Here is a 72,089-nt window from a genome sequence, read left to right on the forward strand (position 1 = left end):
GGTGAAGCATGTTATAGTGAAGCACTTCCTCAATATACTTAATATACTCCCCCAGCTCTATAGTCTACTGCTTGCAAGTGTGTGTGTGAGTTTTCTGTTCAGGTTTTCCTCTTTTTCATTAGCAGTATATGAAAGAGGGAGAGGCTAAGGCTGGTGGCGTCATCATTTTGTTCTTGTACCCCACCTATGTATGCTACCTCTCCACCTTTTGGTTTAGCCACACCTATTATTCAGCAGAGCGTTAAGCTGCAGGAGGATCCTAGGATCCCTGATCTGACCTGATTTCCGTGGAGTTGAGGGAGGTAAGGAGAATCAGCTTCACTTTGGAGACGACTACCATTTTGTCACGTTTCTGATCTCTCCGTCCGCTGCGCTGTTTGTCTCTTTCTTCCGGCGGTAACTGCCCAGCCGCTCACAGACACGGACCTAAAATCAGTCTCTCTCTCTCTTAGGGCTCACTCTCCATCAATGCCCTCTGATGAGCTCCGCACTCGCCCTCCGATGCTGACCGTCGTTCAGCCCCTATCTCCGTCAGAAACTCTCCCTCCTCCGGCGTGCGTGCGTTCTCCTCAGCGGGGGATCAACCGTCCTTCACCCGCCGCCGGCTCTCCCTCTTATAGCCTCTTCTCCTGCACGCGGCTCTCCCCTCGCTCCTCTCACTGGTTACCTTTTCAGCCTCGTGCCCCCCGTCCTCTTCTCCCGCGTGGAGCTCCAGAAGCTTCCCGTCCTCTTCTCCCGCGTGGGGCTCCAGAAGCTTCCCCAGTTTGTCCCCCAGTAAATAATACACACATGTCGTGTATAACATATATAATATACATGGGGCCAATCCATCTATTACATTATAAATATACACACTATGACAGCCATATATACATTGTGTATAATATATATATTATATATAGGGCTAATTCATCAATTACATTCTGAATATAAATACCTAGACAGCATCCATGTATACATTTCACATATTACTAACAATATATTGAGCAGGGAGCTACATTCTCCCCCTGGTGATCATCACAAATTCATTTGAGCTTGATCACCATGAATAAACATAACCTCCATCTAGTGTATGGTTGATTGCTTGCTGATAATCTTCAAAATAAGGCCAGGTAAATATAATATTAGGGTGCACGGCCCTGGGGACCATATGTGGTGACCCCAAATGACCATAGGTAAGTATCAAAGGGGGCTGCCTTTGCCTCTGTGGTCTACTTATAGGCTCACTCTCCACACTCTCCACACTATCTTCACTACATTGAAGATATATATCTGAATCCTCCAGTAAACTACTGCTCTCATTATCTAACCTACTACCATCGATTTCAGAGGTATAAGGAATTTTTGTCCCGAATTCTTGTTGCTCTTCTGCAGCCCTTTCTTCAAAGTTCCCCCTCCTATTGGTTTCTCTTAGCTCGGTATCTGAGTCTGTATAATAGTATCCCCAACAACTTTGGTCCTCTTCTGCATCTCCCTCTATCCATCTTTCGGTATCATCAGATACTAATTGTTTATCTTGACTACTAGTTGGTAACCTGTCTTCTTTTTTTTTCTCTGGATGACAATCTTGAGTTTCCAAACGTACCTCTCTCCCTATTGGAAGTAAATTCTGTCTATGATGCGTCAAGACGGCACCCAGTCCATTTTCTAATTGTATTCTATATACTGGTAAATCTGTAAATTTCTCAATTACCACATACGGTTCCTCTCTCCAACGAGTAGCAATCTTGAATTTTTTTGGGGTTCCTAATTGTTTTAATAGCACTCTATCTCCAGGGGATAGCACTTGATCGCGTACTTTTCGGTCATAGTAGACTTTGTTTTTCGCTCCTGACCTGTTGGCAGCCTGTTCAGCTAGAATGTAAGCTTCTTCCAGCTCCTTCCTTAATTTCTCCACATATTTTATATGCGACCTAAAAGGATGACCACCAGAATAGGTTCCCATGCATACATCTATCGGAAGTTTGGCCTCCCTCCCAAACATCAAATAGTAAGGTGAAAACCCTGTTGATTCGTTGCGAGTACAATTATAAGCATGTACTAAGCGATTGATGTGTTTCTTCCAGTGTTGCTTATTCAACGGACTTAGTGTTCCTAACATATCCAGTAAAGTCCGCTTAAACCTCTCTGGTTGCGGGTCACCCTGCGGGTGATAGGGAGTAGTCCTGGATTTTGTAATTCCGCAACTCCTGCATAGCTCTTTTATCAATCTACTCTCGAAATCTCTCCCTTGGTCTGTATGTATTCTGTTAGGCAGTCCATAGTGGATAAAAAACTTATCCCACAGGGTGTTCGCAACCGTGGAGGACTTTTGGTTAGGGGTGACGTATGCTTGTGCATACCTTGTAAAGTGGTCAGTTACAATCAATATATTACATTTTCTTCCTGGCTCCACTTCCAACATGAGATAATCCATACACACTAAGTCCATGGGTCCGCTACTTTTAAATGTTACCAGCGGGGCTGTTCTAGTGGGTAATGTTTTTCGCACAACGCAATTCCCACATGTTTGACAATATTTCAGTATCTCCCTCCTCATATTGGGCCAGTAGAATCGGTCAATTATCAAATTCAAGGTCTTTTCAAACCCCAGATGACCATGTTCATCGTGTAACGCATGCATTACAGAAGAGCGATATTTCCTCGGCAGTACCAATTGGTATCGTTGTTGTCCATCCCTTAACTTTGTACAACGATACAAGACTCCCTTCTGAAAGGTCAAATTTTTCTCCTGTCTTTTCAATAGTGTGACTTCCTCCTGTAAATCAGGTATATCAGGCAGCATGGCCTGCCTCCAGTCTCCCTGAAACAAATACTTTATCCCGGGGTCATGTTGTTGCTCTTGCAAAAGTTCTCTCCGTTTTATCTTGGGAAGGCCTTCTAATTCCACATGGCTGATCCAACAGTAGGACAAAGGCAAAGCTTTGGGGGTTATTCCCAATGCACCCATTTGTTTACTCCCAGTAATGACATTAACAAATACGTTGTGACATATACTCTTAATTTCTCCAGCCGGAACTTCGATCCACGCATCATCATCTCCTCCTGTTTGTTGTTGACCTGGAATCCTGGAAAGCGAATCAGCGTCTATGTTGTTAACACCCGGTCTATATTTTAAAGAAAAATTGTACAATGCTAAGGCCGCTAACCAGCGATGACCAGTCGCGTCTAGTTTGGCTGTTGTTTGTACATACGTTAATGGATTGTTATCCGTATGCACTTCAAAAGTTGTTCCATATAAGTAGTCATGAAATTTATCAACTACACTCCATTTCAGAGCGAGAAATTCCAATTTATGAGTCGGGTATCGCTTCTCGCTACTGGTGAGTCCTCGGCTAATAAATGATACAGGTTTCAACTCTCTATGATGCATTTGGTATAGAACTCCACCCAGTCCGTCTAGTGAAGCATCAATGTGAAGGACATAAGGTAATTCTGGATTGATGTAAGCTAAAACTGGAGCGGTAATCAGTTTCTGCTTCAGTGTCATGAAAGCGGCCTCACACTCATGGGTCCATCGCTCCCCAAAGGGTTCACTGGGTTTATATTTTGGCCCTTCTAGTCTCTGTGCCGTTTTGTTCTTCTTATTAGCAGTGGGATATCCCTTTGTTAGATCTGTCAATGGCTTGGCAATACTAGAATAACCCGGGACAAATCGGCGGTAGTATCCGCAGAACCCCAAGAAAGATCTTAAATCCTTGAGTTTAACCGGATGGGGCCAGTTTTTAACAGCCTCCACTTTGTCAGGGTCAGTAGCCACTCCTTCTCTACTAACTATATGACCAAGGTACTTCACAGCAGATTGGCACAGATGACACTTCTCAATAGACAGTTTTAATCCTGCTTCAATCAATCTCTCCAGGACCTTGAGGAGTCGATCATTATGTTCTTGTAAGGTGGCCCCAAAAACGATGATATCATCTAAGTACACAATGACCTCACGATAATTCATGTCTCCTACAGTTTTTTCCATTGCTCTCTGGAAGGTAGCAGGGGCTCCTTTTACTCCTTGCGGCATCTGTATAAATTCGAAAAATCCAAGAGGGCATATAAACGCAGTTTTTTCTCTATCCTCTGGTTTCATAGGGATCTGGTAAAAACCGCTCCTTAGGTCCAATACTGAAAACCATGAGCTCCCTTGCAAACAGTCCAGTGCTTCATCCACTTTTGGCACAGTATACTGGTCTGGCACAGTCCTCTGGTTTAACGTTCGATAGTCTATACACATTCTTATATTTCCATTCTTCTTTCGTGCAATCACTATGGGTGATGCATAAGGGCTTCTAGATTCCATGATTACTTGATTTTCAAGCAGACCCTTGAGATGTTGTCTTACATCCTCGAAATCAGCGGGAGCAATTCTCCGAGATCGTTCGCGGAAAGGTGTCTCATCTGTCAATCTGATGCTATGTTCTACCCCCTTTGCCATTCCAAGATCCCATTCTCCGCAGGAGAAAGCCTGGCTCCTAGTTTCCAATTCTGTTATGAGAGCAATCCTCTCTTTTTGGGTAATATCACTGTCCTGGAAACATAAATCAAATTTGTTTATCAATCCAGCCAAATTACTATACTCTGTTTCCTCAGATGATACTTGGTAAGTTGTGGCCACTGCACATTCGCCCTCTCCCTTGTGCCATTCAGTGAGGATGTGATAAATTCTTGTGTTTGTCCCAATTATCACAGGGGGCTCGTCTCTTCCTTCAGGGATCTCAGGACACACTAAAGCAAGGAGAGGCACTTGCATTCTTGCTCCATCATGGGTATGTTTATCAACCTCAAGGGTAACTTGTACGTATCCTAAGTATGGGTATTTTTCCACGCTTAAACCCCATATCACTAAACCGCTCAACGGTTGTATGGGTACATTAGAGATGTTTTTATGGTACCAATTCTCAAATATAATAGACACTTGAGAACCGCTATCTACTAATATTTTGCAGTGACACCCATTTATATTTGCTGTCAATAACGGGGCAGGTCCTATTAATCCCTCAGGTAGTCTCCCATTCCACCAGGAATTCCCCATGGCACAATAACCGACTTCTAGGGGGCCTGTGTGGGGTCCACAGACCGCCCTCGACCATTTCCCGGCTCTGGACCTTCTCTGTCTTGACTGTTGTCTGAGGTCCTAGGATTACTCCGGCTCGTGTTCCTCGCTGCATTGCATTCGAAAGCCCGATGTCCAGCCCTCCCACATCTAAAACATCCTCGTCCATAGCTACTGTTCCAGTTACTGTTCCCTCGGCTGAATCTCCTCACTAGAGCGTTATCACTAGACCTTGGCAGGGAAACATCGGCATTGGTATTTTGAGCTGCAATAATTTGTTCTATTTTTTTATTCTGTTCATCCATCATCTTCAGTATCTTATCTTCGAAATTGCTGGTTTCAGCTACCGATTGAACCACTTTGACCTTTTTCACGACTTTCTCTCTCATATCTATCAATACTTCATCCTGCTTTATTTCTTTCAGTAAATCATTAAAGGTGGGAGGAGGCTCTCTTGCACCTGAACATCTCAATTTTTGAGCAACCGGATCCATAGTGGAAGCGCCTCGCAGTAATTGTTTCATCCGGTTTTTATCAATGTCTTCCTTAGCTATGCCTCCTTTATCTACTATCTTATATAGTAATTTATCCAATCTAATTAGAAACGTACTTAATTTCTCCCCTGGTTCTTGTAGTGTATGATGTAGCCTAGATGTTAGTTCCCCTACATCTTCAAGCGTTCCATAAGCATAGTCTAAGGATTCGAAATAAGTTTCCAAGGTAGCATTAGGGTTACTACGTCTGGCTGCCTGGATGATCCCCATCGCTGGCCCCCTCAGGCTTTCCACTACTCTTTGTCTCTTAATGCGGTCTGGACACTGCCATTCTTCGGTTTGTTGCACTGCTGCCTCTTTCCAAGCCTCATACGTTTCTTCTCCCAATGGTACGGGAGTGATGCCAGAGAATATTCGCAGCCGTCGGTAACTCCCCTCATAATGCCACCTCTCTAGTTGTGTGACCACCCTGTCCATGACAGCTTCAAATTGATTGTTGCTTGCATTGGTACTGATGTTGTGAGTATCCATATCACCTCCTTCACCACTTTCTTCGCCCCTATTAGGATTGCTAGGAGGAGGGACTGGTATAGGTGCACTAGTCGCTTCTTTACTCTGTGTTTTGGGCCACATAATATTCCACCTTCTTCCAATCTCTTCACTTGCCACTACTACTGAAGGTATCACCTCGACATCCAGTTCTCTGTCTGTCTCTATTAACACTGCTATTGTCTTCCCCAGTCCTCCTATCCATTTGTCTACTATCCTAGGCTTAATGATGCCATACAATCTTGCCAATTTTTCTATTATTTCTTCGTCAGAAAATTCGGTGAAATCTCCTACTATACTCAAACACCTCTTGGGATCTTTCCCTTTCCTACAGCACCAAGAGTTTATATCCTCTCCAGTAAATCTTTCCATTGTTATTTCCCGAGTAGAGAGATCTCTCGAGATCTCAGCAGTGCCTCCAAATGTAACCCTTTTTTTCCCTTAGTACTAAAAGATGAGAGTAGGGTGAATATTAGATAAATGTAGTACTAATGGAGGGTTTATCACAGCTGTGCCTCCACTCAAGCTATTTGCCGTAATAATCAGTGTAAGGCCTGCTTGAGTAAGCCTTACCTGTATTTGGTCAAGGTCTTTATTTGATATCAGATATACTTATTTATTATAATACATTAATGTACCTTGTTCCCTGTCTTCTTTTCTATTCCAGGTTCTTCCGATTTGATTGTCCCCAAGATGGATCAAGCGATTGAACAACAGTGGTAAGTATAACAAGTCAATGCTTTAATACCTTATACCGAACACACACATCAAGTACATTACTATACCAATTACCTTGAGTAAGATACTTTGCATAAATAGAACATTAGACAAATATCAATGCATGCAATACACAAAAAAAAAGTTATAATCACAAAAAATTGACGCCTCTGAGCGCCAGAGTTACCCGGGTACTCTCAGTAGAATAGTGCACTTTTAATAGTAACTATTACCCCTTTACTCAGGAACAGAGAATAATACCAAATCTACTTAGTTCAGTTTTTTTTCTTACAAGTGGACATTGAATGATGACAGTAAATCCTTAGTATTTCTCTATGTCCCCTGAACAGTTTTTTTAGTAGTTGGGAGAAAGGCAGAGTCCAAGTATCTCTTGAATATACACCGGTAACTATATTGGCAGTTAACTGACACAGTTAGTGTATAGCAGATTGACCGAAAACAATATAAACTCCAGTAGTCTGACGAATATACTTTCTACCTTCAATAGTTGTTATATTATTTTGTGGTGTTGATGATTTTTCTCTTCTTCTTAGAGCAGACAATCCGTATATCTTTGCTCACTATACTGGATTTAGATATACATACTATATTTTACAGTATTAAATCTGTTCTGTTCCACTGTGCTTGATAATCAGTACTACTATAAAGAGGTTCTGTCTCCCTTTTCTTGGTACTGTAATAGCTCCTTAAACTGACGTAGGTCCCTGGCAATGAGAGTAGATTATAGTCTTAATCAGTCCTATTCTTAATATATTAATACTGAGGGTTTATGGGTTTATTATCCAGCAATAGTTTCCAGTCTACTGTAATCTGCCCTGTGGCATATAATATAACTGGGTAGTAAGTAACACAGATGAAAAGTCTTACTCTTCCACTTCACTTACTTATTCTTGTTTTATGGTTATGGTGAAGCATGTTATAGTGAAGCACTTCCTCAATATACTTAATATACTCCCCCAGGTCTATAGTCTACTGCTTGCAAGTGTGTGTGTGAGTTTTCTGTTCAGGTTTTCCACTTTTTCATTAGCAGTATATGAAAGAGGGAGAGGCTAAGGCTGGTGGCGTCATCATTTTGTTCTTGTACCCCGCCTATGTATGCTACCTCTCCACCTTTTGGTTTAGCCACACCTATTATTCAGCAGAGCGTTAAGCTGCAGGAGGATCCTAGGATCCCTGATCTGACCTGATTTCCGTGGAGTTGAGGGAGGTAAGGAGAATCAGCTTCACTTTGGAGACGACTACCATTTTGTCACGTTTCTGATCTCTCCGTCCGCTGCGCTGTTTGTCTCTTTCTTCCGGCGGTAACTGCCCAGCCGCTCACAGACACGGACCTAAAATCAGTCTCTCTCTCTCTTAGGGCTCACTCTCCATCAATGCCCTCTGATGAGCTCCGCACTCGCCCTCCGATGCTGACCGTCGTTCAGCCCCTATCTCCGTCAGAAACTCTCCCTCCTCCGGCGTGCGTGCGTTCTCCTCAGCGGGGGATCAACCGTCCTTCACCCGCCGCCGGCTCTCCCTCTTATAGCCTCTTCTCCTGCACGCGGCTCTCCCCTCGCTCCTCTCACTGGTTACCTTTTCAGCCTCGTGCCCCCCGTCCTCTTCTCCCGCGTGGAGCTCCAGAAGCTTCCCGTCCTCTTCTCCCGCGTGGGGCTCCAGAAGCTTCCCCAGTTTGTCCCCCAGTAAATAATACACACATGTCGTGTATAACATATATAATATACATGGGGCCAATCCATCTATTACATTATAAATATACACACTATGACAGCCATATATACATTGTGTATAATATATATATTATATATAGGGCTAATTCATCAATTACATTCTGAATATAAATACCTAGACAGCATCCATGTATACATTTCACATATTACTAACAATATATTGAGCAGGGAGCTACATTTACATTACAGTAGGACAGTGCAGAGTACACAGAACATTACATTACAGTAGGACAGTACAGGGTACACAGAACATTACATTACAGTAGGACAGTACAGGGTACACAGAACATTACATTACAGTAGGACAGTACAGAGTACACAGAACATTACATTACAGTAGGACAGTACAGTAGGACAGTACAGGGTACACAGAACATTACATTACAGTAGGACAGTGCAGAGTACACAGAACATTACATTACAGTAGGACAGTACAGGGTACACAGAACATTACATTACAGTAGGACAGTACAGGGTACACAGAACATTACATTACAGTAGGACAGTACAGAGTACACAGAACATTACATTACAGTAGGACAGTACAGAGTACACAGAACATTACATTACAGTAGGACAGTACAGAGTACACAGAACATTACATTACAGTAGGACAGTACAGGGTAAACAGAACATTACATTACAGTAGGACAGTACAGGGCACACAGAACATTAGATTACAGTAGGACAGTACAGGGCACACAGAACATTACATTACAGTAGGACAGTACAGGGCACACAGAACATTACATTACAGTAGGACAGTACAGGGCACACAGAACACTACATTACAGTAGGACAGTACAGAGTACACAGAACATTACATTACAGTAGGACAGTACAGGGTACACAGAACATTACATTACAGTAGGACAGTACAGGGCACACAGAACACTACATAACAGTAGGACAGTACAGGGTACACAGAACATTACATTACAGTAGGACAGTACAGGGCACACAGAACACTACATTACAGTAGGACAGTACAGAGTACACAGAACATTACATTACAGCAGGACAGTACAGGGCACACAGAACATTACATTACAGTAGGGCAGTGTAGAGTACACAGAACATTACATTACAGTAGGACAGTACAGAGTACACAGAACATTACATTACAGTAGGACAGTACAGGGTACACAGAACATTACATTACAGTAGGACAGTACAGGGTACACAGAACATTACATTACAGTAGGACAGTACAGGGCACACAGAACATTACATTACAGTAGGACAGTACAGGGTACACAGAACATTACATTACAGTAGGACAGTACAGGGCACACAGAGCATTACATTACAGTAGGACAGTACAGGGCACACAGAACACTACATTACAGTAGGACAGTACAGGGCACACAGAACATTACATTACAGTAGGACAGTACAGGGCACACAGAACAGTACATTACAGTAGGACAGTACAGGGCACACAGAACATTACATTACAGTAGGACAGTACAGGGCACACAGAACATTACATTACATTAGGACAGTACAGAGTACACAGAACATTACAGTACAGTAGTACAGTACAGAGCACACAGAACATTACATTACAGTAAGACAGTACAGGGCACACAGAACATAACATTACAGTAGGACAGTACAGGGTACACAGAACATTACATTACAGTAGTACAGTACAGTACAGAGCACACAGAACATTACATTACAGTAGGACAGTAAAGGGTACACAGAACATTACATTACAGTAGGACAGTACAGTGTACACAGAACATTACATTACAGTAGGACAGTAAAGGGTACACAGAACATTACATTACAGTAGGATAGTACAGGGCACACAGAACATTACATTACAGTACGACAGTACAGGGTACACAGAACATTACATTACAGTACGACAGTACAGGGTACACAGAACATTACATTACAGTACGACAGTACAGGGTAAACAGAACATTACATTACAGTAGGACAGTATAGAGTACACAGAACATTACATTACAGTAGGACAGTACAGAGTACACAGAACATTACAGTACAGTAGTACAGTACAGAGCACACAGAACATTACATTACAGTAGGACAGTACAGAGGACAGTACAGGGTAAACAGAACATTACATTACAGTAGGACAGTACAGAGTACACAGAACATTACATTACAGTAGGACAGTACAGAGTACACAGAACATTACATTACAGTAGGACAGTACAGGGTACACAGAACATTACATTACAGTAGGACAGTACAGAGTACACAGAACATTACATTACAGTACGACAGTACAGGGTACACAGAACATTACATTACAGTAGGACAGTACAGGGTACACAGAACATTACGTTACAGTAGGACAGTACAGAGTACACAGAACATTACATTACAGCAGGACAGTACAGGGTACACAGAACATTACAGTACAGTAGTACAGTACAGAGGACAGTACAGGGTAAACAGAACATTACATTACAGTAGGACAGTACAGAGTACACAGAACATTACATTACAGTAGGACAGTACAGAGTACACAGAACATTACATTACAGTAGGACAGTACAGGGTACACAGAACATTACATTACAGTAGGACAGTACAGGGTACACAGAACATTACATTACAGTAGGACAGTACAGAGTACACAGAACATTACATTACAGTAGGACAGTAAAGAGTACACAGAACATTACATTACAGTAGGACAGTACAGAGTACACAGAACATTACATTAGGACAGTACAGAGTACACAGAACATTACATTACAGTAGGACAGTACAGGGTACACAGAACATTACATTACAGTAGGACAGTAGAGGGCACACAGAACATTACATTGCAGTAGGACAGTACAGAGTACACAGAGCATTACATTACAGTGGGACAGTACAGGGCACACAGAACATTACTTTACAGTAGGACAGTACAGAGTACACAGAACATTACATTACAGTAGGACAGTACAGGGCACACAGAACATTACATTACAGTAGGACAGTACAGGGCACACAGAACATTACATTACAGTAGGACAGTACAGGGTACACAGAACATTACATTACAGTAGGACAGTACAGGGTACACAGAACATTACATTACAGTAGGACAGTACAGGGTACACAGAACATTACATTACAGTAGGACAGTACAGGGTACACAGAACATTACATTACAGTAGGACAGTACAGGGCACACAGAACATTATATTACAGTAGGACAGTACAGGGCACACAGAACATTACATTGCAGTAGGACAGTACAGAGTACACAGAACATTACATTACAGTAGGACAGTGCAGAGTACACAGAACATTACATTACAGTAGGACAGTACAGAGTACACAGAACATTACATTACAGTAGGACACTACAGGGTACACAGAACATTACATTATGGTAGGACAGTACAGGGTACACAGAACATTACAGTACAGTAGTACAGTACAGAGCACACAGAACATTACATTACAGTAGGACAGTACAGGGTACACAGAACATTACAGTACAGTAGGACAGTACAGAGTATACAGAACATTACATTGCAGTAGGACAGTACAGGGTACACAGAACATTACAGTACAGTAGGACAGTACAGAGTATACAGAACATTACATTGCAGTAGGACAGTACAGGGTACACAGAACATTACAGTACAGTAGGACAGTACAGAGTACACAGAACATTACATTACAGTAGGACAGTACAGGGTACACAGAACATTACATTACAGTAGGACAGTACAGGGTACACAGAACATTACATTACAGTAGGACAGTACAGGGTACACAGAACATTACATTACAGTAGACAGAACATACATCGCAAATAATGGAAAATTATAAAATAACTCGTTATAATGCATAATTACTGGGGGAAAAATAGCGAATTAATAATGTAAATCCCATTTAATAATCATGTATATACAATATAGTAACACAATAAGCAGATCAGCTATAGCATTATACAGATCACATAAGAAGTGTCGTCACATCAACCCTGGACAATGTAACTTTGCAGATAAATAGGGAACAGATAGATCCCAAATAAATCAGCATATAGTTCCTTAGCGGACATTAAGGATGACTGTGGGAATACTTTGGGTGATGGCCATAAATATCAGGGTCCCGCGATGTATAGATGTTGTAGTAGAATAATAATGGTAGACCTGCGCACTATCAGGCGTGGCTCAGGCTTAATCGATAACGTACTGTAAGCGTCCCGGTACTGCAACAGATACCATTTCCTCTCCATATAGCTTTGTAGGTGTCCTTTCCTCAGTGGCATAATGCTAAGATTCCGTGGTTCAGAAAATGATAGTGTCCAGCTTAGAATAACCATTAATGACGTTGCAGCGGAGAATATAACTCACAGGTTACACCATATAAACAGCAGGAAATATTGTTTAAGAGTAATATTATATATAAAAACACTGAGGTTAATTCACTTGTATCACCCAACGCATATGAACCATTTGATGTATAATTCTTTACTCATAATGTATATAACTTATGAATGGAAATTTTAATAGAAAGAGTGACGGCATTTCAGCCTAATCCCCAGAGACAAATACATGTACAGACGTGACCTCATACACCGGGGCTCCAGTCGTGTCATCTCCTCTGAGCGCCAGGTCCCGGCCAATCAGCGACCCAAGTGGCTGGTTCCTCACTCAAAATGTGTCTTATCCTCATAAATAAAACAACTGGAAGAAACAAAGCTACATTGCTAGATGCCCTGATCAATCTGATGTGCAACATTTGTATATCTGTGTGCGACTGATTCTGTGTGCGAAATGCTAACATTTAGCGGGATCCGGTCTCTAGGTCGACACTATCTAGGTCGACACTATCTAGGTCGACCACTGCTGGTCGACAGTAACCAGGTCGACAGGGTTTCTATGTCGACAGGGTCTCTAGGTCGACCGGTCAAAAGGTCGACATGAGTTTTTCACGATATTTTTAACTTTTTTTGAACCTTTTCATACTTAACAGTCCACGTGGACTACAATTGGGAACGGTAACCTATGCCGGATTTTACTCATGCTCCGTGTAAAGCTAATCCCTGTGCGGTTACAGTCGCAGCCCAGCGTCTTTGGTGCATTGCGAGCGGCTTTTTGGGATTCTGCAGTGCAACTAAGAAAATGAAGGTGCTGTTCTTCCGTAGTAGTGCGTCACTCAGGTGCTATTATAATAATGAGCCAACAAAAGAGCGTTGTACAGGAAGCAGGGCGCTTTGTGTGACAACAATGGCTGCCAGCTGTCTATTATGTACAGTCTCTACACAGCAGCACCACTAGTAGGGGTCGGGGCAAATACAAACTACCCAGGCTTTCTTAGGACCCAACGGTGGTAGGCCCCATGAGCGCTTTAAGTAGCCACTTGTTTGAGTACACTAATACTTCACTTGTGATCCCCCATTCTTGTTACAATGTAGCAAGCTGTACATGTGCCTCTGCCACGCCTTGGACGCATAGTAATAGATGACAGGGTCAAGGCAGCAGCTGACGCTGCTTATACAGGCGCACATGATGTAGGCAAAAAACAGGGACTCGCTGCTTTGCTGATGGATGTTGAGGTAATGAATTATAAAGATGATATTGGTTGGCCCGAAACAAAATACAAAGACGAATAGCACAGCGACAGTCAGAACCAAGGCGCGGGACCTCTTACTCCTGCTCTCCGGTGTGGAGGCGCTCAGTGTCCGGATGGTTCCCGCGTAGCAGACGACAGTGACGATCAAAGGGAAGAAGAAGAAAGCAAAGATAAAAGTGGTGAAATAGTAAATGTAGTAATGGAGGTGATCCTCGTAGGAAAGGACATCGTAGCAGGTTGTGACGTTCAGTGGGGCAATGCGTTGCGTCTGTCTACCAGTAATGAGTGGCACAGTTCCGGCTATGGATACTATCCAGATGAAGCAGCAGGCCAGCCAGGCTCGGCCTGTTGTGCGCCAGGAAAGAGACCGCATTGGGTAAACCACAGCCAGGAACCTGTCCACACCGATACTTGTCATGAGCAGGATGGAGCAGTACATGTTGCAGTACGACGCTGCGGTGTACAAGCGGCACAGTCCGTCTCCGATGAGCCAGTTGTTCCCCGAGAACCGATAGGCAATGTGGAAAGGCAACAGAATAACAAAGAGCACATCAGCCGCCGCCAGGTTCAGCAGGTAGATCACGCCCGGCTTCCGGACTTTGGTCTTGAGCAGGAATATGATGATCGCCACTACATTGAGGGGCAGGGCCACCGCGAACACCAGGGTGTACACCAATGGTATAAACGTGGTCAACCACCGACTAGAGAGATAAGACTTCACGGTATTGGAGATGGGTTCATTTATTACTTCAGATGTATTTTTGGAGTTTCCATTATCATTTGTTCCATAATTGTAACCTGGAAATAATGAGGAAATACATATTAACACACAGAGCGGAAACCAGTCATTATTCCACAACCTCTCATGTGTGCATAATGAGACCTGGACATATAGTGGCCTGGGTAATATGTAAAACGTTCGGTAGAAACTGTTTGGGTGGAGTCTTGGGGCCAAATGCAATAGAGTGAGAGTTTCAGAAAGTGAGAGATTTGGTAAGGTTTTGCAGATTTCTTTTTAAAGGGGCAATCATTTATACTGCAAGATCAACCTGGTTTTGCAGTATAAATGATTGCCACTTTAAAAAGAACTGAAAAACCTTACCAAATCTCTCACGTTCTGAAACTCTCACTCTATTACATTTGGCCCATGATGTTCGAGTCTATTGCTTTATTTCACAAGTAGCGAAATGGGACCCATATAATAGTTATATTGTTAGTTTGCAGGCAACTTTTACTGTATGTGAGATCTTCCCATTAATCTACCGTACTAACAAAGTTTAAAAGTCTTCATCACTCTTTTGAGTGGGATTAGATCAAATTGATGGAGACGCCATGGTCCAATGGTATATAGGAGTGCTTAGTATTAGTCTTAGATATGAATGAGGATGGGTATATAAATTGGGATACAGTATGAGGTGTGTATTTATGAAATTGATTATACTTTACAGTAAAAATAAATTATAATGACAAATTCATATGCGCACAAACTGCTGTATATAAACTGTATTTGTGCATAATTGTCATTTCGCTAATACTTGTTAGGTGGAAGAGTTTCAATATTCGTTGCAATGCTGCACCATCATGTCTGAGTAATAGCACAGCAGCTACGTCAGATCTTTGTGACCAGACCACTTACACTTAAGTATTGCATAAAGCACAGCGAAAAAAGTACATTTTGTTTGGACGACAGTTCTGTGTTTCCTTGTAGAATATTGGATGAAATGTTTTATTTCATGTGGATTACTGTATACAGATAAGTTAGTGTCCACTGGAAAAATATGCACTTTACCAACTACCTGCTAATTGTTAATCAGTCTGACGCACTAGGGCCAGGGACATTCGGGGATCAGTATCGGCAGAGAGCGGGGAAGTGGGAGACTTCCGAACGTGCAGGGTGCAAAACTGGTAAAGGAAAGAGTTGACCAAGACTGTGATGCAGTTATGACGTCAGTTTATTTCTTTAGCTGCAGCAGATTCACATCCGTGTTGGTCTCAGTCAGTATAAAGAGGAACACTGACAAAGCAAGAAGCCTTAAAGGCCAACTTGTGCCAGGATTCCAAACATATATCAGCTCCAGCACCAACCATGATAAAGTCGAAAGCCAAAAAGATTCTATAAACAGAGCATGCAAAAACTCCCCCAAATAGTTTACATTATTATAAACCTAACATATCAGATTTACATATATATATATATATATATATCCAAAGACTGCCCCGGCACTCCTCAAAATTAGCTGGCTGTGGTGCCCTTCCTTGTGGACATGCCAGTCCACCAACATGTACCAAGCGAAATCAGGTGGCACTCACAGACTTGTAGCTTTGTGAAAACAAACTTCACCCCGTGAAGATTTTTAATAAGAACAACAGGTAACGTTTCGGGGACGTGTCTGAGGAAGGGGACACGTCCCCGAAACGTTACCTGTTGTTCTTATTAAAAATCTTCACGGGGTGAAGTTTGTTTTCACAAAGCTACAAGTCTGTGAGTGCCACCTGATTTCGCTTGGTATATATATATATATATATATATGCAAAATATAACATATATATATCCCTTTGCCGCATTTAAGAGCTGAAGTTCCTATGGAAATAATGGGGGGTTTGTGCTAGAATCCAGGGTATAGGGGGTTAAGTGAAGTGATTACCTCTTAATTGGAGTATGTTTACATGATCCACATTTGCGGGGCTGGTCCTTTGAATGATCGATTTCTATTAGCTGCTTGTAAATATGTATACATATGTATAATTTTTTTATGGAAACTCTTTCTATTTTTCAGGCAATATTACATCAGCGCATGCTGCGCTAAAATAGAAGCAGTGGCTGTTAATTTATTAGTTAGGATGTGTTAGTTCCTTTTTATGTAAATAGGATGATTTTATAATGACTAAATTGTATGTATTGTTCTGTGCCGATATGTTACTCTGTTTGGAGAGCTCATATTGTATATGAGTCTCTTAGATCACACTGAAATAGCGTGTTTTATGTTTATAACAAAATGTGCAGGTGCGAAGCCTGTAAATACTATGTAGACTGCACGGGTTAATTAGATAATGGAGTGCAGGTGTTTGATCTAGTATATAGTGAGGAGATGCCAGACCTTAGCCACACCCCCTGACGAAGTCCATTGACGAAACGCGTTGGGCGTGGCCTGTGGAGCAAAGGACAGATGGTCTGAATTTGATCCTGGTCCCGGTGGCAGAGCAGACGGTATCCGTGATCCCTGCGGTAGAAGGAGATTCATCGACGGGAGAAAGCGGGTCCGATGCTGGATAGACCGGAGGACTGAGTGCACCGTTTTAAACCAAGATGTATGTGAGCATATGTTCTAAATAAATGGAATTGTGAACCTGTGTATTTATACCTGCGCCCTCCATTCTTCTTTTACTACATGCACCTTGGGATTAGTGGCTCTATTCCCTAAAGGAGGAAGCGGCAGCGTACATCGCATAGAAAACGGGACCTAGGATATCAACCAAGGACTTAAAGTATTTTAAAGGAAAGTGTGTTGAATGCGCAGCTTTTTTACCTTTATATATATATATATATATATATATATACACACACACACACACACACACACACATTCACATAAAAATCATAGGAAAATCTACTAATATGCTTAGATAACAACATCTACATGATGATTACATACAAATATAGGTCAGGCAGCAGGCCATGAGGATACTAAACCAAAATATGCCCCAAAAAAACACAAATTCATGAATACAACACTCTGAAACAATGCACAATGGTAAAAGAGACAATTTAGCATCATTCCCCTAGGTACAACAATCACTTGGATTTCCACAGAAACCTAATGAATGCAGTATATGAAGTGAGAACAATCGCACGCAATGGCCTAGGTGTGACCGTTACTCATAGAATACTGGGGGTCATTCCGAGTTGATCGCTCGCTAGCTGTTTTTAGCAGCCGTACAAACGCATAGTCGCCGCCCACGGGGGAGTGTATTTTCGCTTTGCAAGTGTGCGAACGCCTGTGCAGCCGAGTGGGACGAAAACTTTTTTTGCAGTTTCTGAGTAGCTATGGACTAACTCAGCCTTTGCGATGACTTCAGTCTTTTTGGTCCTGAAATTGACGTCGGACACCCGCCCTGCAAACGCTTGGACACGCCTGCGTTTTTCCAAACCCTCCCTGAAAACGGTCAGTTGCCACCCACAAACGCCTTCTTCCTGTCACTCTCCTTACGATCAGCCGTACAAATGGATTCTTCGTTAAATCCATTGCTCAGCAATGTGCCGCATTGTACCCGTACGACGCGCCTACTCATTGCGCTGCATACGCAAGCTCAGTAGTGACCTGATCGCTGCGCCGCGAAAAACTGCAGCGAGCGATCAACTCGGAATGACCCCCAATGTCCATTACCAATTTAACACAATTAAATTCAGATCCTCCCAATTTAGAAATGACGTGATGAGCCAGCGCAGTGCGGTTTAACGAAGTTTCCACCCTACATATTATGCTTTTTTATAGGTCACTTTGATCTTAATAGATCTGCTGTCTGGAATTTAACCGTAAAATCATTTTATCACTATTTCTGCAAATGGAACTTTTTGTTGCCCCCACCCAAGTGTCACATCACATGAAAAGCTAATTTCCTACCACTTTTATTCACTGAAACCATTACATTTCCCTCCTATAACACCGCTTGGTACAGCCTCACTTTGTGTTAGATTACTGATGGGAGCCGGAGGATGTTGGGTCTTTATTCCATGTACACAATTATAGCTCAGGCACATGGATACACACCTTAGGGTACCATCTGATGAAGCCTTAGGGGATGTGGCTTCCCGCCATATTGGGGGTTGTGTTCGAGTCTCTCTGGGAATCTCACACCTGCACCCCTCCTCTAGGCACCCCTCAGTACAGTGTGGGATTAAAGGTGGATCGTTTTCAACATAGGACAATGTACAAAATGTTAGACAAATAATTGAACATCATGAACTGGTGGAACTGAAGGAAGCTTCTGGCGCAATTGTCACGTGTATTAACAAACAAAACCTGATTGAACGTTTTGGAAAAAAGGTCTATTCCAGATCTGAGGAGAGCGGAGATGATGGAACAGACTGGGATGGAGGCAGAAGAGATACATTGGGCGGAATTCAAATGTTATGGCGGTCCCCGCACCCATGCGCACCTGCCGGGAGCTATTCAGATGTGCAAGACCTTTATTTCTGCTTGCTGCTTCCGGGGATGGCAAGCTGAAACGCCTGAAAAGTGACCAGTTTGGGCGTCCAAAGGGGACTTTTCACTCCACGCCCATTTGTTTTGTCAGGTTTTGCTGCTTTACGCATCTAAACCTGACTGCTATGAACGCGATCAGCGCAAAAAAAACGAGGGGACCTTGAATATTGCCCTGCAATCTCCCGTCACTTTAGACGAGAGATCGGGTGTGATTAAACAATTGAATTCGCCCTGCGGTGTTGTCCATTGTGTTTTAGTAAAAGGGAAGAAGCGTGGGCCCATCACCAAGCCGCATATTTCCACCATTGCTTGTTTTCTAATTATTACCGTAGTTGAAGCTCTTAAATCGATTCTCGGGAAGAATATTATTTTTACCTAAAGGAAGAAAAAAGAAAGAAAGTGATCAGAAGCGCCCATTACACCGTGATTATCCTGATGTAATACCCGGTAAAGCAGAGACTCACAACCAGCGGGTGACAGCGCTAAGCCGGGTGACTCGGCGTCACTATTGCATTAGGTGAGAGACGGGAAAAGTGTTACATTTGTATATTTGAAAACTATTTTCTAATTAAATAATATTTTAATTAAAAATAAAATAAACTGCTGACATTTTCCGTGGATTTATCACTCATAATTTCACTTCCATCACAATATTTTCCAGTAGGTGTGTTATGACAAATGAACAATCAGGCAGCAGGTGTGTCCTGTAGCATGTTGGTAATATATGTGTACAGGGTGAGGATGTAGCAGCGTCTCTGTACACACCAGCGGAGGCGATACACCTACGGACAGCCCAGGTAATTAGCCAGTGGAGGGGTTTAATTGAGGAAACAATAGGTACAGCTGTACTCACTGTTATACACACTGGTACATTGAGCGGAGCAGGGTGTCATACTGTTGGGAATGATTCGTGTAGGTGATGATATCTGCAGCGTTATATAGATACACATCACAGGTTCACTAAAGTTATAAATAGAGATGAGCGCCTGAAATTTTTCGGGTTTTGTGTTTTGGTTTTGGGTTCGGTTCCGCGGCCGTGTTTTGGGTTCGAACGCGTTTTGGCAAAACCTCACCGAATTTTTTTTGTCGGATTCGGGTGTGTTTTGGATTCGGGTGTTTTTTTCAAAAAACACTAAAAAACAGCTTAAATCATAGAATTTGGGGGTCATTTTGATCCCAAAGTATTATTAACCTCAAAAACCATAATTTACACTCATTTTCAGTCTATTCTGAATACCTCACACCTCACAATATTATTTTTAGTCCTAAAATTTGCACCGAGGTCGCTGTGTGAGTAAGATAAGCGACCCTAGTGGCCGACACAAACACCGGGCCCATCTAGGAGTGGCACTGCAGTGTCACGCAGGATGTCCCTTCCAAAAAACCCTCCCCAAACAGCACATGACGCAAAGAAAAAAAGAGGCGCAATGAGGTAGCTGTGTGAGTAAGATTAGCGACCCTAGTGGCCGACACAAACACCGGGCCCATCTAGGAGTGGCACTGCAGTGTCACGCAGGATGTCCCTTCCAAAAAACCCTCCCCAAACAGCACATGACGCAAAGAAAAAAAGAGGCGCAATGAGGTAGCTGTGTGAGTAAGATTAGCGACCCTAGTGGCCGACACAAACACCGGGCCCATCTAGGAGTGGCACTGCAGTGTCACGCAGGATGTCCCTTCCAAAAAACCCTCCCCAAACAGCACATGACGCAAAGAAAAAAAGAGGCGCAATGAGGTAGCTGTGTGAGTAAGATTAGCGACCCTAGTGGCCGACACAAACACCGGGCCCATCTAGGAGTGGCACTGCAGTGTCACGCAGGATGTCCCTTCCAAAAAACCCTCCCCAAACAGCACATGACGCAAAGAAAAAAAGAGGCGCAATGAGGTAGCTGACTGTGTGAGTAAGATTAGCGACCCTAGTGGCCGACACAAACACCGGGCCCATCTAGGAGTGGCACTGCAGTGTCACGCAGGATGTCCCTTCCAAAAAAACCCTCCCCAATCAGCACATGATGCAAAGAAAAAGAAAAGAAAAAAGAGGTGCAAGATGGAATTGTCCTTGGGCCCTCCCACCCACCCTTATGTTGTATAAACAAAACAGGACATGCACACTTTAACCAACCCATCATTTCAGTGACAGGGTCTGCCACACGACTGTGACTGATATGACGGGTTGGTTTGGACCCCCCCCAAAAAAGAAGCAATTAATCTCTCCTTGCACAAACTGGCTCTACAGAGGCAAGATGTCCACCTCATCTTCACCCTCCGATATATCACCGTGTACATCCCCCTCCTCACAGATTATCAATTCGTCCCCACTGGAATCCACCATCTCAGCTCCCTGTGTACTTTGTGGAGGCAATTGCTGCTGGTCAATGTCTCCGCGGAGGAATTGATTATAATTCATTTTAATGAACATCATCTTCTCCACATTTTCTGGATGTAACCTCGTACGCCGATTGCTGACAAGGTGAGCGGCGGCACTAAACACTCTTTCGGAGTACACACTTGTGGGAGGGCAACTTAGGTAGAATAAAGCCAGTTTGTGCAAGGGCCTCCAAATTGCCTCTTTTTCCTGCCAGTATAAGTACGGACTGTGTGACGTGCCTACTTGGATGCGGTCACTCATATAATCCTCCACCATTCTTTCAATGTTGAGAGAATCATATGCAGTGACAGTAGACGACATGTCCGTAATCGTTGTCAGGTCCTTCAGTCCGGACCAGATGTCAGCATCAGCAGTCGCTCCAGACTGCCCTGCATCACCGCCAGTGGGTGGGCTCGGAATTCTGAGCCTTTTCCTCGCACCCCCAGTTGCGGGAGAATGTGAAGGAGGAGATGTTGACAGGTCGCGTTCCGCTTGACTTGACAATTTTGTCACCAGCAGGTCTTTCAACCCCAGCAGACCTGTGTCTGCCGGAAAGAGAGATCCAAGGTAGGCTTTAAATCTAGGATCGAGCACGGTGGCCAAAATGTAGTGCTCTGATTTCAACAGATTGACCACCCGTGAATCCTTGTTAAGCGAATTAAGGGCTGCATCCACAAGTCCCACATGCCTAGCGGAATCGCTCCCTTTTAGCTCCTTCTTCAATGCCTCCAGCTTCTTCTGCAAAAGCCTGATGAAGGGAATGACCTGACTCAGGCTGGCAGTGTCTGAACTGACTTCACGTGTGGCAAGTTCAAAGGGCATCAGAACCTTGCACAACGTTGAAATCATTCTCCACTGCACTTGAGACAGGTGCATTCCACCTCCTATATCGTGCTCAATTGTATAGGCTTGAATGGCCTTTTGCTGCTCCTCCAACCTCTGAAGCATATAGAGGGTTGAATTCCACCTCGTTACCACTTCTTGCTTCAGATGATGGCAGGGCAGGTTCAGTAGTTTTTGGTGGTGCTCCAGTCTTCTGTACGTGGTGCCTGTACGCCGAAAGTGTCCCGCAATTTTTCTGGCCACCGACAGCATCTCTTGCACGCCCCTGTCGTTTTTTAAAAAATTCTGCACCACCAAATTCAAGGTATGTGCAAAACATGGGACGTGCTGGAATTTGCCCATATTTAATGCACACACAATATTGCTGGCGTTGTCCGATGCCACAAATCCACAGGAGAGTCCAATTGGGGTAAGCCATTCCGCGATGATCTTCCTCAGTTGCCGTAAGAGGTTTTCAGCTGTGTGCGTATTCTGGAAAGCGGTGATACAAAGCGTAGCCTGCCTAGGAAAGAGTTGGCGTTTGCGAGATGCTGCTACTGGTGCCGCCGCTGCTGTTCTTGCGGCGGGAGTCCATACATCTACCCAGTGGGCTGTCACAGTCATATAGTCCTGACCCTGCCCTGCTCCACTTGTCCACATGTCCGTGGTTAAGTGGACATTGGGTACAACTGCATTTTTTAGGACACTGGTGAGTCTTTTTCTGACGTCCGTGTACATTCTCGGTATCGCCTGCCTAGAGAAGTGGAACCTAGATGGTATTTGGTAACGGGGGCACACTGCCTCAATAAATTGTCTAGTTCCCTGTGAACTAACGGCGGATACCGGATGCACGTCTAACACCAACATAGTTGTCAAGGACTCAGTTATCCGCTTTGCAGTAGGATGACTGCTGTGATATTTCATCTTCCTCGCAAAGGACTGTTGAACAGTCAATTGCTTACTGGAAGTAGTACAAGTGGGCTTACGACTTCCCCTCTGGGATGACCATCGACTCCCAGCGGCAACAACAGCAGCGCCAGCAGCAGTAGGCGTTACACGCAAGGATGCATCGGAGGAATCCCAGGCAGGAGAGGACTCGTCAGACTTGCCAGTGACATGGCCTGCAGGACTATTGGCATTCCTGGGGAAGGAGGAAATTGACACTGAGGGAGTTGGTGGGGTGGTTTGCGTGAGCTTGGTTACAAGAGGAAGGGATTTACTGGTCAGTGGACTGCTTCCGCTGTCACCCAAAGTTTTTGAACTTGTCACTGACTTATTATGAATGCGCTGCAGGTGACGTATAAGGGAGGATGTTCCGAGGTGGTTAACGTCCTTACCCCTACTTATTACAGCTTGACAAAGGGAACACACGGCTTGACACCTGTTGTCCGCATTTCTGGTGAAATACCTCCACACCGAAGAGCTGATTTTTTTGGTATTTTCACCTGGCATGTCAACGGCCATATTCCTCCCACGGACAACAGGTGTCTCCCCGGGTGCCTGACTTAAACAAACCACCTCACCATCAGAATCCTCCTGGTCAATTTCCTCCCCAGCGCCAGCAACACCCATATCCTCCTCATCCTGGTGTACTTCAACACTGACATCTTCAATCTGACTATCAGGAACTGGACTGCGGGTGCTCCTTCCAGCACTTGCAGGGGGCGTGCAAATGGTGGAAGGCGCATGCTCTTCACGTCCAGTGTTGGGAAGGTCAGGCATCGCAACCGACACAATTGGACTCTCCTTGTGGATTTGGGATTTCAAAGAACGCACAGTTCTTTGCGGTGCTTTTGCCAGCTTGAGTCTTTTCAGTTTTCTAGCGAGAGGCTGAGTGCTTCCATCCTCATGTGAAGCTGAACCACTAGCCATGAACATAGGCCAGGGCCTCAGCCGTTCCTTGCCACTCCGTGTGGTAAATGGCATATTGGCAAGTTTACGCTTCTCCTCCGACAATTTTATTTTAGGTTTTGGAGTCCTTTTTTTACTGATATTTGGTGTTTTGGTTTTGACATGCTCTGTACTATGCCATTGGGCATCGGCCTTGGCAGACGATGTTGCTGGCATTTCATCGTCTCGGCCATGACTAGTGGCAGCAGCTTCAGCACGAGGTGGAAGTGGATCTTGATCTTTCCCTAATTTTGGAACCTCAACATTTTTGTTCTCCATATTTTAATAGGCACAACTAAAAGGCACCTCAGGTAAACAATGGAGATGGATGGATTGGATAATAGTATACAATTATGGACGGGCTGCCGAGTGCCGACACAGAGGTAGCCACAGCCGTGAACTACCGCACTGTACTGTGTCTGCTGCTAATATATAGACTGGTTGATAAAGAGATAGTATACTCGTAACTAGTATGTATGTATAAAGAAAGAAAAAAAAACCACGGTTAGGTGGTATATACAATTATGGACGGGCTGCCGAGTGCCGACACAGAGGTAGCCACAGCCGTGAACTACCGCACTGTACTGTGTCTGCTGCTAATATATAGACTGGTTGATAAAGAGATAGTATACTCGTAACTAGTATGTATGTATAAAGAAAGAAAAAAAAAACACGGTTAGGTGGTATATACAATTATGGACGGGCTGCCGAGTGCCGACACAGAGGTAGCCACAGCCGTGAACTACCGCACTGTACTGTGTCTGCTGCTAATATATAGACTGGTTGATAAAGAGATAGTATACTCGTAACTAGTATGTATGTATAAAGAAAGAAAAAAAAACCACGGTTAGGTGGTATATACAATTATGGACGGGCTGCCGAGTGCCGACACAGAGGTAGCCACAGCCGTGAACTACCGCACTGTACTGTGTCTGCTGCTAATATATAGACTGGTTGATAAAGAGATAGTATACTCGTAACTAGTATGTATGTATAAAGAAAGAAAAAAAAACCACGGTTAGGTGGTATATACAATTATGGACGGGCTGCCGAGTGCCGACACAGAGGTAGCCACAGCCGTGAACTACCGCACTGTACTGTGTCTGCTGCTAATATAGACTGGTTGATAAAGAGATAGTATACTCGTAACTAGTATGTATGTATAAAGAAAGAAAAAAAAACCACGGTTAGGTGGTATATACAATTATGGACGGGCTGCCGAGTGCCGACACAGAGGTAGCCACAGCCGTGAACTACCGCACTGTACTGTGTCTGCTGCTAATATATAGACTGGTTGATAAAGAGATAGTATACTCGTAACTAGTATGTATGTATAAAGAAAGAAAAAAAAACCACGGTTAGGTGGTATATACAATTATGGACGGGCTGCCGAGTGCCGACACAGAGGTAGCCACAGCCGTGAACTACCGCACTGTACTGTGTCTGCTGCTAATATATAGACTGGTTGATAAAGAGATAGTATACTCGTAACTAGTATGTATGTATAAAGAAAGAAAAAAAAACCACGGTTAGGTGGTATATACAATTATGGACGGGCTGCCGAGTGCCGACACAGAGGTAGCCACAGCCGTGAACTACCGCACTGTACTGTGTCTGCTGCTAATATAGACTGGTTGATAAAGAGATAGTATACTACTAATATTATATACTGGTGGTCAGGTCACTAGTCACTAGTCACACTGGCAGTGGCACTCCTGCAGCAAAAGTGTGCACTGTTTAATTTTAATATAATATTATGTACTCCTGGCTCCTGCTATAACCTATAACTGGCACTGCAGTAGTGCTCCCCAGTCTCCCCCACAATTATAAGCTGTGTGAGCTGAGCAGTCAGACAGATATATAATATATATAGATGATGCAGCACACTGGCCTGAGCCTGAGCAGTGCACACAGATATGGTATGTGACTGACTGAGTCACTGTGTGTATCGCTTTTTTCAGGCAGAGAACGGATATATTAAATAAACTGCACTGTGTGTCTGGTGGTCACTCACTATATAATATATTATGTACTCCTGGCTCCTGCTATAACCTATAACTGGCACTGCAGTAGTGCTCCCCAGTCTCCCCCACAATTATAAGCTGTGTGAGCTGAGCAGTCAGACAGATATATATAATATTATATATAGATAATAGATGATGCAGCACACTGGCCTGAGCCTGAGCAGTGCACACAGATATGGTATGTGACTGAGTCACTGTGTGCTGTGTATCGCTTTTTTCAGGCAGAGAACGGATTATAAATAAAACTGGTGGTCACTGGTCACTATCAGCAAAACTCTGCACTGTACACTACTGAGTACTCCTAATGCTCCCCAAAATTAGTAAATCAAGTGTCTCTCTAATCTATTCTAATTCTAAACGGAGAGGACGCCAGCCACGTCCTCTCCCTATCAATCTCAATGCACGTGTGAAAATGGCGGCGACGCGCGGCTCCTTATATAGAATCCGAGTCTCGCGATAGAATCCGAGCCTCGCGAGAATCCGACAGCGTCATGATGACGTTCGGGCGCGCTCGGGTTAACCGAGCAAGGCGGGAAGATCCGAGTCGCTCGGACCCGTGAAAAAAAACATGAAGTTCTGGCGGGTTCGGATTCAGAGAAACCGAACCCGCTCATCTCTAGTTATAAATAGCCCGGTTACTTAGCCACAGTTGTTGGTTTATTGAAGTGTACCAGGTACAGCTGTACTCACTGTTGTATGCTCAGTTGTGTGTTTAACTGAGAGGATGGGTGGAGGGTATTCGGGGGAGCAGGGGCACTGTTGTGCAGCTTTGACTAGCGCACCTAAAAACCTAGCACTGACCCTGGTTATATCAGCATAACATTGCATCTGTGCGTAGGGGCTTATTCTGACACAATGTTGTTTGGTACAAAATTGCAATAGTTCTGCTCATCTCTATCTCCTTACCTCTATTGCCCTCACCTAATCATGGCACTGTCCCTATTACATGCAGACCACTGCTCGCTTACCCAGTCACGTTTCAGTAATTCACAGAGATCACATGACTTGTCTTCTGAAACAATCTGTGCTGCTGTGCGTATTCAGATCATTCCTCCACCTACTGTTATGCTGTCCCCTCCAAATCCCAAACTATGAACATTAAGGGTTGGCAAAAAATGATTACAGATCACAAAAAATGGTCTGGACCTAGACAAATGCAATGTTAAAGAATACATAATGACCTGCAAGTGAAGACCTGCTGATATTGGGTGTGTCTACATCACTGATGATATTATAGTACGAAGTCCCATCCACCATGATCTCTAAAAATAAAAACAAATATTAACATATACTGTAGTGAAAACAATAAATGTTCTTGCAGCAAGACATGATTCAATGCGAAATGCGTCATCCAACCTCCCAACTGCATCGGTCATTCGGGAAGTGGGTGACACTGGGAGAAGGGCTAATGCTTTCAGGAGGCTGGGAGATTCCTCACAACTTCGGAACCAATTCTCCTGGACCTTTCGGGAGGATTGGTTATTATTGCAGAATACCTTTGCAAGCTCCAGTACCTCAGCTTTGCATGACACTTGCTACACTGCTACTTAGGTATCTCTTTGGGGGTTTTATTGTTCTTGATACTTGCATTGCTACAAGAAGATACGGTCGCTGGGGCCACCATGTGTCACTAGGTTTATACAAAGACTATTAGACCAAAAGGTGTAGGGACACCACGATGTGTGTACAAAGACTTTTCATGACCTTCCCTATCAAATGATTTACACCCTACCAATGTCACCGAGAGATCAATAAGACACTTAAGAGAAAAGATACCACTGGTGACGTTCAGAAGCTCAAAAACCTTATAGAATCATAGAAACATAGAATTTGACGGCAGATAAGAACCACTTGGCCCATCTAGTCTGCCCCCCTTTTTTTTTATCCTTTATGTAATCTCAACCCTTTTTGAACCCTAATTCTTTGTAAGGATATTCATATGCCTGTCCCAAGCATGTTTAAACTGCTCTACAGTCTTAGCCTCTACCACCTCTGATGGGAGGCTATCCACTTATCCACTACCCTTTCTGTGAAATAATTTTTCCTTAAATTTCCCCTGAACCTCCCCCCCTCATAATACTTCCTATTCTAGACTTAATACTAACCCCACATTAGGATTTACTATACTTCAGTAAGGATTGATGAATAAAACGATTAATTAAGATAATTAAATACCATTTTCAAACTACTCCATGATTCCTGAATAAATTGCCTACATAAGATTCATCAATCTATAACTAGCCCACCAGGAAGAAAGACAATAGAAGATAATGATTCTTTAACTTCATACAATCCAGATTATGATTTTGGAATCTTCCAGAACATGAGATTCCAGAAATCACTTGTACCAGTCATTGGATTGCTCCATTACCCTTTCCTCTGCTATTGGCCAAATATTTGCTGATTATGACTGATATGATGTTTGGAGGCCCGGCACCCTCTCATTAAAGACTACACCCTTCTCCCACAAGTATAGCATGTATACTCTCATATAGGGGCCCATTTATTAAACAGCATTTGCGGCTAAGTCCCCCAAGACACCCAATTATTATATGTCTCTGGATCCCATCTTCAATACCGGCTGCGATCCCTCCACTGCCGCCCACAGCCACATCCCCCATAGGTGGTGGGGACCATATCTCTGGTGGGGGCCGTATCCCTGGTGGGGGCCATATCTCTGGTGGGGGCCGTATCTCTGGTGGGGGCCGTATCCCTGGTGGGGGCCGTATCTCTGGTGGGGGCCGTATCCCTGGTGCCCATCCCTTATTTTGCTAATGAAGGCGGCAGGCATCTGGCAGGTCAACCTAGGACGTAAATAAATGAATGCAATGTGTGCAGGGTGTGGTCTTGGCCCCCCTTACCTTTGGGACCCCTGCATCCCATTATACAGTATATACAGTATGTCCTGTCTTTTTCACACCTAAATAGGTACTTACAAGCCTATCGCTCCCCTATTGTGCAGAGTATCCTATAAGATTGCTTTTCTCCTTGTTTAGTCATAAGGGTGTTACAGTACTTAGTATAAAACTACAATAAATTATCAGCACAAGGCAATCTGAAATCAGACCTACAGCTTTCTCTGACAGACAGGGAATGGGGAAATATACATATGTGTCCTGCTACATCTTTTCTCCATACGCCATGTAGTGCGCCCTGCTATTTGCGCCATGCCGTGCCATTGCTTGGCGTTCTAAGTAACATCATGTTGCAGTTGTTAGGTTCCTGGAGCTCAGAACAAGGGAGATGTTGCGTAGTGAGTCCTGAGCACCAGAACGTGACGCTGAAACGAGGTGTGGTGTGGAAATAGCCCCTAGCACCCTACCTCCATTGTTTTACCCGTGTGGTCAGTTCACGCCTGAGTGACTATGGTTTCTTGGGCCCACGGCAGCCGCGTTTGAAGGGCGGATTAGGTCTGCCCAACTCCGATGCCCCCAGGTCTTAGAGTGAGACAAGGCGTGAACCGAGACAGGATAATAACAAGGGGACCTCTAACTAAAGCAAACAGAAGGCTAGGGGCTACTAACAACCCTAAAACTAAATATATGTGCGGCACGCCGCCAAAGGAAAAGAACAACAAAGGAAATGCTGTCCACTCGCCGACACAATACTGTTGTGTACCGGCGGTGACAGCATAAGCAGAACCCTCTGCAAAACACCAGTAACAAAATATAACCAAAGAATACTGCAGCCTAGGCCGACGGACGCGGCAAAGCCGCTACTCACGGAACCGGTACAAATACTGGCAAACGGACAGGAACCCCCAATGCAGCCGACACAGACTCTCAGAACCGGAGGACAGGCAGAATCCCAAACGACAGACCGGTGGACACCAAGAAGCCAGAAACTCGACTAGGCACAGACAAAGCCACAGGACTTCTGGACAGGGACGCTTCACGGCAGGACACGGGATCAGACACTGGAACCGACACTGGAACCGACACTGGAACCGACACTGGAACCGACACTCGAAGCAGCTAGACAGACACTGCTAGACAGGAGCTCAGGAACTGGCAGGGACTAGCTCAGAACTCAAGAACTCTGGAACTCTGGAAATATCACCAGCGTCTGTGAATTGCACTGAGCCAGAATATAACAGAGAGTCTTAATTAATTATATTGTGCAGCTGCCCTGTTGCATGACTCCAAACTGACAAGGTGCAATTAGCAGACAGGTGAGGCCAAACACATGGAAACAGGCTGCAATACACAGACTCACCACCGACAGCAAACAAGAATCTTCTAAACCAGAGAAAAGGGAAATCCTGGCCTGCAAGAGAACTATAAACATAAAATAGGAATGAACCACTACCCGTGGTTCTTAACAGCAGTAAGTCGCAATGTAAAGTACTGAGGCGCTGGAAAAGCCAGAGAGTGTAATACAAATTTTTCTCCACCAGATGTCGCTTTTCCTAAACTGTACTGCGCATGCGTTAAATAACCAAGAAGCTTCTGTAGCGCCAATCGCTGATTGGCTGACAGAACCTGTCTTTTGTTACACTATACAGTAGTAATGAACAGTGATTTGCCAAGAGTCCAGAGCTGCTGTTGAGTTTGTATGAAAGGATTAAATAATTATTTTTGTTATGACACCCAACTGCATTTTATGCTAAACCGCTGTAGATATTGTATTGTACACGTTACAGGCCGTGGTACATGGTTTAAAGATGTCTGTTGTAAAGATGCACAGGCAGTTTTTCATAAAGTGAGACCATTTCAGGTTCAATACTGTTAAAGTACTATGCTTAACTTTCTGTATTGCTCCGCACTTTCCCCCTCCCGTCCTCTCTGTGCTATTCCACCCAGCTGCATTAGACTCTAAACTGCTATTGTAACATTGTATTGTACACGTTATGTAAAGATGCATGGTTGACACCACGTCAAGCATGGGTAAGATGGGTGCCTTACATAGCCGAGGCCTGGAAAGGGACAGTGGGGGTAATTCAGAGTTGATCGTAGCAGCAAATTTGGGCAAAACCATGTCGGTCATTCCGAGATAATCGTAGCTGTGCTAAATTTAGCACAGCTACGATCATGTTTCCAGACATGCGGGGGGGGGGGGGGGGGGCAGCTCCTGCGGCTGGCCGGGAGTTGATCGTCGTTGCCCCTGGTCGCAGCGGCTGCGTGTGACGTCACGCAGCCACTGCAGCCCGCCTCCCGCTGTGTTGGCCGGACCGCGCCCCCAAAACGACGGCCAAACGGCGGCGTGCCGCCCCCTAACGCCCAGCGCCCGCCTCTGCCTGTCAATCAGGCAGAGGCGATCGCCAGGAAACGACGGCTAGGAAACTGCAGCGAGCGATCGGGTCGGAATGACCCCCCTTGTGCATTGCAGAGGGGGCAGATGTAACTTATGCAGAGAGAGTTAGATTTGGGTGGGTTATATTGTTTCTGTGCAGGGTAAATACTGGCTGCTTTATTTTTACACTGCAATTAAGATTTCAGTTTGAACACACCCCAGCCAAATCTAACTCTCTCTGCACATGTTACATCTGCCCCACCTGCACTGCACATGGTTTTGCCCAACTGCTAACAAATTTGCTGCTGCTGTGATCAACTCTGAATTAGGCCCAGTGTCATTGTGTAAATTTTTTTGTTTTTTTTGTTTTACCTTCAGTACAGGAATACAGGATTAAAGTATTGAACATGAATTGAACTCATTTTGTGAATGCTGAGCATGCATCTTTTAATCACCAAAGTTACAGTATGTGTGCCAGTTTGTGTCATTGCTACAGTAAGGTACACTACATGGTCAATAGCTGTTTACAGTCCAAGCTTGGGATCATAGAAATGAAGTTTGGGAGGAGGTGCGAAGCCAAGTGACTGTTTGCACTGCCTGGATGTGATTGGCCAGTTTATCAGGGAATTACTGTCCACTGACGCAATATTGTTTTCAGTACTGTCGGTTTCAGTCCGTGGAACATTCACCACCCAGTGGTTAAACGGTGTATTGCATGGCATGGATTCTCTTGTGGCGTACTGTATGGACGCCATGACATAATGTGACTAGGAGGCTTGCATGTCATGCTATGAGCAAAGATGTAAGAAGACACATCGGTACATTGTTATACTTCCTACGCATTTCCTCTAGTTATAGACTTCATAAAGGGAAATATATTCAACATTTTTATAATAAGTGAAAATGTTCGTACTTCATAGCAAATTATATGACATTTGGAATTCCATCCCATTTCAGTACCCTCAAGCAGTAGAATCTTATAGCTTTTTCCCTATCTCATTACATAAAATTACATAGTGCAAAAGGCGTATGACTACACACCGCTCTGAAGACAGACTTTATCTTACTTACCATTTTCACCATCTTTGTCTCTGTCACATTGTACAGCACCGAGCAAACTGGTCACTCCAAGCAAGCACAGAGCTAACTGCAGTTTCACATCCATTTATCCTTTGGATATTTCCAAAGCCAAACTTAATTTATCATCCGTGGATGAGTCACCCAACTCTTACCGGCTCTGAAACCAAAGAGAAGCAACTGTGAATTTCAACACCATTGCCAAACAAGCCCAACTCACTGTAAAAGTGAAAAGTGAGATATTTCAAGCCTTTATTTGGTATAATTTTGATGATTGTGGCCTACAGTTTAAGATAACCTCAAATCCAAAATCTCAGAAAATCAGAATATTACATAAAATCAATAAAAGAGGATTTTAAATACAGAAATGTCGCCCTCTGAAAAGTCTAATCATGCATATGTACTCAGTACTTGGTTTGGGCCCCTTTTGCATGAATTACTGCCTGGATGCGGTGTGGCATGGATTCTATCAGCCTGTGGCACTGCTGAGGTGTTATGGAAGACCAGGATGCTTCAATAGCGGCTTTCAGCTCTTCTGCATTGTTCCGTCTCATGTCTCTCATCTTTCTCTTGGCAATGCCCCATAGAGAGCCTGGAGAGGATTGTCAGGAAAAGGCCATTCAAACGTGTAGGGAGCTTCACAAGGAGTGGACTGAGGCTGGAGTTAGTGCATCAAGAGCCACCACAAAGATGAGACATAAGACAGAACAACGCAGAAGAGCTGAAGGCCACTATTGAAGCATCCTGGTCTTCCATAACACCTCAACATTGCCACCGGCTGATAGAATCCATGCCATGCCGCATTGAGGCAGTAATTCATGTAAAAGGGCCCAAACCAAGTACTGACTACATACGCATGATTATACTTTTCAGAGGGCTGACATAATCGTATTTAAAATCCTTTTTTATTGATTTTATGTAATATTCTAATTTTCTGAGATTTTGGATTTGGGGTTATCTTAAGCTGTAAGCCACAATCATTAAAATTATGACAAATAAAGGCTTGAAATATCTCACTTTGCATGTAATGAGTCTATATAATATATTAGTTTCCCCTTTTAAATTGAATTACTGAAATAAATGAACTTTTGAACGATATTCTAATTTTCTGAGTTTCACCTGTAGAATCCCCTCATTTTCTAAAGCTCAATTTGTAATCAAACTCTAAATCGAACCTCAAATCCCCAAATGTTTATTAGACATTCATTTTTGGCTTCTAAACACATTCTAATGGTAGGAAATTGATAGTGATGACTTTTAAGTACCCAAAAGCACATAGGGGGTCATTCCGAGTTGTTCGCTCGGTAAATTTTTTCGCATCGCAGCGACTTTCCGCTTAGTGCGCATGCGCAATGTTCGCACTGCGACTGCGCCAAGTAAATTTGCTATACAGTTAGGTATTTTACTCACGGCTTTTTCTTCGTTCAGGCGATCGGAGTGTGATTGACAGGAAGTGGGTGTTTCTGGGCGGAAACAGGCCGTTTTATGGGCGTGTGGGAAAAAACGCTACCGTTTCTGGGAAAAACGCGGGAGTGGCTGGAGAAACGGAGGAGTGTCTGGGCGAACGCTGGGTGTTTTTATGACGTCAAACCAGGAACGACAAGCACTGAACTGATCGCAGATGCCGAGTAAGGTTGAAGTTACTCAGAAACTGCTAAGAGGTGTGTATTCGCAATTTTGAGAATCTTTCATTCGCAATTTTACTATGCTAAGATTCACTCCCAGTAGGCGGTGGCTTAGCGTGTCTAAAGCTGCTAAAAGCAGCTTGCGAGCGAACAACTCGGAATGAGGGCCATAGGGCAGTGTGGAAGTAGTAATAATGGATGTCCAAGGGATATTGCATGCTGTCCACCTACCTGCACAATGCAAATCACCACCTGACTGAGATAAGCCTGGGGGATCAATCAGAGCACCATCAGCAGCTTCATGAGTTAAATAGTGCACATGTTTATACTTATAGACATTATACTTATTCCATTATTGTGCAATAGATAGCACCAGAGCACAATATTGGCCAATTTGGCTGGAAAATATATAGAAATGTATCCTGATTCAACCCATGATGCCTATATCCTCAGCATTTCATCCCTGTCTGCACAAATTCTTGTGGGACAAATGCCAGAGGGATGGTTGTTCTATAGGATACCAGTATGTTCTAATAAAGTAGATAATAGTAATTGATAGTATATTGTTCTAATTTGTTCCTCTACCACCAAAAAAGGTTACAGTATTTAGGATATGACTGTTGCTCCTGGTTTCTGACTCCATTGTCAACTCCACATACTTCTGCTGAGTATAAGTATAAAGAGGCACATATAGCTCCCCAATCTATGACAGAATGCATCTTTGGTTTAAAAAAAAACTTGGAAGGCATATTATTATATCATTTGGCAAAAATGTTCGATATTGTGCTCTGCTGCCGTCTATTGCCTTCTATTAGGGCTAAGCTTATTGTTCCCTATTTCAGCTGTAAGTATTTAAAGAAAAATAAAAAAATCATCACTTCCCAAAATTGACCAACATCGAATTGAATTTGAAAATCGAATGCAAAATCAATTTTTAGTAAACCAGGAAAATTTTTTACAAATTTAGAAACTCAAAATCAATTGATTTCAATTGATTTTGAAGATTCATAATGGGCTTTTCAAAACTGAATTTCAGTAAATATACCCCCAGCTCGTTACTGTAGCTGTTGTGGTCTGAATTACTGATCTCCCCCTTCCCCATCTCTCTGCCTGTCTCATCCCATCTCTGACTTACACGATTCCACCCACTTTCCCTGTCTCTTTCTTTTCCCATGCTCCCCCTGATCTCTCTCTTCCTCTTTCCTCTGTCTCCCCCTCCATTCTCTCTCCTCCTCTTTCCTCTGTCTCCCCCTCCATTCTCTCTCCTCCTCTTTCCTCTGTCTCCCCCTCCATTCTCTCTCCTCCTCTTTCCTCGGTCTCCCCCTCCATTCTCTCTCCTCCTATTTCCTCTGTCTCCCCCTCCATTCTCTCTCCTCCTCTTTCCTCTGTCTCCCCCTCCATTCTCTCCCCTCCTCTTTCCTCTGTCTCCCCCTACATTCTCTCTCCTCCTCTTTCCTCTGTCTCCCCCTCCATTCTCTATCCTCCTCTTTCCTCTGTCTCCCCCTCCATTCTCTCTCCTCTTTCCTCTGTCTCCCCCTCCATTCTCTCTCCTCCTCTTTCCTCTGTCTCCCGCTCCATTCTCTCTCCTCCTCTTTCCTCTGTCTCCCCCTCCATTCTCTCTCCTCCTCTTTCCTCTGTCTCCCCCTCCATTCTCTCTCCTCCTCTTTCCTCTGTCTCCCCCTCCATTCTCTCTCCTCCTCTTTCCTCTGTCTCCCCCTCCATTCTCTCTCCTCCTCTTTCCTCTGTCTCCCGCTCCATTCTCTCTTCTCCTCTTTCCTCTGTCTCCCCCTCCATTCTCTCTCCTCCTCTTTCCTGTCTCCCTCTCCATTCTCTCTCCTCCTCTTTCCTCTGTCTCCCCCTCCATTCTCTCTCCTCTTTCCTCTGTCTCCCCCTCCATTCTCTCTCCTCTTTCCTCTGTCTCCCCCTCCATTCTCTCTCCTCCTCTTTCCTCTGTCTCCCCCTCCATTCTCTCTCCTCCTCTTTCCTCTGTCTCCCCCTCCATTCTCTCTCCTCCTCTTTTCTCTGTCTCCCCCTCCATTCTCTCTCCTCCTCTTTCCTCTGTCTCCCCCTCCATTCTCTCTCCTCCTCTTTCCTCTGTCTCCAGCTCCATTCTCTCTCCTCCTCCTTTGGTGGGCTGCATACCAGATATTAGGTAGTGGATGTATTCTTAGGCAGTTCTCTTCATATGGAAGGAAACAACATTCCCTGTGGTTTAGTTTAGACACAGCCACAAAACAATGAGAACAAACGTGGGTAACACAAAAAGGAAGCGGACAGGCTTATCTGGATAAATGGTACTGTAGGTCCCTCTGTCTCAGCCACTAAGAACATGAGTACAATAGTCCTAATTAGTCCAATAACCAATAAGTCCCTGCGCCTAAATGTCCACAATACTGTATATCAGGAAGCAGGTTAGTGTTTTACCGTATATATGTTTTGTGCATAATTAAACATGAAATCATTACAATGAGAAGCATCCACTAAGTACTTCCTTTATAAAACATTAACTCCCACACTAAGTGTAAGGACCATTTCCAGGATCCACACGTACTGTAGCTCACCCGATTCCAATTGCAGGTCACTTCCTATGACACGAACTCAGAAACTCACCCACCAAAGTGTCGGCAGCAGAAGGCTGACATGGTTAAAATGTCTACATCATTAATTTTGACACCTGCAAAATGTTGACATTGTCATAATATCGATATTTTCATTGGGGTTAGGGTTACCATTGGGATTAGGGTTACCATTAGGATTGGTGTTAAGGTTAGGGTTACCATTGGGACTAGGGTTACCTTTAGGATTGGTGTTAAGGTTAGGGTTACCATTGGGATTAGGGTTACCATTAGGGATAGTGTTAAGGTTAGGGTTACCATTAGGATTAGGGTTACCATTAGGATTGGTGTTAAGGTTAGGGTTACCATTGGGATTAGGGTTACCTTTAGGATTGGTGTTAAGGTTAGGGTTACCATTGGGGATAGTGTTAAGGTTAGGGTTACCATTGGGATTAGGGTTACCTTTAGGATTGGTGTTAAGGTTAGGGTTACCATTGGGATTAGGGTTACCTTTAGGATTGGTGTTAAGGTTAGGGTTACCATTGGGATTAGGGTTACCTTTAGGATTGGTGTTAAGGTTAGGGTTACCATTAGGATTAGGGTTACCTTTAGGATTGGTGTTAAGGTTAGGGTTACCATTAGGGTCAGGGTTACTGCTAACATTAGGAATTACACTAAAAACAGTTTGCTGACATTTGAACATTCTCATGTTGACCTGATGCATGTGGAGATAATATACCGCACCTCTTCTTGTTGTCTGTCTGGTAACATATTGTGAATACAGCGGCGAGACCACTTCACCCTGCATAATGTTCTTCAGCTGCTGCTCCGCTCTGTCTGCCCTACACTGTCTATAATACTAACACACAAACACATTACACAACTGCAGCAGCATACATCACCTGTCTGTAACTATCTCCTTCTCTACACAGGATCCTCGTCTCTCATCCACATACATTACCTGCTCTTATTCCAGGATACATGACATTTTACCGGCACCGCCCGCTCCCCCATGTACAAGAATTACCCCGGCATCCAGAACTTCAGGTGGACCTTGTACAATCAGATCTTTAAGTAACTTATTGAAATCCGCAACTATCTTCTTAACGCTTCTACAGTAGGCTCATCTTCCCACTTACCCCCACTAAATAAATCCCTTTTCTCTACTCAGTCCTCTGACTCCCCAACTTACATTGTTGTGTGAATGGATCACAAATCCTTCCCATTACAGTCTGTCTGTACACGCAACATGTGACACTTACCAGCATGTCTCACGCGTGTCTGCCTGTTACTGTCCGGTCTTGCATTATCACTGTGTTTGTCACCAGTGCTGAAACGTGTTGCGTCTCATGTGCGGTGGATCGGCGTCTCCGCGTGTGTTTCCAGGCATTCCTGTACTCTCTCCTCGCAGAGCTGTGGATACACCGCTATCAGTGATCTGTTTATACCATTCTGTAGAAAGGTTACTAATTATATTTCCTTCCTCCAATTGTCACAGTGTTACTGGTGTAGGAACTAACCTGCTATTCCGATCATTTCTGTCTGATCTCTGTTACTAAATATATAGCTGTAGATAAAGACTAAACTGGGCAGCACAGTTAGCATAGTGGTTAGCATTACTACCTCACATCACTGAGGTCAGGAACTAAATTCCCAGTAATGATCGGTATGTGTGGAGTTTGTATGTTCTCCTCGTGCTTGCATGGGTTTCCTCAAGTGCTCCGGTTTCCACCCTCACTACAAACACATACCGGCAGCTTAATTGGTTTCTGACAACATATTAACTCTAGTGTGTATGTGTGCACGTGTAATGGGGAATATAGGGGGTCATTCCGACCCGATCGCACGCTGCACTTCTTCGCAGCGGTGCGATCGGGACGGAATTGCGCAACGCTGGATCTGTCGCAACTGGTAAGTAAGTCTAGGGCTGGTCTTGTTTTACGTGAAACTTTTTTAGCATAGCAGGGCTGCACAAGCGTTCGCAGCCCTTCTATGCAAAAATACACTCCCCCATAGGCGGCGTCAGGTTGATCGATCGAGCAGCAAAAAGTTGCTACGTGCGATCAACTCGGAATGACCCCCATAGAGTGTATTCTCCTCTGGGGCAGGGAGTGATGTGACTTACTGAAATATTCTGTGTACGGCGCTGTGGAATATGTTTGTGCTACAGTATATACAGTAAGTCTACCTTCTAATTCAATTTCTGCCACCTTATAATCTTTACTTTTACTTCTCTTGAAACTATTATTACCATTGAACATACACAAGTACCAGCACTGAACAATCACCTGCATTCCAGCAATTTTACTGCCCTGTATTTCTCACACACCCTCCTATTTCCAATCCCCCCCTCCCCCCCCATGTACCTCATCTGCACTGTGTCCATGTTTTCCTCACCTCCCCCCATCACTCAGTGTCTACCTAATCCTTTATCTTGCCCCCTGTTTACCCTTCTATCTGCCCCCCTAGTCTCCTACATCTCCTCCTCTGTCCCCTCTCCACCACTCTGCTTCTATTCCCCTCCTCTCCTGCTACAACAATCCTCGCTTGGTCTCTCTCAGTGGACCTCCTCACCCTCCCATATGAGTGGGCACTCACTGGATCTGGTCTTCACTCACCGCTGTGATATTTGTGAATATTCCAACTCCCCATTTCCCCTCTCTGACCACCACTTGCTCTCCTGTAACTTATCCGTCTCTGCTTCCCCATCTCTCCCTCCTAAGGCTACCATCACTAAGCCTTATTCTCCCGGCGTGACTCACTTCTCTCTCCCCTTCTCTCTCTCCTGCCCTGAACAAGCCACTTCCCTATACAATGCCACCCTACTTCTGCTCTTGTGTCGCTCCGACAACCAATATTCATCCTCACAGATCGACACCTCAACCCTGGCACACCGAATACACCAGATATCTACAATAGTGAATCAACAATCAAGCAGCCGTACAATGTAAGCTCGTTGCCCCGGCCATGGGCAGTAAGGAGTACATCCGCCGGCACTAATTGCAATGCTCAGTGGTAGCCAGTTATGCAACTGAAACTACCTGCCAGGCCGCTCAGAGGCGTCCATGGTAAGTGGCCATGCAGCGGGTATGAGGTGGGGTGAGTCTGCACCCAGCACTCCTGACAAACTGTGAATTGTGGTGTGATCATTTTCATTTACAATGAGACTCCAGAGTGGGTTTGTGTCATACTACCAGAGACTTTCTGTGGACTTCCACCATTATACTGGTGGCCTAGATAATACCAGTGCTAACTAAACTGGTAAATAAGCCTCTTGTGTCCCCTTTCTACCCTAATTTAATGCCCCTCCCAGGGCTGTAACTAGGTGTGTGCGGAGGGGGCACTGCACATAACGCTGCAGATTTCCCCCCTATTGAAGCCCAGCATCTCCTGACTGCCCCTGACTCCTACCCTGACCCCTTCTGTCGCTAATACCTGTACAGCATTCATGAACTCAACTTGAGGTTTCTTTGTTATTCAGTCACACTGACTGGTATGCAACAGGTTATAGGTGTGAATCCTGGGTATGGCAGTATATTGATATGTGTTACAGTATTTAATAAAGGGTATTGTAACTGAATAACAACGAGCCTTCAAGTTAAGAGCATGAATGTGGTATAAAAGAGGATTGTGTCCAAATCCATTTTTTTGCAGTGGTCTAAAAATGTGTGTGTATTTTTTATACTGTATATATATATATATATATATATATATATATCTATCCTATATTAGGCCAAATCTGTGACTCTGTGCCTGGGCCTCTAACGCTGGGTGGAGTCACAGGGCTGGGCGGAGTCAACTGCTTCTGCCCTGTGCCAGCACAACACTATCTACACGTTGGGAGGTGGACAGCGCCAGCAGCAGACACAGGATCCGCCCACCATCACAAGAGAAAACACCCCACTGGACAGATGCCCCACCTTGTATGGTAACACAATATACACCCACACCCCACGCAATGGACCCCTCCCTTGGTTTCCCTGCAACACACAGCCACCCACACCCCAACTGACACCCGCACCCCACACCACGGAACCCTCCCTCCGCAACACCCCGTCACCAGCTCCCACATCCAGCCACTGACGGGGCACGCTGTGCGGGAGCCAACTGACACCCGCACCCCCACCACGGAATCCTCCCTCCGCATCACCCCTTCACCTGCTCCCACATCCAGCCACTGACGGGACACGCTGTGCGGGAGCTGACTCACACCCGCACCCCACACCACAGAACCTTCCCTCCGTAACACCCCTTCACCTGCTCCCACATCCAGCCACTGACGGGACACGCTGTGCGGGAGCTGGCTGACAACCACACCCCACACCACGGAACCCTCCCTCCGTAACACCCCTTCACCTGCTCCCACATCCAGCCACTGACGGGACACGCTGTGCGGGAGCTGACTCACACCCGCACCCCACACCACAGAACCTTCCCTCCGCAACACCCCGTCACCAGCTCCCACATCCAGCCACTGACGGGACACGCTGTGCGGGAGCCGACTCACTCCCGCACCCCACACCACAGAACCTTCCCTCCGCAACACCCCGTCACCAGCTCCCACATCCAGCCACTGACGGGACATGCTGTGAGGGAGCCGACTCACACCCGCACCCCACACCACAGAACCCTCCCTCCGCAACACCCCGTCACCTGCTCCCACATCCAGCCACTGTCGGGACACGCTGTGCGGGAGCCGACTGACACCTGCAGCCCACACCACAGAACCCTCCATCCGCAACACCCCGTCACCTGCTCCCACATCCAGCCACTGACGGGACATGCTGTGCGGGAGCCGACTGACACCTGCAGCCCACACCACAGAACCCTCCCTCCTCGACACCCCGTCACCTGCTCCTACCTGCACACGGTGCACTAATTGGGGTTCCCAGTCACTGTACGAAGAAAACGACACAAAAAAAAAAAAAACCACTCATGTGGACCTTTTGACCTGTCGACCTAGCACATGTCGACCTAGAAACACTGTCGACCTTCCAACCCTGTCGACCTAGTGACTGTCGACCTATAGTGGTCGACCTAAACATTGTCCACCTAGACACTGTCGATCTAATGTTCCACACCCGAAATGTTTCACAAGGACATTGCATAGTTGGAGCCCAAAAGCAAACATGCATACTGTATGGGACATAATAAAGCCTTTCCCTACTGTATGTGTTTCCGCTCAGTCAGTGAGTGACCCAGAGCACACATGTACACCATTACATCACAGTAAATGTTGGCAGAGTGTTGCGGTGTCAGATAGGGATCTTAGTCCACACACCGGCACTTAACCAGATTGTTGGTTTATTCAGAGGACAGAAGGTAACAGTTCGTTATACACATAAGAGGTTCTGCAGCAGCAGGAACTTACACCAAGGTGACAGCGCGATACAGCTGTTTCACATCGGCTACACATATGCAGGGCGCAGCTGTGGACAGACAAGGTCACACTACACAGGAGACTATCAGCTGCACGTCCGTGCAGTCAGACTCTCCCAGGAAGAACTCGGAAGAAGTGCACGGCCCCGCCCGGACAGTAACATCAGGCACCGCCTTCTGCACTGAGCTAACACTAGGAGGGAAACACTAGAGCAGGAAAGCTGCCTCTAGTGCTGGGAAGGAGACAGATCGCTGAGTGCTCTATTCTCTAACACCCCCCTCGCTCAAGGCTGTCTTCGGTTACATACATTTGTATAATACTTTATCAAAACATTTATTAATAAAGTTTTCCTGTAACCGAAAACACATTAATAAAACATAATAAGCAAACAGTAAAACAAATCAACATTTCTCAAAAGTATTCCAGTCCACATTTTGTCATGAACATATTCAGCAATTGTGATGACAGTCCCTTTGTCGACATATCAGCCGCATTGCTCTCGACTTTTTTTCGATTTTGCACTAACTCACGGATAAAGTGATGTCTCATGGCTCCCTTATTATCACACGCAATGTTAATGTTCTCACTGTGGTAAAGTAGGCTAAGCTCATATAAAGTCTCCTTTATCCATAAAGCTTCTTTTGCAGTTTCTGTAAGTGCCATGTACTCCGCCTCAGTGGTGAATAGGGGAACAGTGGGTTGTTTTCTGCTCGCCTAACTGACGGCTGCGCCTGCCAAAACTAACAAGTATCCCGTATAGGAACGACGGTCATCCTCATATGATCCCCAATCGACATCACAGAAAACTTATAAAAAGTTGAATCTTCTGATTTTGTAAATACCAACTTTAATGAACTTGTACCTTTCAGGTATATTAAGATCCTTTGGACTGCAATCCAGTATTGCCTCCCAGGATTGATTGCAAACTGGCTTACCCAGCTTACTGCATGTGTAATGTCAGGGTGAGTCCCAATACTTGCATACATCAAGTTACCAACAGCATTTTGATAAGGAACCTCTCTCATTTCCTCTATGTCCTCCTGGCTGGTTGGTGACATGGCCTTTACCATTTTTATGCTTTTGTCAATAGGAGTGCTCACTGGTTTTGCATTAGACATTCCATAATTGCTAAGTATTGCCTCAATGTTTGTCTGTTGATCAATTGTGACAGTCCCATCTTTTGGGTTTTGTACAGTCCTCATGCCTAACAAATGATTTACAGGGCCTAGATCCTTTAGCTTGAAACTTTGTTTCAGCTGATGTTTTACACCAGTAATGAGCTCTTCTTGACATGCTAGCAATAGATCATCTACATACACAACTATGATGAACAGTTTTTTCTCTATAGTTTTGTGATATAAGCAGTGATCAGTCTCTGACCTAACAAAGTTCATCTCTAGCAGCACAGCATCCAGGTTTACATACCAACAATGACCACTTTGCTTTAGGCTGTACAAAGATTTCTTTAAGAGGCAAACTCTTCCCTCTTGGAACATATTCTCGTCATAATGTTCAGGTGGTTCCATATAAATCTCCTCAATTAACTCTCCATTTAGGAATGCAGAATAAAAGTCTAACTGGTATAACAATAAATCATGAATTGTAGCAATGGTAACGACTAACCTCAAGGTCCTGTACCTTGCAACAGGAGAAAAGATCTCCCCATAGTTGATCCCAGATTTTTGTGTGTATCCTTTAGCAACAAGGTGGGCTTTATAATGAGCAATAGTCCCGTCCACATTCAGCTTTTTACAAAAGACCCACTTGTGTTTGATTGTCTTATGGTTACGCGGCCTGTCAACTACAGTCCATGTACTGGTATCATCCAGAGCTGATAGCTCTGTATCTATTGCTGACTTCCATTCTTTCCAGTCGCTACTTAATTTTGCTTCCTGTATATTTTGGAGTTTACAGTAAGCTATATTTGCATATTCCTCACTGTATCTTTTGGATGGAATATCTTTATTGCTCCTCATGGAATTCCTGTTTCCTGATTGTGTGTCCACATTAACACTTTCAGGTTCAGACACGCTTTGTGCTGCCTGTATATCCAGCGATACATATTGTTGTTGTGATTCTTATTCCACTGTTCCAGCGATTGGTGCTGTCTCATGGGACACATCTCTAGACTTTAGAAGACGTTTATTTGTAATGTCCCAAAGACTGTGTCCTTTGCTTTCTTCACAGGATAGGGATGTTAGTTCACACAACGGCACTTAACCAGATCATTGGTTTATTCAGAGGACAGAAGGTAACAGTCCATTATACACATAAGAGGTTCTACAGCAGCAGGAACTTACATCAAGGCGACAGGGTGATACAGTGGTCACACAGCGGCTACACATATGCAGGGTGCGGCTGCGGACAGACAAGGTCCCACTACGCAGGAGACTATCAGCTGCACGTCCGTGTAGTCAGGTTCTCCCAGGAAGAACTTGGAAGAAGTGAGCGGTCCCATCTGGACAGTAACATCAGGCACCTCCTCCCGCATGAGCTAACACTAGGAGGAAAACACTAGAGCAGGAAAGCTGCCTCTAGCGCTGGGACGGAGACAGATCACTGAGTGCTCTATTCTCCAACAGTAAACAGCTTATAATAGCAATAATATCATAAACCACATCTACTGTAGATAAATGCATAGATAGAGACAAGCTTCTGCAGATCACTGATGTGTATCTCTGAGAGCCTGTTATATCATAGCTTAATTGCAGGAGGGTTACATATATCACACTCTGCACCCTACCCAGTCTGTTCTCTATCCCCTGCAACGCCCTGCCCAGCCGCCATTCCTTAAAGCCGCAGGCTGCTTTATGTGATTTCCTTACATTTGAAACAGGATAGCATGGGGGGGGGGTAAAGAGGCTGCCACAGCTGACACTGCCGCCTCCTCCGTGCATAATTCTGGACCGCCACCACTACGCACAACCCCGCGATGGACAGTATTTAAATAACACGACGACACGCGGTGTGACATCACCGTTGCAGTCCCCTCCCTCCAGCATTTCCAGACTGGAGCATGCTGCATTTACACAGAGGAGTTGTGAAAAACCGGGAGGAGCGGAAGATTTGCGGGGCAGCGGGAGGCTCAATTATAAACGGGAGCCACAGATGGACGCGACAATGAAGCCAACTTTTTTTGCAGGGAGTTCTCATTTTTCATCTCTATTCAGTAACATTTCTGACCCAGATACCTCACCGAGATCAGAACGCTCACCCTCAGAGGTCGCCCCTGACACGCTCGTCTAGTAAGGAATGAATGACGGGATGAAATCATTAAGCCTGCTTCCGCATTCTCTCAATAGATTGCTAACACTGTTAGTCAAGTAAAGTCTATAATTCTTTGATAAGTAGAAAGTCATTATTCCGTCTTCAAAGTGCTAAAAATGTTGATTAAAGATGAATTCACTAATAATTTAGTTCTCTTTTCATTACAGGTAAAAAGCATCTGCTCCTTCAGCGTAATGGCTTCAGAGAGACAGACGGGTGTCATTGGGAAGGACAGCCCATAATGACAGGAAGGATTTGGGCTCCATGGTGGTGACCCGGTTTGTGAACGTAAAAAATCAGGGGTTAACGGCGCTCCCTCCATGTTTGTACAGTTTGCCTTTTATCTGATGGAGATCTGTCGCTCGGCCTGGATGCGGTGTGTGTAATAGAGATGTGCGGCGGGCACTTTTCGTGTTTTGTGTTTTGGTTTTAGTTCTGGTTCCATGCGCATGTTTTGGATCTGGATTGGTTTTGCCAAAACCACCCTTTCGTGTTTTGGTTTTGGATCTGGATGATTTTTTGGGGAAAAACATAAAAACAGCTAAAATCACAGAATTTGGGGGTAATTTTGATCCTACGGTATTATTAACCTCAATAACAATCATTTCCACTCATTTCCAGTCTATTCTGAACACCTCACAATATTGTTTTTAGGCCAAAAGGTTGCACCGAGGGGGCTGTATGCCTAAGATAAGCAACACAAGTGGGCGGCACAAACACCTGGCCCATCTAGGAGTGGCATTGCAGTGTCAGACAGGATGGAACTTTTCAAAAACTAGGCCCCAAACAGCACCTCATGCAAATAAGAAAAAAAGGTGCACCGAGGTTGCTGTAGGCCTAAGCTAAGCGACACAACCACCTGGCCCATCTAGTAGTCTCACACAGTGGCTGAATGTCGAGAGTGGGACGCAATTGTTCTGTTCACTGACAGCATCTCCAGCACGCTCCAGTCACTTTTAAAAAAAAATCTGCAATTGGTGGACTTATAGGGCAGTACCCCAGGACTAATACAGCAGTACCCCTGGACTCATATGGCAGTGTCACACAGGATGGCACTTTTCAAAAACTAGGCCCCAAACAGCACCTCATGCAAAGATGTTGAAGAGGTGCAATGAGGTAGCTGTATGACTAAGCCAACTGGAATTATACGTCCACATCACTGGAATTATACGTCCAAATCACTGGAATTATACGTCCAAATCACTGGAATTAAATGTCAAAATCACTGGAATTATACTGCAAAATCGCTGGAATTGTACTGCAAAATCGCTGGAATTATACGTCCAAATCACTGGAATTAAATGGCAAAATGGAGGTTGAGGGCTTTCATCATCATGTGAAACTGAACCACTAGTCATGGCCAGGGCCTTAGCCGTTCCTTGCCACTCCGTGTCGTAAATGCCATATTGGCAAGTTTACGCTTCTCCTCAGACGATTTAAATTTCTTTTTTGGGGGTCTTTTTTACTGAACTTTGGCTTTTTGGATTTTACATGCCCTCTACTATCATATTGGGCATCGGCCTTGGCAGACGACAATGGCATTTTATCGTCTATGTCATGACTAGTGGCAGCAGCTTCAGCACTAGGAGGAAGTGGTTCTTGATCTTTCCCTATTTTATCCTCCAAATTTTTGTTCTCCATTATTTTTCTGGAGTTATATAACACAATATGTGGCACAGGAATGACTGATGGCTGATGCACAGGACACTACCACTGGCCTGATGCAGCACAACACAGCAACACTGTAAGGGACTTGTTATTATAATTTATTATTATACGGCAGTAGTGGACATATGGCAGCAGAGTATACCACTGTGACTGCCTCGTCACTGGAATGACTGATGGCTGATGCACAGGACATTACCACTGGTGCTTTCCACACCGTCGCAAGGGGCTACGCCCCCTTAACCCTGCACTCCTTTCTGGGGTTCAATATTTGTATTATATGGAGTATTACCTGAGGGCTGTTTGTAAGCAATTTGGCTCCCAGTGGGAGACTTAAAAATGCTTCCCCCTCATTGACATAAAAAAAAGTGCCGCCTCCCCCCCCCCCCCCAGATATAGAAACAAATATTTTGTGTGCGGCCGACAAGGGGGCGTGGCCTTTGTTACAATGGGCGTGACCTTGTTAAAATGGGTGTGGGCTCGTGTGAAAAGACGACCTTACCCCCCAGTTTGTGCCCCTGCACCAACAGATCTCGGGCTCCGCAGGAAAAAAATAATAATTCCACCATAATAAGCCCACACAGTAATGACCCCTGCACCATATTATGCCACACACCACAATGCCCTTGGTACATTAAATCCTAATTTTACACATTACAGCAGGCAAGTGTCCCCATTTGCACATTGCGGCAGGCATGTGCCCCCATTTTACGCATTCCGGCAGGCAAGTGTCCCCATTTTACACATTACGGCAGGCAAGAGTCCCCATTTTACACATTACGGCAGGCAAGAGTCCCTATTTTACACATTGTGGCAGGCAAGAATCCCCATTTTATACATTACAGCAGGCAAGAGTCCCCATTTTACACATTCTGGCAGGCACGAGTCCTCATTTTACACATTACAGCAGGCAAGAGTCCCCATTTTACACATTACGGCAGGCAAGTGTCCCCATTTTACACATTACGGCAGACAAGTGTCCCCATTTTACACATTACGGCAGGCAAGAGTCCCCATTTTACACATTACGGCAGGCAAGAGTCCCCATTTTACACATTACGGAAGACATGTGTCCTCATTTTACACATTACGGCAGGCAAGAGTCCCCTTTTTACACATTACGGCAGGCAAGTGTCCCCATTTTACACATTACGGCAGACAAGTGTCCCCATTTTACACATTACGGCTGCCAGAGTCCCCATTTTACACATCACGGCAGACAAGAGTCCCCATTGTACACAGTACGGGAGGCAAAAGTCCCCATTTTACACATTACGGCAGCCAGAGTCCCCATTTTACACATCACGGCAGACAAGAGTCCCCAATGTACACATTACGGCAGGCAAGAGTCCCCATTTTACACATTATGGCAGGCAAGAGTCCCCATTGTACACATTACGGCAGGCACGTGTCCCCATTTTACACATTACGGCAGGCACGTGTCCCCATTTTACACATTACGGCAGGCAAGTGTCCCCATTTTACACATTACTGCAGGCAAGTGTCCCCATTTTACACATCACGGCAGGCAAGTGTCCCCATTTTACACATCATGGCAGGCAAGTGTTCCCATTGTACACATTACGGCAGGCAAGTATCCCCATTTTACACATCACGGCAGGCAAGTGTCCCCATTGTACACATCAGGCAGGCAAGTGTCCCCATTTTACACATTACTGCAGGCAAGAGTCCCCATTTTACACATCACAGCAGGCAAGTGTCCCCATTGTACACATCAGGCAGGCAAGTGTCCCCATTTTACACATTACTGCAGGCAAGAGTCCCCATTTTACACATTACGGCAGGCAAGTGTCCCCATTTTACACATTACGGCAGGCAAGTGTCCCCATTGTACACATTACGGCAGGCAAGTGTCCTCATTGTACACATTACGGCAGGCAAGTGTCCCCATTTTACACATCACGGCAGGCAAGTGTCCAAATTTTACACATTACGGCAGGCAAGTGTCCCCATTGTACACATTACGGGAAGCAAGTGTCCCCATTGTACACATTACGGGAGGCAAGTGTCCCCATTGTACACATTACGGCAGGCACAGTCCCCATTTTACACATTATGGCAGGCAAGAGTCCCCATTTTACACATGACGGCAGGCACAGTCCCCATTTTACACATTACGGCAGGCAAGTGTCTTCATTGTACACATTACGGCAGGCAAGTGTCCCCATTTTACACATCACGGCAGGCAAGTGTCCCCATTTTACACATTACGGCAGTCAAGAGTCCCCATTTTACACATTACGGCAGGCAAGTGTCCCCATTGTACACATTACGGCAGACAAGTGTCCCCATTTTACACATCACAGCAGACAAGAGTCCCCATTGTACACATTACGGCAGGCAAGTGTCCCCATTGTACACATGACGGGAGGCAAGTGTCCCCATTGTACACATTACGGCAGGCAAGTGTCCCCATTGTACACATTACGGCAGGCACAGTCCCCATTTTACACATTACGGCAGGCAAGAGTCCCCATTTTACACATGACGGCAGGCACAGTCCCCATTTTACACATTACGGCAGGCAAGTGTCCCCATTTTACACATCACGGCAGGCAAGTGTCCCCATTTTACACATTACGGCAGCCAGAGTCCCCATTGTACACATTACGGTAGGCAAGAGTCCCCATTGTACACATTACGGCAGGCAAGAGTCCCCATTGTACACATTACGGGAGGCAAGTGTCCCCATTGTACACATTACGGCAGGCAAGTGTCCCCATTGTACACATTACGGCAGGCAAGTGTCCCCATTGTACACATTACGGCAGGCAAGTGTCCCCATTGTACACATTACGGCAGGCAAGTGTCCCCATTGTACACATTACGGCATTCAAGTGTCCCCATTGTATACATTACGGCAGGCAAGTGTCCCCATTTTACACATTACGGCAGGCAAGAGTCCCCATTGTACACATTACGGCATTCAAGTGTCCCCATTGTATACATTACGGCAGGCAAGTGTCCCCATTTTACACATTACGGCAGGCAAGAGTCCCCATTTTACACATTACGGGAGGCAAGTGTCCCCATTTTACACATCACAGCAGACAAGAGTCCCCATTGTACACATTACGGGAGGCAAGTGTCCCCATTGTACACATTACGGCAGGCAAGAGTCCCCATTTTACACATTACGGCAGGCAAGTGTCCCCATTGTACACATTACGGCAGGCAAGAGTCCCCATTTTACACATTACGGCAGGCAAGTGTCCCCATTGTATACATTACGGCAGGTAAGAGTCCCCATTTTACACATTACGACAGGGAAGAGTCCCCATTGTACACATTACGGGAGGCAAGTGTCCCCATTGTACACATTACGGCAGGCAAGAGTCCCCATTTTACACATTACGGCAGGCAAGTGTCCCCATTGTATACATTACGGCAGGCAAGTGTCCCCATTTTACACATTACGGCAGGCAATAGTCCCCATTTTACACATTACGGCAGGCAAGTGTCCCCATTGTACACATTACGGCAGGCAAGTGTCCCCATTTTACACATCGCAGCAGACAAGAGTCCCCATTGTACACATTACGGCAGGCAAGTGTCCCCATTTTACACATTACGGCAGGCAAGTGTCCCCATTGTACACATTACGGCAGGCAAGTGTCCCCATTTTACACATCACAGTAGACAAGAGTCCCCATTGTATACATTACGGCAGGCAAGAGTCCCCATTTTACACATCACGGCAGGCAAGTGTCCTCATTGTACACATTACGGCAGGCAAGTGTCCCCATTTTACACATCACAGCAGACAAGAGTCCCCATTGTACACATTACGGTAGGCAAGTGTCCCCATTGTACACATTACGGGAGGCAAGTGTCCCCATTGTACACATTACGGGAGGCAAGTGTCCCCATTGTACACATTACGGCAGGCAAGAGTCCCTATTGTACACATTACGGGAGGCAAGTGTCCCCATTGTACACATTACGGCAGGCAAGAGTCCCCATTTTACACATGACGGCAGGCACAGTCCCCATTTTACACATTACGGCAGGCAAGTGTCCCCATTTTACACATCGCAGCAGACAAGAGTCCCCATTGTACACATTACGGCAGGCAAGTGTCCCCATTTTACACATTACGGCAGGCAAGTGTCCCCATTGTACACATTACGGCAGGCAAGTGTCCCCATTTTACACATCACAGTAGACAAGAGTCCCCATTGTATACATTACGGCAGGCAAGAGTCCCCATTTTACACATCACGGCAGGCAAGTGTCCTCATTGTACACATTACGGCAGGCAAGTGTCCCCATTTTACACATCACAGCAGACAAGAGTCCCCATTGTACACATTACGGTAGGCAAGTGTCCCCATTGTACACATTACGGGAGGCAAGTGTCCCCATTGTACACATTACGGGAGGCAAGTGTCCCCATTGTACACATTACGGCAGGCAAGAGTCCCTATTGTACACATTACGGGAGGCAAGTGTCCCCATTGTACACATTACGGCAGGCAAGAGTCCCCATTTTACACATGACGGCAGGCACAGTCCCCATTTTACACATTACGGCAGGCAAGTGTCCCCATTTTACACATCACGGCAGGCAAGTGTCCCAATTTTACACATTACGGCAGCCAGAGTCCCCATTGTACACATTACGGCAGGCACAGTCTCCATTGTACACATTACGGCAGGCAAGAGTCCCCATTTTACACATTACGGGAGGCACAGTCTCCATTGTACACATGACGGGAGGCACAGTCTCCATTGTACACATGACGGGAGGCACAGTCTCCATTGTACACATGACGGGAGGCACAGTCTCCATTGTACACATGACGGGAGGCACAGTCTCCATTGTACACATGACGGGAGGCACAGTCTCCATTGTACACATGACGGGAGGCACAGTCTCCATTGTACACATGACGGGAGGCACAGTCTCCATTGTACACATGACGGGAAGCACAGTCTCCATTGTACACATGACGGGAGGCACAGTCTCCATTGTACACATGACGGGAGGCACAGTCTCCATTGTACACATGACGGGAAGCACAGTCTCCATTGTACACATGACGGGAGGCACAGTCTCCATTGTACACATGACGGGAGGCACAGTCTCCATTGTACACATGACGGGAGGCACAGTCTCCATTGTACACATGACGGGAAGCACAGTCTCCATTGTACACATGACGGGAGGCACAGTCTCCATTGTACACATGACGGGAGGCACAGTCTCCATTGTACACATGACGGGAAGCACAGTCTCCATTGTACACATGACGGGAGGCACAGTCTCCATTGTACACATGACGGGAGGCACAGTCTCCATTGTACACATGACGGGAGGCACAGTCTCCTTCTACAAAGAGAGATAGAGAAAAAGTTATACTTACGTTTGTACTGCAGCGGCATCCGCCAGCTAGAGGTCCTCTTCCATCCCGCTTCCGGCTCTTTGTTTGGGCCGGGTCGCCTCTCCCTGCGTGTCCCGGGTGGCTCCCCCTCTTCCCTGTCATCAGTACTCTGCTCGGGGGCGGAGTTTTGTGGAATGATGCGTTTGTGTTGTGACGTCACGACGCAAACGCATCATTGCATGAAACTCCGTCCCCTGAGTGGAATAGTAATGACAGGGAGGAGGGTGAGCACAAACAGAGCGACCTAGAGCCACAGCGGGCGCCCCGTGCACATGCACACCTCGCCGGTGCAAGAAACGGCTGTGTATTACCTGCATTCCTATTTCTGATAGTGGTTAAATATTTCACAACAAAAGGGCGTCCGATGGTGAATGGGGTGAGGGAGTGGGGGTCGTGGATGGGGGAGGGAGTCCGGAGGCGGTGTGGGAGGGGCACGTGCGGGTCTGACGCAGATGGGGGAGGGGTTTCGGAAGCACTGCAGGTGGAAAAGGGTTGGGGGTCCCGCGGGTGGTTTAGGGGTCTGGAGGTGCTGCAGGTGGGGGAGGGGCAGGGGTGCGGCAGATGGGGGAGGGGTACAGAGTGCTGCAGGTGGTGGAGGGGCGGGTGCTGGTGTGCGGGTTGGGTGGGGGGGACAGGGGGTCAGGAGGCCTCGAGGGTGGGGGAGGGGTGGGTGCAGCGGATGAGGGAGGGGGTCCGTGGGTGCTGCAGGTGGGGGAGGGGTGGGTGCGTGGGTGCCACGGGTGGGGGCGGGGTGGGTGGTGGTGGGGGGGCAGGGTGTCCGGAGGCGTCGCGGGTGGAGGAGGGGTGGGAGCAGTGGATGAGGGTGGTGGTCCGGGGGCGCTGCGGGTGCATCGGTGTGGAAGGGGCGGGTGCATGTGTGCCTCGGGTGTGGGAGTTATAAGCCCCGTATTTAAGGACAATTGGGGAGGGGGGGGAGATGATGTGGATGTATTCTAATCTCTCCAGTTAGTCAGGGGTTACACAGGGAGCCACTTTTTTACCTCCGGCAGAGTGAGTGATTGGTGACCAGGCCTGTGCTGCCGCCATTGGTAGTCTCTCCTCCCCGCTGTCCTATGCCATGCTGCTGCCTGGCGGACGGGGTGGTGGTCGTGCAGGCGCGCTGGTATTGGCTGTCCGGGGCGCTGCTGCTCTCCGTAGGTGCATCCTCCGGCCGGTGACAGACAGCGGCCCCTTGGGGTCCCCCATCACGTCACTCAGCCACAGCTTGGCACCCCGCTACGGTCTATGCACGGTGCGGCCCAGCCAGGAGCGAGTAGGCCTCTCTGAATCTGTACGTCACCCGACAGCGCTGACCAGCATCTGACGCCGCCAGGTATGACCGATGGGGGGGGGGGGGGGGTGAGGGCTCAGCTGCTGCAGAGTCTATATAGTAGGGCAGATCTGTGACTCCGCCCAGCGTTAGAGGCCTAGGCACAGAGTCACAGTTTCAAAGCTGACAATATTGACTTCATATGTACTGAACAATTCACAGACACAGGGCCTGATTCAGCACTGAACGCAGAAGTGCTGAAATCACTATTTGGCGATTTCAGCACTTCTGCACATGTGCGCACGATGCTCCACACATGCATGAGGACTTAAACTGCGATTGGTTGGGAGGGGCAATGGGGTGTCGACGCAGCATTTTGTAGATGTCAACGCGCCATTCAGGGGTCCGGACAACGGAGGCGTGCACCCTTCTAGTTTATGTGGACAGAATGGAAACGTGCTCTGTTTAAGGTCTGGATTCTCCCAATTATCTCCATACTGCGCATGTGCGGGCAGATTCTCACATTTGCATATGATGTAAGTAGGCTGCCACAGCCATATGCAATAACATCCGCGAATGTGTCTGACTCACAACCAGGCCTTACACATGGAGAGCAGAGCGGGTGACTGAGCCCTTCAGATCCTCCGTCACCCTCCAGCCAACCCCAACTGTGGGTTTCTCCGACGTGACTCCACCTGAGCACAGGAAATTTTAGTGGCAGGGGCCTCCAGAAGTTAGCTGACCTTAATCGGGCTCTGCATAGCAAATAATTTCTTAAATCTATCATGAAGTTGACAAGTAAAGGGACCATGGGCTTCATTTTAAATGTGTAGCGAAGAGGTGAAATAGTGAATTTCTTTTTGCCTTCTTCTTGCAGTTATTCAGGTTACGTCTCCATATACCGACGCGTCCATATACACCTAGCAGCTAGCATCAATACGCCAAAAATTGCGAGAAGTGTAGAGTAGCGTCTGTTTCACACCAGTCAGAGCGCACTACAGGCGCTGGGCTACGACTTTGACCTCACAGGAATTCGCTTTACACATGTACAACGTCACAGGTGCAGCACAATGGAAATTGGCGTGCGTAAAAGCCACAGTCGCTGCATCTTAGCACTTCTTAGTTCTTACACAGATTCAGACTCAGTCGCACACAGATGTACAAATGTTCCACAAGAAATTGATCCGTGGAATTTTGTGACTTCCATTTTATTTATTTGGGCGAATTAGATGCATATTTTGAACAAGAAAGACAATCGGCGCAGCCAAATCGCTCAGTATCTGGTGCGCCGAGAGGGGCCATTTGGCACGACTGAAGCCGCAGCGTATAATGACACAACTGTACTGCAAATCCAAACGCTTAGAAGTGTCACATGTAATAAAGACAATGGTTTGGCAGCAGGGCGCCAGTTTCCGCTTTCTCTGAAGGATCACGGATGGATCATTGAGAGAAAGATTGATAATCCTTTGTGAAACAATGTAGTTAATGTGGCTGCTCTTTCATCTGCCGTCGCTTATTTACCGCATCATATAAGCTCGGCTCGGCGGAGGATTTATTTCCGTATTAGTGACCCTTTGTCGGCATAACAAATGGCTTTTATGCGCTGAATGCATGAGGGCCATTCTCGTGTCCTCCTATCATAGCTTTCACGAGTAAAAATAAAGAACAACACTTTATATTGTGACGATCGCGTTGTTGCTTATCGGATTTAAAGAGCCGCGAATCCGCATCTTCTGTGATATCTTGTATTTCATGAAACATATTGACCTTGTTCATGTAGATAAAGTCGTTCAGATGTTTCCTGCAGTGATACTAATTTACTGCCAGGCTCAATATTGCGAGTGTCTTGCTTAGCCTCTATAGGATCATCTGCATGTCAGGCAAGGCAGCGAGGAAGCAGAGGGATTTAGGAAACAAAGTCTAGGCCGCGCGGCAGTAAGATGGGGCCCTAGGCTCTGTGGAAACACAACGCACATGCAGCAGCTTTGGCCTCGGGCAGAATAAAAATGAAAGTTGCTTAAGGAAAATTCCCACAATTGCAGTTTACTACCAGCTGCCAGTGGTATAATGTGTCTGCTGCAGAATGTGAACAAGTAGCTGTCCCTTTCTGTGTCCCAAATAATGAGCGGAACCAAAACCGCAGTCCCCAACCGCATGCAGGCTGACAACCGTGCTTGCTATTGTGGTACTGTAGCATCAGCCTGTCCGGTGGGCCTGATGGGCGTGTGCAGGAGCCAAAGCTTTGCTGCATCATATAACAAATACAAATATTTCTTTAATGCTATATAGGGCCTAATTCAAGGTTGGTTGCAAAATCAAAATCTTCCTCTAATGGGCAAAACCATGCTGCACTGCAGGTGGGGCAGATGTAACATGTGCAGAGAGACCTGGGTAACACCATGCTGCACTGCAGGTGGGGCAGATGTAACATGTGCAGAGAGACCTGGGTAACACCATGCTGCACTGCAGGTGGGGCAGATGTAACATGTGCAGAGAGACCTGTGTAACACCATGCTGCACTTCAGGTGGGGCAGATGTAACATGTGCGGAGAGACCTGGGTAACACCATGCTGCACTGCAGGTGGGGCAGATGTAACATGTGCAGAGAGACCTGTGTAACACCATGCTGCACTTCAGGTGGGGCAGATGTAACATGTGCGGAGAGAACTGGGTAACACCATGCTGCGCTGCAAGGGGCAGATGTAACATGTGCAGAGAGACCTGGGTAACACCATGTTGCGCTGCAGGGGGCAGATGTAACATGTGCAGAGAGACCTGGGTAACACCATGCTGTGCTGCAAGGGGCAGATGTAACATGTGCAGAGAGATTTAGGGAGGATAGTTATCAAAGCTTGGAAGAGATAAAGGGGTTTATGTAGTAAGCTGCCACTTAGCGTGGAGCTAATGCCGCTCCTGATTCGCCTGATTGGTTGCGTTTCCCTGGCCTGTCTCCCTACCTGTAAACTTACTGCACACGCGACGGTGCTTCGACTCATCGTCCCTGGATTCTTTCTCCAGCGTCGGCCACCTTTGTACTGACGGTGCCCGACCCCTCCCCAGGGTCACATGCACAGCCGCCATCTATTGTTTTTGTACTCTTTATTTAAAAGATCTAAACCAACTAAATTTGAATCTAATTTGCTTTGCATTTATAACTGTGTGGGCAACATGCAAAGGCAGCCAGTATTTACCCTGCATGCAATAATAAGAATACATGTATTTGCTCCCCTTGCATTGCAGCGCGGTTTGTCCATGTGCACAGTTAATTGCTCCCGTATGCTATATTCCCAACTCCAAAAATGAACAGAGACCCTAGAGGGATTATGGCGGCCTGATTCCGAGACGCCTGTTGGTCCGAATGCAGCTGCATACGGAAAGCAAATAAATTGCAACGGAAATGCTAATGGGCTCCGCCTCCTGGTTATTATGACCCCGCCCCATTATTTTCAAATGCATGCAGCTATCACCCTTATCACTGCACCCTACACCCAACCCTCGCTGGGTGCAGCAGATCTGCCTGAATTTGGCGTCGAGAATGTGTGCGCACTACTTACCTGAACGCTGAAATGAACCCATGACCCTGCACTAATGGTCCTAAACTAGGGCGAAACAATCTATTTGCAGGTGTTTTACTCCTTTCTGAACGTCAGAAATAGGAAGCTCCTCGTGCAGGTGACGACCTCCTCAGCCATTAATCCCACTCAGCAAGAACGGGTGGTCGCCTGAGAGTTTTTGTCATATCTTTATTCCAGAATCAAAGGAATATATAATATAATAGACCTCTCCTGGCACCTCAGCACTTGGCTCCGGGTCATGATCCAGCAGACAAGATGAGTGACAATAATTGGTTTAGCCATGACCTCTAGCTGGCGCTGCGGAGCGCTACGCACACGTCGGGGCTCTGCAACAGAGTAGCCTGAAATGTAATTGCTGAATCTTGCTTATCATTTCCTTATCATGTGCTGACAGCATATGCAGAGCGTGCGGGAGAGACATCTTCTCAGCCACCTCTATGCCTGCCCTAAAGAGCTTATGATCTAATTTTGTTACCAAGGAACAGAGGATAATGAGGAATTGATGGCGGGTTCAGGCCCTTCCTTTCATGCACCTCTGTTCACAGGCGTCTTTAATCTGTGCTTCATTTTCAGTATTTTGAGAGAACCAGCAAAGGTAAAAGAGGTTTATTGCCAGTAAAAAAAAAAAGGGAGAGAAAGTCAGAATATCTTCATCGGGATAAAGGGGCTCGCTTATCAGAGGAGACGCTGCGCAGAATAAAGTATTTCTGAGAAGACTTTTTACTGTATGCAGGGTTTCTTTTGTATTGCAAGTCAGATAACCATGTAAGAGCTTTCCGGAAAGAAAGATAAAATTTCCAAGCTTTATCTTACAAATCCGTCCGCTTTATACCAAGTGCTGATCTGCTGCGTTAGGTGTTAGCACGTGCTTTGCCAACATCTACCAGGAAGAGTATGCTGGGAGTTGTAGTGTAACAAAAGATTTTCATTCACCAGCTACAGGGCCTAATTCATACCCGATCGCTGGGCTGCTAATTTTCCTGTCCTACGATCAGATAGTCACCGCCCAAGGCGAGTGTAAATTTGCCCGTGCATGTGTACGCCGTGCTACAAATATCCCTCAGTCAGCGGACAGCTGCAAATCCGTTCACACCTCACTCACAATTGCATGTTTTTACCAGTGTGTGCAGTGTGTGCGCAGCCCAGGACTTACTCCCACAGTGCGATGAGAACAGGCTGACCGTGGCCGGAGCTGACGTGACACACCCTCCCTGAAAACGCTTGGGAACGCCTACGTTTTTCCTGACACTCCCAGAAAATGGCCAGTTACCACCCACAAACGCCCGCTTCCTGTCACTCAGCCTGCAAATGGCTGTACGTTTGAAATTTTCGCACCAGCCTGTCGCTGTTCGGTGATGCCTGTTGTTTGGCGATGCATGTGCGCATTGCGTTGCATATGCAGTCTATCGATAATCGCTCATTGTGCGAAAACGCACAGCAGCGATCGGGTCTGAATCGAGCCCCAGTATTAGACTGAAATGTACGCACTTAAAAGCAAGTCACAAACATGTCAAAGTAAGTGACTACCCGCGTTCCACTCATCTTTCAAAACGGCAGACGCGTTTCACATGAAATAGTTTTCTTAATGTAGGTGCGGTTTGCAATACATAGGGAGGACTGGAAGGATGTGCGCAATGTGAAGAAAGGCTTGGAATCGAATAGCGTTCCTGCTCATTTTAAAAAGCATCATGAATGTGATCCCAGTCATATAAAATGGTTCTGTGGGATACAAATGGTTAAATCTGGTTGGAGAACTAAGAACACAGAATCACTGCTGGCTAGAAAGGAAATGCAAACCATTTTTTATATGAGAACCCTCACTCCGTCCTAAGGGTGTAAACTGGGATTTTGAAACCAAATGGTAATCATGTCCCTCTTCTCTCCCTCTCTTTCCTGTGTGCTTGAGATGGATGCAAATATATATATGGATTTTATGTAATATGTGCAATTTTGGGCACTATATTACAAAAAGGATATACTGGAGCTAGAAAAGCTTCAGAGGCGGGCGACCAAACTAATCAAGGGCATGGAGATGCTGGAATACGAGGAAAGGCTTGCAAGGCTAGGCATGTTTACGTTTGAAAAGAGGAGACTAAGAGGGGACATGATCAACATCTACAAATATATAAGGGGTCAATACACAGAGCTTGGGAGGGACCTGTTTTCTATAAGATCAGCACAGAGGACACGTGGTCACTCGCTTAGGTTAGAGGAGAGGAGTTTCCGCACATTGAGGCGAAAAGGTTTTTTCACAGTAAGGACAATACGTGTTTGGAATTCCCTGCCTGAGAGAGTAGTAACTGCGGACTCAGTCAACACCTTTAAGAATGAGTTAGATAAATTCCTATTGGATAAGGATATTCAGGATTATGGTGCGTAGGCACGCATTATAGTTACTATAACTAGTCCTAACATAAAAATAACTAGTCCTATAATAAGACTGCATAGGAGACCACAAATAGGATGAACTCGATGGACAATTGTCTTTTATCAACCTTAGTTACTATGTTACTATGTATCATTATGTGTTTAGTATGGATTTTTTTATGGTGTAATACCGGGATATGTTCATAATATTTTATGTAACACTGGGATGACTTTATTCAGATGTTTGGTTTTTAAATATAAATTTTATGATGTTGATAAACTGTGATAAGTGATTCATTATGCTCAATTGTGAGAATGAGAGCGATTGGCTATAGGAATCATGTGACCTCCGGCGGTGGATTTAAAAATCAAGCGGGGATGGACATGCAGCACTGTCTGACGGAGAGGGTAGAGCCCTTGAAATGCGTTACAGCTCTTGCTGCGATCACCGCCAAAGACCAGAACGGACGAGGACTCGAGAAGCCAGGGAACATCAGGGACCTCTGTTGCTGTTCTATCGTGGTCCGTGTCTGCAGCCGGACTATATCGGAGGTTTCCTGTACACGGCGCATGAGTATCCGGACATTGGTCTGATCCTGTCATCTCTTATCTTTGTGATTATATTAAAAATATTTTTTGGGAATTGATATGGTGTGGAGGTCTTCTGGAGCCATCTAAAAGAAACCATTATGGGAATACGGGACTGAAAACTAATGTAAGTGTATTTCCTACCGGCGTGTCTGCCTGCATTCACCTCACACACCTCTGTCACTCAGGCTGTTAAAGAAACTGCTTAGGGTCTACGGGTGAGAACCCGAATGTAAGTCTCTTTCCAAAAGTTACCATTTGGGCATTGCAGTTCTTCATATGGTCATCCGGATGTTTTTCTGACACAGCGCTGAGAACACTGTATATATATTTTTACTTCTCATATGAGTTTTCTTAATGGCTTTCTGAAAAACTTTTGGAAGCATGTATTGTTTACTTGGCACAAATGGACTTAATCCAAATCACTCCCTGTGCCACGTTTTATGGTCAGTAATGGGAACTGGCCGCACACTTAGTACTCTGAATCTCACACAGTCCTTGCTACCATGCTGAAGAGCAAATAATTTCTGTGTTAGGGCCACTGGATTTTGGCCTCAGTTTTACTCTGGATTACACATGTTCTCGGCCACACCCTGATACCGGCCTTCTCAGAGTCCTTTTTCTATTTCTGTATTGTCCAAAGCAAGTATCCTCCTGGTGAGACTCCATTGAGGGATGCAATCTGTGCTCTTCTGACAACACAGTCCAAGTTCTTCTGGCCGGGTCTAAAAGAATAGCCTAAAATTAGTGACACCTCTATCGTAACGCCCTCTGATATGGTCAGGCAATTTGGAGGCCTTTAGGCCTTTGTACAAATTGGCTTTGCATTACTTAAGCTGCCCACTCTCCAGTGTGTACTCAGAAAGAGGTTTCAGTGCAACCGAGAACCTTGGCGTAGGAGGCTACTTCCTCAAAATGTGGAAAAGATGATATTACTAATATGAATTACAAACTCCATGAGGAAAACCTTTACCTGCAATTACACCAAAGTACAGAGACTTCTGTAATGGTGTATTCCAGCAGGGATGTATTGAAATTGTGTGAGGATGATGTACAAACTGATGAGGATGGTAGTGACAATGCCATCTTGCCATTGCAGAGCTGTTAGCATTGCTGCCTTAAACCCATTGGTAGCTTGTTTTGTGGGGGCCCTAAGAAATCAAACACTTCAGCCATTAAAATTGCAGTCCCTGTCGCTGAAGTGCTTGGTTTGTTAAAATGTGCATGTCCTTTTAAATATCCAACATAAGGGTGGGTGAGAGGACCCAAGCACAATTCCATCTTGCACCACTTTTCGATTCTGCCACTGCTGTGTGGTAATGTTTTATAGATGTGTTATAAACTGCCGTGTGTTTGTGCAGCTGCTCTGTTGCTTAGTAGCCGGCCAGCTCGCTGCAGCCTTCTTTCTAATGCGGATGAAAACAATATTGTGAGCTGCGAGGTGGTCAAAACTGACTGGAAATGAGTGGAAATTAATCTTATTGAGGTTAATAATACTTTAGGACAGGTGTCGCCAACCAGTCAGATGCAAAATATCTGTAGTAAAGTCAAAGAGCCTATAACAAAGAGCCTATCTGGCACAAGGACACGCCCCATTTTTGTGCACCCGCCTTCAGTATGACAATTGTAGAAGCATGACCATGTGTCACACCCCTGTTTTTAGTCACATTGGGGGTGAGAAACACTGAAACAATCCAGATCCACATAAAATATACTGAAACAAACCAGCCTCCCCCTTCACTCTGTGCCTTTCAGCCTTCCACCCTTCACTCTGAGCCTCTCAGCTGCCCCCCTTCACTCTGTTCCACTCAGCCTGCCCCCCCTCCACTCTGTGCCTCTCAGCCTGCCCCTCTTTACTCTGTGCCTCTCTGCCTGTGGATCTCAGCATCCTCCCCTCTCTCTCCACTTTTAGCTGCCCTCACCCCTCAACTGTATAACTGTGAGCCGGTGGGCAGCGAGGCCAGACAACGCCACTACTTCGCAGCACTTGCTGGAGGTCAGACAGGGCAGGGAGCGTGGCTGTGATGAAATGCCAACGTTAGCGCTTCTGTCTCCGCTCCAGGCAGCCCTGCAAGATGGGAGGGAGGTCTGGGTGCATACTGTCAGTAGACAGGAGCCGCATCAGGGTGAAGGAAGAACAGCATCTGGCTCGAGAGTCACAGGTTGGCCACCGCTGCTTTAGGAACTGAAAGGCTCAAATCATGTGATTTTAGCTTTTTTTGATCATTTTGGGAAAAAATACAAAACCAAAACCAGTCACAACCAGAATCCAAAATCGAGACTGAAACCAAAAGCCAACGACGAATTAGCATCAAAACCAGCAAAAATGGCGCAGCGCACATATCTAGTTTTAATGAACAATGATCCCTATACTGTAGCTCATAGGTGGTGTTTTCAAAATCTCTCTGAAATTACTTTTCAAACGTAGGCAGTAGGCATGTTATATGGGTGATTAAATGTATCTATCCTCTTGTTTATTTGGGAATTAAGACATTTCTTCCTTAATTACAATTAACAAATATTCATGAATTACAGAATTGTCCACAATTTTCGCTAATATGCACATAAACAAGCTCTGGTGCAAGCCGTTGTCTTCAGTCATATTTTAATTGGAGTCCACATGTGTATACAGTATATGTAATTAAAGTGTTTCGCTTGATTTCAAAATGAGCACACCTGTCTAAGAGCTGTCCTCGGTCATTTATTGCCTTTCAAAGCAAGATAGTATATCGTGAAGATTACAGAACCTTACATGCAAATCTGAGAAGAGGTTGTTGAAAAGGACCAATCAGAAGAAGGGTATGAAAGCTCTTGGGGCACAAACACGTTTATATGCAGATCTGATATTAAGGGAAATATGGACGACTGCTAATGTTGTTTAGAACTGTCCGTCATCCAAAACTGATTATCTGTGCACGAAGGGACCTTGGGGTAATTCAGACCTGGTCACACGCAGGCTTCTTTTTCCACTGCTGCAACCAGGTAATCGCCGCCTACAGGGGAGGGGGTAAGGGCTTTGCAGGGGTGCGATGGGCTGTGCACATTGGGGTTTCTATAATGGGTGCAGTGTGTGTGGTGCACATGGGCCCCTGAGTCCAGGGGGGGGCCAACACCGCACACACTGCACCCATTTCTCCTATACTTACCTATGTGGAGTCCATCGCTGACCGTGTGTGGCCCCCTCCTCTCCTGTAGCCATCGCGCCGCTGCTAGCGCACTGAAAACTAGAGACTCTGGCACAGTGCCAGGATCTACCACGCATGCATAGGACGTCGAAAAAATGGCGCGGCGGCCATTTCCCTCTCTCACTCTATGCACCTCTCCTTCCCTCACTCTCCCCCTCTATGTACCTGTCCTTCCCTCTCTCTCTCACTCTATGTACCTCTCCTTCCCTCTCTCTCCCCCTCTATGTACCTGTCCTTCCCTCACTCTCCCCCTCTATGTACCTGTCTTTCCCTCTCTCTCTCTCTCTCTCTCTCTCTCTCTCTCACTCTATGTACCTGTCTTTCCCTCTCTCTCTCACTCTATGTACCTCTCCTTCCCTCTCTCTCCCCCTCTATGTACCTGTCCTTCCCTCACTCTCCCCCTCTATGTACCTGTCTTTCCCTCTCTCTCTCTCTCTCTCTCACTCTATGTACCTGTCTTTCCCTCTCTCTCTCACGCTGTGTACCTCTCCTTCCCTCTCTTTCCCCCTCTATGTACCTGTCCTTCCCTCTCTCTCTCCCTCTCTCTCTCTCTCTCTCTCTCACACTCTATGTACCTCTCCTTCCCTCTCTCTCCCCTTCTATGTACCTGTCCTTCCCTCTCTCTCTCGCTCTCTCTCTCACACTCTATGTACCTGTCCTTCCCCCTCTCTCTCTCACTCTATGTACCTGTCCTTCCCTCTCTCTCCCCCTCTATGTACCTCTCCTTCCCTCTCTCTCTCACTCTATGTACCTCTCCTTCCCTCTCTCTCTCTCACTCTATGTACCTCTCCTTCCCTCTCTCTCCCCCTCTATGTACCTCTCCTTCCCTCTCTCTCTCACTCTATGTACCTCTCCTTCCCTCTCTATCTCTCTCTCTATGTACCTCTCCTTCCCTCTCTCTCTCACTCTATGTACCTCTCCTTCCCTCTCTCTCCCCCACTATGTACCTGTTCTTCCCTCTCTCTCACTCTATGTACCTCTCCTTCTCTCTCTCTCCCCCTCTATGTACCTGTCCTTCCCTCTCTCTCTCTCTCTCCCCCTCTATGTACCCATCCTTTCCTCTCTCTCTCTCTCTCACTCACTCTATGTACCTTTCCTTCCCTCCCTCTCTCTCTCACTCTATGTACCTCTCCTTCCCTCTCTCTCCCCCTCTATGTACCTGTCCTTCGCTCTCTCTCTCACTCTATGTACCTCTCCGGCCCTCTCTCTCTCTCTCTTATCAACAGGAATGAAAAGCTATACCTTATGCACACTTTAAATACACTTTACCATGGAGCCGCTGCGGCCGCTAAACTTAATACACACTCTACGCACCTTTTACGCTCTTAGCGTACAGAGTCCCGTACCGTGTACGGATTTTGCGTACAAACGCCGCGCTGACGGTACAAAGTACACACAGCGCGTACACACCCAATGAATACACTTTAAACCTTATACAGCAATGCAATGCGATACTAATACACTTTAAACCTTAGCAGGGAAAGGAAGACACGACACCAGTCTGTAGTTAAACCACTGGGTTCCGACACCACAGCGTATTATTGCTGAAAGGGGGTTATAATACAAACGATACAATAGAATAATGGCTACAATCAATGGTACATACGTGAGTGGATTCGCCGTGCTACCCAGATCTGGTCCTCAGTCATCTGATAGATAACTTTGTGAGTCTTGTGTCAGACCAGGCCTGCAGCAGGCTCTCTTTATACAATTCTTTCAAAACTTAACACAATGGATTCTGTAATCTCTTTGTCCATTGGACACAGGGATGCACATTTACAGTACAGGAGAGGTCATAGGTCGGTTTGAATAGGTAGGCGATGTCTGTTCCAACTGCTCTTGTGGGTGGTCTCCTCTGGATTCCCGCCGCATACATAATGTACAGTAAATACAGTTTATATCTATATTCTGCTCCTGCACATATCTATCCGCAGGAACATGCGATCTTCCTCAAACCAACACCGGAATATTACCCTTAAAATACCCTACAGCTGGATACCAAACACCACCTTATAACCTTGTTCTGTCCCCTCCTATCCTGTAAAGGTGAATCCCTTTGTTCTGAAACCATTTGAACTGCTGTAACTTGCTACTGTGGTGCAGGGAGGCAATGTGTAAAATGTGCACTATTTGGATTAAATATGTAATGTGTTTTGATGGCTTTTCCATGCGTTCACAAACTCTACCGTAAATACTCATACCACGCGCTGATACGCAGGTCCGCGGGAGCGACCATACGCAAATTGCGAATATGCGCACGCACGGCAGAGCAAGTACGCGCACGGAGGCCATCTGTGTGTAGTTTGTACGTAATGTGTGTACTGCAATATTTTTCGACTTTGACAGTCCACCCTTTTGCAGTCACCAATAACTGCCACTATCTAATCACTAAACAGAAAAATATCTATACAATATCTACAGAAGCTTTGATGATCGGGGAGAGAGTTGTAGGTGGGAAATGTATGACCTAGTGGGATAGTAAAAACATGTATGTATGAATCTATGTCTGAGGGGCATGTATCATCGTACCGTATATGTTCTAAATTAGCTTCGAGGTACTGCGAAGTATACATTAAATCCTTCTTATCCCGTAGTAAGGGTCTGTAAGTGGGCCAGCAAACACTACCGAGCTCTTTTCGGCTTCTTGTTCCAACAAATGGGGTGCACATTTAGTTAATGATACATGGAGGGGGAAACATATGTGAGAGCTAGTATATGTGGCTATCACCTGTCGACTATGTGTGCCATTAACTGAAGGTTGCAGAGATGAAGATAAGACACATATATGAAAATACATTTACATAAACATTTTGGGTAAGGCTGATGTCTTTTTTCCGGATGGATGTATCTGGGCGGAGGGGGAGACAAAAGAAAAACGGGTGAAAGAAATAGGCCATGAAATTCATTTGCAATCCTTATCATAACACTGTCTCTATGGATGGGTCATAAATCAAATCTGCTGCTATAACAGCGCCCTCGCTCCTTAGACTCATCAACTTTGTGCCGTGCTTGCGCCACATCAGAATTCGAACACACCTAAATATCGAACCAATAATTATGACGACTCCCAGGATACAAAGGAGAAACTTCCCTACACTCATGATGACATTTTGAGCCCACTCTCCTAAACCTGAGAACCAATTGCGTGGGTTCAACCATGAGACCAAGCCGGTCAGTTCATTACTCACAGTCGCTAAGGTAAGGTTATGCTTCCTCCTGAACTCCCACTTCAACTGCAAGATATCGTCCATCTTCTGATCGATGATCTCCGTGGGGTCGTCAGTGCTGTTCGGAATATACGTACAGCACTTCACACCATATTGAGTTGCCAGAGTAACACAGTACCCACCTGTCACGGCTGTGACATAATTAAGGACCATCCTGTGCTGAATCAGTTCCTTCTTGTAGGCTTGTAACTCCCTTCCCGTATACCTGAAGGTGTCATCATACATCTCAGTGATATTGTCTATCAAGTTCGCTAGCGCGTGGATATACCTATAATTTATAGTTCCTCTGGCTGTACGGGTGATGTCTAATGCGAGAAGGAACTGAATCCCGGTGGATTCGTGGATCAAATCAGAGGCTGCGTGCTCTGCCCTATCTATGAGGTGTCTCTTGATGATGTGTTCATAGTGAGTATGAGTATAAGGAGCCTGAGCACTGCAGTGAACGTCTTTCATCTTATCATGGGTTATGGTCATGACCTCTGGCAGTACTCTCCCAATGTAACATAATCCCTCTGAGCTCGGGGCAAGCCACTTGTACGCCTTCCTCCCACATATGAAATAGGCATCATCTGGGAGAACATAGGGGACAAAATATAACATCACCATATTACAAATTTTCCTAGTAAAGAAACCAATCCCTAGTTCTCCCATCTGCTCAGTACAAGTATCGGGCTGGATGATATGAGCACAATACCCTGGCGATACTTTTCCAACCCACATGGTCTTGCTTCCACGAGTATACCTATACCGAAAATACCTCCCACTGTTGGCTATTTGGCGTACAAGTTCAGAGTCTATGGGTATCCTATCAGCTCTGTGTGAAAAGGTCATTGTCTGGTTGTTCCACGTCACTTCCCAATTTCCTGGTTTTAGGTAATTGGAAATATTAAAGCACAATAAGGACCTGTCTACATGATACTGGTGGAGCTTCAAACTAGGGGGCCTAGAAATATAAAATTTCTTGTCCACCGGTCTCCCACCCCGTAATTCGAGTACCTCATCTATTGCTAAAGGGTATGGTACTAATCCTGACTTGCTCTGACCTTGAGGTACTTGTGAGCACACCCAGCATTCTGTCTGGTTTAAGACCTTACCCACTAGTGAGTGGTAATCACTCAACGGATGACGGTCCATGTCGATATTAAGGTTGGACTGACATCTCTGGATGCACCCATCCTCGACTATATTTTCACAATTCCTGCAGATACAATTTTCCTCAGACAATAACCCCTCACAGTGCCTCCAAGCTCCCTGACTACCAGAGCGCTTACTGATGCTAGCCTTTACTTGAGCGATGTGCCACTCCTGAGATCCTACAAATTCATACTCTCATCAGAAACCATTCCAGATCCCTGCTCGACCTCTCTGGGGCCCTCACCAAAACAAACTGTCCTGATTAAAAACAGAATTACTAACAGAACCCGAAACGCAGTCTCTTGTGATCGATCCATCTCGTTTGGGGAAAGGAGGAAAATAAGAAGGAGAAAAGAAAGGAAAAATGCAGGGGGAGGTGAAAAAAAAGAAAAAATGATACAACAACCGTTCTAGATCTGTGCTCGGATGCCCTTCAACAGTCCTGCCTCTCAACCTTCCCGGAACAGACACTCCAGTGATACGAGGTTCTCTACACTCTGCTCTTTGTCACAAGTTCTGTCCGTGTCAGCGACCTTCTTGCAGTGGGACGAGTGGACCCAAGTCTCTCTCTCGGCGACCTTCAATGCTGTCGTGCTGGTTAGCAAGACTTGGTATGGTCCTTCCCACCTGTCTATGAGGCAACCTGAGTGTAAGAAATTTCGAATCATTACATAATCCCCAGGTTCAATGTCATGACAATTACTGTTCGGTAGGTCAGGAATCACCAGCTTTAAATTTCTTTGTTGATTTCTCAGCTGCTGGCTCATCCCAACCAAATATCTCACAGTCACTTCATTATTACATTTCAAATCATCCTGGGGTCTATCATTACATGAGGTTGTCGACCAAAAAGAATTTCAAAAGGTGATAGGTTAAGGGGAGACCTGGGGGTGGTTCTGATACTGTACAACACTAGTGGCAACGCTTCTGGCCACAACAATCCAGTTTCAGCCATCACTTTGCTCAGCTTGTTCTTAATAGTGCTGTTCATTCTCTCCACCTTCGCACTCGCCTGTGGTCGGTACGGAGTATGCAGCTTGCTATTAATTCCCATCAGTTTGCACATGACCTGAAAGACTTCACCTGTAAAATGGGTACCCCTATCGCTTTCAATTATTCTAGGGATACCATATCTACACACAAATTCCTGCACAATTTTCTTTGCAGTGAACGTAGCAGTATTTGTGGCAGCAGGGAACGCTTCTACCCAATTGGAAAATACGTCAATACAAACTAACACATATTTTAAATTTCTAGAGGGTGGTAACTGCATGAAATCGATTTGAATTACCTGAAAAGGTCCGTCTGTCGGGGGGATATGGGATGGCTCTGTTGGTATCGACTTACCAATATTCTTCCTCAAGCAAGTAAAACATGTCATTGCTCTTTTACCTGCATGCGAAGAGAATCCTGGTGCACACCAGTAGGCTCTCACCAGCTTACACATACCCTCTTTGCCCAGATGAGTCAGACCATGTGCCGCCTCAGCTAGACTTGGAAGATATGCTCTGGGGGCCACTGGCTTACCGTGTCCACCTGTCCAAAGTCCTGAGGACTCATGGCCATACCCCTTTTACCTCCAGACCGCCTTTTCCTGTAGGGAACATAAATTTAGCATTTCGATTAATTGTTGTGTGTTGATCATGTTAAATGTCATCAGTGATGTGATGTTTGTTTGTATGAGGGTGCTGGCTGCTGATTTAGCAGCTTCGTCTGCCCGGCTGTTACCAATTGAAATTGGGCCTTGATTGTAAGTATGTGCTTTACACTTGATAACAGCCACTCTGGTTCCTGTATTTCTGTTAGAAGCCTTTTTATGTGAGACGCATGCGCTACAGGTGTGCCAGCTGACATCATGAAATTTCTGAGGTGCCACAGGGCCCCGAAATCATGCACCACTCCAAAGACATACCTAGAATCTGTGTATATATTAGCTGACTTACCCTTGGCCAATTCACACGTTCTGGTTAGGGCGACCAACTCAGCAACTTGTGCTGAGTGCGGTGGGCCCAGGGGTTCAGCTTCTATGATACCTCTGTCGTCTACAACTGCATATCCAGTACACAAGTCTCCCGATTCTGTCTGTCTGTGGCAACTACCGTCAGTGTAGAAGGTAAAGTCTACTCCTTCCAGTGGGTTGTCACTGATGTCAGGTCTCGCAGTGAAAGTCTGATTCAGGTATTCCATACAGTCATGCGTATCAGTGTCTGCACTAAATCCTCCTTCACCATCATTCTCATCCTCCACCCTTTGTGCCTGTACAGGCACACTTGGCAAGTAAGTTGCAGGATGTAGTGAGCTGCATCTCTTAATGGTGATGTTTACAGGGGCCATCAGTGATAATTCCCACTTTGTAAACCGAGCGGATGAGACATGTCTGGTTTGGGCGGAGTTTAGTAAGGCTGATACTGCATGAGGTGTATGGATGGTCAGGTTGTGTCCTAACACTACGTCCTCGCTTTTACTTACTAGCAAAGCTATCGCTGCAAAACTTTGCAAGCATGTGGGGAGAGACCGCGCTATGGTGTCCAACTGTGCACTGTAGTATGCTACCGGTCTGCTGGCATAACCATGTCTCTGTGTTAAGACACCTGTCGCACACCCAGCACTTTCCGTGCCGTACAATTCGAAGAGCTTCTCATAATCTGGCATGCCTAATGCAGGTGCCTGTGATAGGCACTGTTTGAGTCTCTCAAATGCCAGTTCGGACTCATCTGTGTGCGAGATCCGTTCTGGTTTGTTCGAAGAGACCATTTCTTGCAAAGGTAAAGCCAATATAGAGAACCCTGGGATCCAGTTTCGGCAGTACCCACACATTCCAATGAAAGTGAGGATCTGTTGCTGAGTTTGTGGCAGAGTCATGTCACGAATCACCTGTATTCTATTAGCGGTGAGGTGTCTAAGTACTTGAGTCAAGCAATGTCCCAAATATTTTACCCTGGTCTGGCACAACTGCAACTTATCCTTTGAAACCTTGTGTCCCGTTTGGGAAAGATGAAACAGAAGCTGTTTCGTGTCTTTCAAGGACGATTTGAGTGATTCTGAACACAACAATAAGTCATCGACATACTGTATTAGCACTGATCCACTCTCAGGTTGAAAGGATTGTAAACAGTCATGCAAGGCCTGGGAGAAGATTTTCAAGTAAGCATACACGTAAGGATTCTATACCGTATCTTCACGGCATCACTTTTGGGTGACCCCATAAGAAGGTGGATGTCGTATCTCTTTTCTGGGACCATCTTCACCACCTAGTTTCCCCTTTACACAGTGGAAAGAACTGTAGTGCCTATACAGGATTACACTATTGTATTTTGTTTTTCTTTATGTATATCATGACATCGCTGTGAGGATCGTTTAAAACAAGGGGACATTTGGAGCGCAGAAAGTGAGACTGTATTTTTCTGTTACATATTGTCTTTGTAGGTTGGTGACCTATTTGTACTGTCTTCTGCTGCTCCATTTTGCAGCGCCATAGAAAGATTTCTTTATTTTTCTGGGAGAAGATACTCGGGCTGTCAATGAAACCTTGGGGAAGACGAGTCCAGGTGTACTGTACTCCCCTGTATGTAAAAGCGAAGAGGTATTGGCTGTCAGGGTGCAGAGGGACAGAAAAGAAGGCAGAACAGAGGTTGATGACAGTGAAAACTGTTGCAGTAGAGGGAATTTGCATGAGGATGACAGCTGGATTGGGCACTTCGGGGAATTGGCTCTCGACTATCTTGTTTATCCCCCTTAGGTCCTGCACTAGCCTGTAACCCCTCCCCCCACTCTTTTTCACAGGGAAGATGGGACTATTGGCAGTGCAGGACATCCTGACTAGTATGCCCTGGTGTAGTAACCGCTCTATGACGGGGTACACTCCTAATTCTACCTCAGGCTTCAGAGGATACTGAGGGATTTTTGGAGCTATCCTACCATCTTTTACTTGTACTACTACTGGAGCTACATTCACCATTAATCCAGTGTCTTGTTCATCTTTGGTCCAAAGGGAACCCGGTATTTGTGAGATAATTTCCTCTACCTTTGATGGACACTTGTCTATAACAGCAGAATGCGACATTAGCCTTTGAGGGGTGTCTAATATATCTTGCACTTCTTGAACGTGGTTC

At 45.6% G+C, this 72,089-nt stretch overlaps 1 protein-coding gene across 3 annotated transcripts; it reads right to left on the reverse strand.

The window, feature by feature from the left end:
- Positions 1-12,415: 12,415 nt before the first annotated feature.
- LOC134957258 (proteinase-activated receptor 1-like) lies at positions 12,416-38,341 on the reverse strand. Of its 3 annotated transcripts, XM_063938976.1 has the most exons (5): positions 38,177-38,341; positions 32,729-32,894; positions 27,607-27,687; positions 19,652-19,699; positions 12,416-14,918 (listed from the first exon to the last, which is right to left on the reverse strand). In XM_063938976.1, exons 2-5 carry the CDS (start codon positions 32,820-32,822, stop codon positions 13,921-13,923), a joined length of 1,221 nt encoding a protein of 406 aa, XP_063795046.1. In that variant the 5' UTR covers positions 32,823-32,894; positions 38,177-38,341; the 3' UTR covers positions 12,416-13,920. The 3 variants fall into 3 exon arrangements, with proteins under 3 accessions (XP_063795046.1, XP_063795047.1, XP_063795048.1); XM_063938977.1 differs by lacking the exon at positions 19,652-19,699; XM_063938978.1 differs by lacking the exons at positions 19,652-19,699; positions 27,607-27,687.
- Between the last annotated feature and the right edge of the window lie 33,748 nt (positions 38,342-72,089).

Source organism: Pseudophryne corroboree, chromosome 9, assembly GCF_028390025.1.
Source record: "Pseudophryne corroboree isolate aPseCor3 chromosome 9, aPseCor3.hap2, whole genome shotgun sequence".
NCBI lineage: Eukaryota > Metazoa > Chordata > Amphibia > Anura > Myobatrachidae > Pseudophryne > Pseudophryne corroboree.

Bases quoted from the DNA above. Each gene is read 5' to 3' on its own strand.
- LOC134957258 (XM_063938976.1), bottom strand. From the start codon at position 32,822: ATGGATGTGAAACTGCAGTTAGCTCTGTGCTTGCTTGGAGTGACCAGT. The intron at 27,688-32,728 runs GTAAGTAAGATA...TTTTATTTTTAG, and splicing joins AGACAAAGATGGTGAAAATG to AGATCATGGTGGATGGGACT. The intron at 14,919-19,651 runs GTAATAATTAGA...CATTATTTCCAG, and splicing joins ATTTAAGAGCTTCAACTACG to GTTACAATTATGGAACAAAT.